Here is a 66,309-nt window from a genome sequence, read left to right as displayed (position 1 = left end):
CAAGGCCACCATGTTTCAATTTCTCTTTAATCAAATGTTCCATCAGGTAGGTAACCATCATATTAAAGACTCTTGAGGGTGCTCACATAGCCCTGTCTCTCTGTGATTTTCCTGGAAAAGGCTTCTTTGTGGGCTCTTCCTGATCAGTGAGAGCTGTGGCCACCTCTTGCTCCCAAGGTGCCCGAGTTGCAGTCACCTCTTGTTCTGGGTCCAGGCCCAGCCTAGCCCCACGGCATGTGGCACGTGTGTGGCTGGGCCCCTGCCCTCTACCTGGGGATGATGCCTGCCCTGTGGCCTGTAACCCAGTACCCAAGGGGGTCTCTCACAGAAGGGGGGACGTGTGCCTTGTCCAAAGAGAGCACACACCCTAAGGCCTTGTTAAACCACATTTAGCCGAGAGGCTGGGCACCTTTGGATGCCAGTAGTTGGCTCAAGTACAAGAAGTATATGGCCTTTTGGAAAGCAGGGTTTCCTTCCAGCCATGTCTGCTGACCAGTAAACAGCGTGACCCACCTCACGGGGATCACTTCAGAATCAGAACACCCTGCAAATGTAGGTTTACTTCAGAAGGCATCTGTTCAGTCCGTCAGCCCAGGTGCATGTCTCCAGGGCTGCCCCAGAGATTCAGAGCCCCAAATTAGGTGAGCCTTGAGCTCTGAACTGGAGATGTGTGCCGAAAGTAGTACCTTTTTGACTTAGAACCTTATTAGTTTTTTAATCAGCCAGGGTAATTCTTTTTTTTCCACACTAAATATATAAGAAACAGCCCACTACCTTGGCTTTGGGCCTGGGCTCCCCAGGGGTCTGGGAAGACTCTGCTTCAGAAAGCGACTCAAATCTTCCAGAGGCATGGGCTTCCCTCCTGGGCAGGCTTCCTCTTAGGACTGTCCATTATTGCTACTTGCTCTGCTCTGTGTGTCACTTAAGAAAATGTGTGGATGTTAAAGTAGCTCACTGGGGAAGAGAACAAATTATATGCTAAAGGAATTGACAGTTTGATTAAAAATGTACTTATCCTGGAAAGGGAGTTGTCCCTGTCACCTCTGCCCGGTGTTGCTGCCCGGGGACACAGCTAATGAAGAGAAGGACATGTGGATGGACTGCCCTTCGACGACTTTGTCACCCAGATAAGACCCCTTCTGTGCTCACGGTCAGGAACCTGAGGAGAGAGGGCCAGCTGCTCCCTCCTGAGCCTGAGCATCTTGCCTGTGCTGACTCCCTTCTCCAGCTGTTTACACACAAGGCGGGCCGGGACCGGCGGCCACTGCTCTTGTTAAGTTTGCTCAGAGGAATATGAACATTTTATTTTTGAAAAGGGATGGTGTTTTTGTGCCAGGTGTTTATAATTTAATCCTTTAATAATAATATGTTCATTAACCTCTTAAAATAAGTGAATCCTGATTGTTTTCACACCGAACCCGAGACACCACCGAGCTCGCCCTCAGCCTCCACCCTCTGGGACCGGAGGCCTGTGTCCCTGTGGCTGCAGCCAGTGGCCCCGAGCTGGGCGTGTGCTCTCACGGAGTGGAAGGACAGTCCTCTGAGACAGGGTCGTGGTCTCTGCGGAAGGAACAGTGGCCTTGCTTCTTGACGGTCTTCACTGTGTGTTTTAAAATGACAACAACACAACACAAAACTCTTTTGACCTGTAACTTAAAGATCATAAACTTCAGGCAATAATATTTTATGTGTAAGCTTTTAAAATTATTTTTGGGGATCATAGCTTGTTTTATTTTGTGCTATAAAATTAACAGTATTAAATGACTTATATTCTTAGAATACATGGAGTGTCTTTTCTTAACAGATCAGTGCCTTTTTATTTTTGTATTCCATTTTACGTTACTGGTCCCGGCATCAGACCCTTGTTTCCATAGCCTGTTTGTACATTGTCTCAATAAAACTTGCATCAGCCGGCGGTGGCAGCGGCTTTCGTGTTTTGGTGTCTCCTCAGTGCTGCCTTGGAGGCCCTCGCCCCCCCTCAGCCCCCCCAGCCCCCCCAGCAGTTAAGCACCTGCCGGGACACCTGTGAAGCAGTGGCCACCTGGTGCTTCTGCGAGTTGCCCTGCCCAGCCCTGCTGCTGTGGACTGAGTGGAGGGGTGGGGCTTGGCACCAGCACCACTCACACCCTGGCCTCCTGGGGGCGGGGTGGCAGTTCCAGGCCCAGCATCCTCCAGGGAACTTGGGTGTCCTCCCTCTAATGGGCACCTTGTCTGAAGCATAAGTTTCGGAGCAGCCTTGTCCCTGGTCAGGGCATGAGACTCACCTGCCTTTCTTAAATCCTCTGCTCCTGTCTGTGGCCCTCCTGACAGGCTCCGGGACCTTCAACTGGAGGTGTTGGGGGGCCCGCTGATTTCCCTGCCGCCCCCCAGCCAGTGCTGTCCCGCACCTATTTGTGTGCCAAGAGAGGCCCAAGTGTCGTCGTGGTAGAACCTCCAGGAAGGTGCAACCTGGATCATCTCGAGCTGTGTTGCTGGAAAGCTTGGGAGATTCCAAACGGTCCACTCGTCCTGGAAGAAGGAAGGCCTCAGAGACGCCTTTGAAGAGTACTTTCTGCTTGGAAAGTTAAATTTTGCTCAGCAACGCTGGGCTGGATTCCTCCGTGATGGGAACCCCTGGGAAGTGAAGCTGCCTCCCCTCTGGGTGAGTGTCAGGGCCCAGGTCTTGACACCCCACAGCGTCTTTGTATCCTGGCCTGGAGTGACCCACCCTTCAAGCCTGGCCCTGCTCATGGCTCCCTGGCAGGAGGTTGAGGCCTGTGTCCAACGGGGGGCTGCAGAGATTGGGGGGCATCCCCTGCCCACGCCTTTTGCCCTGGGGACACCATCGCACTCTCCCCAGGCTCCCAGGCTTGTAGCCCAAGATAGCCTGTGCCTTGCAGGCTGGCACTGAAACGGGGGCAGGGGGAGGGGACTCAGCTACACCCTCCAGGCCCACGTGCCAGAGACAGCCCCAGGGCTCCCACTGTTCAAACTCAGAGGTCTGAGGGAGGGGTCGGGAAGGGGAGCCCTTGGGGTGGGCTCCCAGAGCTGCCCAGTGGCCAAAGCTGGCCAGTGGATCGGGTGGTCCGCCCAGTAGCTGTGTGGAGGGCAGGGCCAGGAGCAGGGGGACCAAGCCCCTGCCGGCCCTCCGAGGAGTTGGGAGAGTTCGGCTTTGGCATTGAGGTTAGAGGGAAAACACCCATAGGGCACAGCATTCAGAAGCCCTGTGTCTGGAGAAAGGCCACCCACCCTGTCGACTCCACATCCCAGTCTCCCTGTTGCCTGTTTATTATTGTATTTTCCAGAGTTACTCTACAACATACAAGTAAATATATCTGTAAGTACTCTTTTTTAATGTTCTCTCTACAGAAAGGCAGCATAGATCACTTATGTTCTGCGCCCTGCTTTATTCTCCCAGTCTGTTTAGAGCTGAGCCTCTGTTCTCTTCCATCACTGTGTCGTGTTCCTTGGGGTGGATGTGCTGTCACTCGGGTAACCACCTCGGGTATTGATGGGCATGTAGGTCCTTTCCAATCTCAGGTGGGCAGATGCATTAAAGTGAGTTCCTCTGACTGGGATTGCTGGGTCAAAGGCTCTGGGCACTGGCAGTTTTCAGAGCTGTCGCTAAATTGCCCTCTTATAGGGATTGCCTCAATTTACACTTTCGCCAGTGATGTATAATATATGAAAATATAACATTTTTACAAACACTCTGTAGATACCTTGTTTATGGCTAAACAGTATTCTACTATGTGGCTGAGGCACCTTATACTAGCCCATCTGTCTGTCCTGGCGTGTGGAAGTTTTTGCCAGTGGGGTTTTTTTGTTGTGTTTGGCTGTACCAAGTGGCTTGCGGGATCTTAGTTCCCTGACCAGGGATTGAACCGGGTCCTGGCAGTGAAAGTGCCAAGTCCTACTAATCACTAGACTGCCAGGGAGTTCCCCCAATGTTTTGATGATAGGAAATCCTCAGGTCTAAGTAAGGGCTGCAGGGGTAGGGCCCACCTTCCAGCTCCTGGGCTGACTCTGGTCCAGTCCTTGCCCCAGGTGCCTCCCGGCCCCCCTGCCCCCTGTCCAGTGCCAGTCCTAGTTGCTGGTATTTTTCCCCCAAAGACACATGTGATGAAAACCCCTAGCCCGCTCCTCCCTGGACTATGAGATGCCTCCATGCCAGGCTGCTGCCCAGAGCCCAGCACTTGAGCCAGACTGGACTGACACATTCTGAGTCCCCAGAACTGGCCATCGTACCTCCTTGTCTTTGCCACACACTTCTCCTGCCTGGACGCCCTTCTCTCTGCTGAACTCCAAAGGGATCATCTGTCCTCGGCTCCTGCCACCTCCTAGGAAAGCCCTCTGACCTTCCCTCCCTCCATGGGGACTGGAACTAGAACTGGTCAACCCTGAGCCCGGAGACAAGACAGGACTCACGACAAACCAGCAACTTGGGGAGGGTCGAGGCTGGGCTGAAACAGGCTGGTGGGAGCCGGCTTCACGGGGTCCGAGAGCCCCTGAGGACCCTGGGGGTGCTGAGACATGGCAGTCAGGCTGTGTAGACCCACCTGGGATGTGGGCAGGGAGGCTGGGCTGTAGCAACCAGAGCAAGCCAGGGAGTCAGGGGTGAGGCCGGGAGTGGAGCAGTGGGGATGGGCTTAGCCAAGGCTCCCCAGCCTGGGGATCCCCCAGCGTCTGCCTCCATAAGAATAAGTCTCGGGGTAGCTGAGGGCACCATTCCTGCCTATCTTGCCCCTCAACACAGCCAGCCTCAGCTAGGATGCTGGCTGTGCTATATCAGACCCCCCAGCATTTCCTGGGGACCAGTTAATCAAATCGAGGTCTCCCCATCTGGAAATCCACCTAAGTCCCCAGGGAAGAGTCCACTCTCTGCCCTCTGAACCCCAAGGCTCAGGTGGGCCCTGTGGACTCTCAGATAGGCCTCCAGGGGGCGCCAGAGTCAATCCCAATGTTAGACGTTGCCGGTCTCTCACTTTGTGGCCTAAAAAAGGACAGCCCTGCACGTCAGAGCTTGGAGACCCTAGGCTGAGAGGAGTGGGGAACAGGGGTGGGTGTGAGGAAGACAGGGACAGGCTTGCATGCTGGGGGGCCCAGGGATCACCCCTGCACCTGCTTCTCACACCTTGGCCTTTGGGGTGCCTGCTGGGTCTGTGTATTGTCAAGGCCACTGGGATGAACGCTACCATGTTGCCAGAATCATCCTCGGGGCAAGATCAGGACCTCAGGCTGCCCAAGACTTGGAGGCATCCTAAGTCTCCCCGGGTCCCGGTGTCCACATGCACCACCTTCGAGCCTGGAGCTTTGGTGAGGCCACCCACCCACCTACCTTCTGTTTCAGCTTTTGCTCCATGAGGATCTGGTCATTTCTGCCCCACCATGGGGCAGCCAGAGCCTCGAGTCCATCCGCAGGGTGGAGGCGGCCACAATGGTCTCGCCCCATGCAGGGCATCTACCCAGGTCGTTGGCCTCCTCACAGCCCCCCCACACTGACCTGTCCCCTCAATGTCATCTCTGGCATCCCATGCTCAGCAGCCCCCACCCCACATCCTGCGTGCCTGCTGTGTCCTGTGCTGCCTCTGAACCTGTCCTGGTGTCCTGGAGGATCTCCAGCTGGAGGCACTGCAGTTACCCCCAGATTCTTGGGGAATCCGGGGCAGAAGGGGCTCACTGACTCAAAAAGGTCACAGATCAGGACTCGAAATCTGCACTGGAGACGTGGCAGCCTTGGCCGAGCCTGACAGGCCTCCCCGCTCTCTCTCCCAAGCTCCGCTTTGTAAGCCCAGCACAGCCAGCCAGCCAGGACCCACGTCTCTGCCACTCACCAGCAGCGTGGCCTTGGGGAGTCCCTAACCTCTCTGAACCTCAGCTTCCACATCTGTAAAATGGAGATGACACAGAGGACCTTCCACCTCAGGCTGTTGTAAAGAGCAAAGGAATAAATGCACATAAAGCCACAGCCACGTTTCTTTACAGGGCACAGTGTTTTCCTGGCTGGGGGCTGTGGGGTGAGGGGCAGGGCTGCAAGGTCAGCAGAGTGTGGAGTAGGGGCAGGCTGACTGGAGGCCAAGGGCACAAGGCCAAGCAACACCTTCTACCCAGTGACGGGGCCTCTCCTGTGGCAGTTGGCCACCCCGAGGGGTGGACTGAGGGGTGGATGAGTGTGACCCATTCAGGCCCTGCTCCTGCCCCTGGGCGCCATGCAGCCTCCCCGAGCTTCCCCATCTGTAAAATGAGGGGAGATGTGCTTGCCCCCCTGGGCAGCCTGGGGCATAAAGAGGGACTGCCTCAGAGGCCGGTCAGCCTGGCATCCTAACCAGAAGGGAGCGAGGCCCAGAAAGGGGGGAGATGGCAAAAAAGAGGGCACGACACCAGCCACTGAAGGAGACAACAGTTAGTGGCTGATGTCGGGCCCAATGGCCCCATGTGCTTAGTGACAGATGAGACACCACTTCCCTGGAACGTGCCCTTCATTCATTTCCCACACAGTCATGAGTCACAGTCTGCTGGAGGGACAAGCCCTGCCTGACCACAAGGCAGAGTCTGGAGAGTCAACACGGTAAAATCCTGGGAGGGGCCGGGAGCTGGAACAGCAGGGCCAGATCCAGTCTGGGGAGGCGGCTCAGGGAGGGCTTCGTGGAGGAGGGGACACAACACCCACCAGGGTGGGCCATGATTTATGGGGACCCAGGAAGTTCTCCCGGTATACTGACATGTGGGAAAGAGAAAATGTCATAAAATATAAAGTAGAACGTTTTGATGTGGGGAGAGTGGACGGAAGGACGGAGCTGAACCCTCAAAGCAATCAAGGCGTCAGGCAGTCAGGCGCGGTTTGGGAGGTTTCTGCGGGTGATTCACCTGCCCCCACGCTCGCTGCCCGCCTGCCCCTGGTTCCAAGACTTAGGAAAGAAAGAAGAAGAAAAACACCGAGACCCGGCGCGCGGCCCAGACTGGCGCCCCGCGGGGGTCGCGAGGATGCTGGGGACCCAGATTCCGCCCGGCGTCCAGGGCCAGAGGGCCCCGCTGCCTCCCCCAGCCTCGCATCCCGACCCGGGCCGCTCCTACCTGCGCGGCCGCCGGGCGGTGCTGGGGCTTCGGACTCCGGCCGCATTGTCGCCGCAGCGCCAGCCCCGCCCCTCCTGCCCCGCCCGCCCCGCCGCAGCCCCGGCGGCTCCAGAGCGGAGGTCCGCGCCGAGCGCAGGTGAGCCCGCGGGTCCGGGCCGACTCGTCGGGGATTGGGGGCCTCACCGGGGAGGGGGCAGGCCAGGCAGAGCGCCCTCGCTCTCCTGACGTGCCGCCCGCTCGCCGCCTCGGGGCCCCGCTGTGTGCGGATCCCCTTCCTGGGCTGCCGGTCCGGTGGGGGGACCCGGCCCGAGGGAGCGGGAAGGCAGCTGGAAGGACTTCCCAGGGAGACGGGCTGCACATGCAAAGCAGGAGGTTTGCCTCTAGCCCCGTTGGGGAGGAGGTGCGGGCCACAGCCCCCCACCCCCACCCCGAACTTGAGGGCCGGCTGTGGAGCTCAGATGCTGTCCCAGGAAACTGGAAGCCACTGGGGGCCGAGCTGAGCAGGAGTCCCTCGGGTGGGTGTGGGAAGGGCCCACGGGATCCCTGGCGGAGCGTGGGACCCGGAGGAGTGGGGAGCCTGCACCAGAAGGGGCCCTAGGGCTGGTCCCGGGGGACAGGACGCAGGCTCCTGTAGGTGGTCAGCACTCGGGGACTGTTACAACTTTTTGCATTGGGCAGTTTGTGGACAAGGGACAGCACTCTGCCAAAACTTGGGGTGCCCTCTCGCCATGCCCCTGGCGAGGACCTTTGCCTTGGGTGGGGGCGTCTGGGCCTGCAGGAGGTAGGAGGGCTACACGCCAGCCTGGCACACAGTAGACCTGGAGAAGGTTCCGTGCCCAGCAAATCTCTTTCCACGCCCAAGGCCCTGGAAGGTCTGAACACCTGGGCACCTGGGAAGGGAGGGAACAGCCTCGACAGGCACCTGGTGGCAAGTTGAGGTCCCACCTTTTCTGGGATCTGTGGCCCAGTAGGTGAGGCCTGAGGCCAGGCAGGAAGGAGGTGGGCAGGGCTGAGCCAGAGGGAAAGCCAGGATCTGTGGAGGGGTCTTGTGCCCAGGTAGGGGGCAGGTGGGCAGGTGGTGGCCCAGTTTTACGGACCTGCCTTGGCAATGAGTGGGGGAAAGAGCATGGGTATACCCAAGTGGCCTTCAGGTGCCACTGCCTCCTCACCTGTGACAGCCCTCTAGGGCAGGCGAGACCAGGTGCTGGGCAGTAGACAGTCCCTCCCCAACCTTTTCATCTGGTTCTCAGCCCCCTTGCTCTTAAGCACCCACCCAGGGCCCTTGCTGGGATCTGGGCAAAACCGAGCGGGCCTCATCCACTTAAACTCCAGGAAAAACTTCTGGAGGAAGCCGCAGGGATAACAGTGGGGTGGACTGTGGGGAGGTCAGTGTAAACAAGGCAGCTACACCTTTGTCCTGGGCCTTCCAAAGTCCAGTCTGTAAGCTGCATGTTAAGGAAGGCTCACGCTGTGGCCTTGAGGGCTCCTTGGCTGCAGGGACCTCTTTGTTGATGGGGTGACCCCTCCCCCAGCCCCATGGCTTGCAGGGTGATACAGGGGCTTCTGGGTCCCTGTCCGTCTTGGAAGTAACTAAGGTGGGAGGGAGGTGGGACACCACCTGGTTGCCCCTACCTGCTGCTTGATCTTGGCAATCCCTTGGCCCCTCAGTTTCTCCATCTACTGTTGGGCATGACCTCAACATCAGGGGCTTTGGGGAAGAGCAGGGGAGGGGAGGGAGCCGGAGCTGTGTGCCTGGCCTCCCTTTCCTCCAACCCCACCAGGCCCAGGCTGGCCGCCCACTTCTGTTCACATGGAGCTGGGTTTCCCTGGGGACCAATGGACTGGCCCAGCCCCGCCCCCATCCCCTCCTGGCCACAGCTCACACTGGGGGGAGGGGTGGAGGCTGGGCCGCCTCCTGGACCCCTGCCCCCTTGCCCTGCCTTCCAGGGCTGGGCAGCCTCGGTCCACTGTTGGGCTGGGAGCAAGAAGCAGTGGCTGCCCTTGGAGAGGTGGGTATCCAGGGCTGCCCACCAGGGTGGGAGGAGGGGGGAGAACTAAATGTTGCCCCATTGAGGAGGGAGAAACCCCCGAGTACCAGGAAGGCTCTGGTCTGCCAAGGTGACCTGGGTCTGACCCCAGGCATGGTGGCCTCCCTGGAGAATGGAGGGTCCCAGGGCTCCAGGCTGCAGGATTTTGAGGGGGCAGCAGAAATCGGGGAGGATTTCCTGGGCCTAAAATGTGGCTGAGGTTGGGGCAGAGGGGCCCAGGCAAAGGGGGAGGAGAGTGAGGGTGCTGAGCCTGGGGGCCTGGAAGGGAGGTGCCATCCATGGTGCCAGGTGCCATTCCTCTGGGCTCCCCTACGCATGAGGGTTCCCAGCTCCAACGCAGCCTCTTTGAGAAGCGCCCCCACTCGTGTCTCTCTGTGTCTCTACCCACAGCCCTCATCAAAGCCCTGGTCCCCATAGATGCTCCTGTCTCCCTGCAGGCAGCTCCAGCTGGGATGGCAGCTCCAGCATCTCTAAGGGCCTCGGGGGGTCCAGCCCCCCAGGGGGCACCCTAGGCCTTCCACAGCCAGCCGCCTGTGTGCCTGCCCCCCACCCATCTGCGGGCCACTCACCATGGGTGGCTGCTTCTCCAAGCCCAAGCCAGGTACCTCTTTTCTTCTCACCCTCTCCCTTCCCCCTCCCTCTGTCGCTCGCTCCCTCCCTCCCTCTTCCTGCCACCTTCCTCCTGCCCCTCCCCCTGCCTCCAAAGTAGGTCAGGCTGGGCTGCAGCCGAATGTTAACGCTGTGGGCAGGAGTGGGGGGGCTGGAGCCCTCTTTATTTGGGGCTTAGGGTGCTGGTGGTGGGAATAACAGCGGAATCTTTCTCGGAAAGGGGAAGGGAGGATTCCTCCTGTTGCTGGGTCGGAAAGAGGAGCATCTCCCTCAGCGCTGGGGAAGGGGGCTCCGGGGACATCCTCAGCCACTGCATGACCAAGGGCATGCAAGATACCCCTCTGAGCCTCACCTTCTACCCCTAAAAAATAAGCCTGACCTCTCAAAATTGCTATGAGGTGGAGTGGACATGTCCTAGCCCTTTTCACCTCTTCTGACCCCATGTGACCTTGGGCCGCCTCCTGGGCCTCTCTGGACACACTTCCCCATTTGTAGAGGAAATCCCCACCCTGGCTGGCCCAAGCAGTCCCAGCCCAGGGCTGGGGGGCGGGCAGGGTGCTGGGGGATGCCTAGGTCTGCTCTCCACGAAGACCCTTGTGTGCTGGCTCTCCCTCCAGCCCCCACTTTCCCTCTTCCCTCCTCACGACACCCGGAAGGCAGGGGTGTGCAGGCCTGACCCAGATGAAGAAACCAAGGCTGAGAGAGGCCTCTGTAGTGCACCCAGGGATCGCTGGCCAGCTCGCCCCAGCTCCCCTTACCTGATACCCATCAGCTCCATTACCTTGGAGCCCATGAGCCTTTTCTCCTTTTCCTGGGTCTGAGGGAGAACTTGCGGGCAAGAGGAGACCTGCGATGCCCTGCCAGGCAGAGGGACCCACCTGCGCCTGCCCCATGACTCCCATGCTGCGGACACCCAGCCCTCGGGCAAATGATGTCCCTTGTCTTGACCCCAACTCTCTCCCGTCAGAAGCAGACAGGAGGATGCTGGCTGCCCCATATCAGGCTCCTGTAGGACTGCAGAGCTGACAGGAGGCCCTGGCAGAAGATGCCACCTGTAGGTTCCTTTAAAGGACCCCAAAGGGCTGGTCTGCCTCAGACCCCAAGCCCCAGGACCCCCGGCCCCAGGACCCCTGGTATAGGGCTGGTCACTCCTACCACACCAGGGACAGTGCTAAGAATTTGGGCTCTTGAGCCCAAATCCAGCCCTGCCTGTTCCTGGCTATTTGGCCTTGGGCAGGTGACTTCACCTCTCTGAGCCTCTGTGTACTCATATGTGAAATGGGACTAATAGTTGTGCCCCTGTGCAGGCTAATGTGCTTGGCATGGGCCTGGCACGTAGGAGGCACTTACAGGGTGTTAGCCCCTCTCTGGGGGGCTGGGCTTCCTGTGGGCTGTGGCAGGAGGGCAGGAGCTTGGGCCCCCGGTGCCCATGGTGGCAGGTCTGGGGTGAGGCTTGGGGAATATCAGGGTGTGGGAGTGAGAGCGTTCTGGCCATGACAGTTCAGTGAGGGTCAGGAGGGATCACAGGGAGACCAGAACGAGCAGAAGAGCCTTCTGCAAATTCCTCACTTTCCACCTCACTGGCTCCTGTGGCTTAGAGCATGTTAGAACAGTCTTCCTGAGCCCCCTCTGTGTGCCCTGTGCTCCAGGGGCCCCATGTTCCTCAGGAAGTGTTCCAGGCCAGTCCTTTGTAAGCTCAGAACTAGGAGGTAGTGCAGGTCTCTTGGCATCTGGTCACCTGCCTTTTATTAGGCCACTGGTGCTACCTAAAGGCTTTCCCTCTTTGTCATGGCAGCCAGGAGGCTCGGAGCTAACCAATAAAACACAGCTACCCAACTTCACCTATTGAGCATCTACTCTGAGTTACATTTATTATTTCCTTCAGTATCCACTGTCCCAGAAGAGGTAGGCACTGTTCTCTCCATTTTATAATGAAGGCGTCTGCCGAAAGGGTCTAAAGGATCCACCACAGCTCCTGAGGCTCCTGACCTGACGTCTTCCCCCGTTAGACTACACCAGCGAGCACCTCAGGGCCTTCTGGAAGGAGGTAGAGGATGAAAACAGCCTGGCTTGGCTGTCCTCTGGGCCCCTGCCAGACTGCTCCTGTGAGCTGTCTCTCTAATTCTTCTGAAAACATTCTAACACCATTACATAAAGTGTGGAAAATGAAGGAAAAAACCCACCCCACCCATAACACCCCACCTGACACAACAGCCTCAGCGTGATGTGTTCCTGGGCCCTTCCTGCCCAGCTGGAATCAGGGAGCCACCTTCAGCTCTGTCTCTTGCGTGCCTGAGCCTTAGGGGAGGTGGCGGTGGGGGAAGGGGGGCTAGGACAGGAAGGATGAGGGGCCAGACCAGGCTGGGGGAGAGGATGGGCAGGCGTGAGCCCAGCCCCAGCCGGGAAGGGCAGGACAGCAGCCCAGGCCAAAGGAACTGCAGGGGCTAAGGCCAGGAGCTGTGAGCCGGGTTCTTTGTTTCTGGAGGGTCAGGTCTGTGGGGGAGGGTCCTGGAGGCTCAGGGGCCTCGGGAGTTGGGAGGGGGCCTCCTGCCCAGGCCTCGGCCCTGGCCCACGCTGTGCCCCCGGCTCAGCTTCCACGCTCCTTGCAGCAGCAGCCCAGGAGGCCAGATTATCACTGCTAAAAATTCTGTTTATTGTTCCCTTATAATTAGAAAAATACCCCAGGCACATGGTAGGGAATTTGGAAAATGCGGAGAAGTATAAAGAAGAAAATGATAATCTCACTAACTCCCCCCAGAGGAGGCCCCACTGGTGAGGGTGGCGCTGTGCCCTCTGCATGCACCACCCAGTTGGGGTTCACCCCCAAGGCCCCTGCACCCAGCGCCTGGCAAGTAATGAAGGATTCTTAAACTGGCGAGAGCAGCTATCTAAAGTTGCAATTATGGTGCATACACTTTTTTTTTTTTAATTTTGAAAACATTTCAAATCTCTGGAACCCTCGATTCCCCCGTTACCCAGATTCACAGGCCATGCACTGGGCTGCGTCCAGCTTTGGACACACTGTTTCTCAGGCCCCAAACGTGCCCCTAAGTCCTCAGGGATGACGCAGTCCTCTATGGGGGCCACTCCCTCAAGGTCAGCAAGGCTCCAGCACTGAGTTCTCACCTCCACATGGATTCCTGGAGAAAGGGTCGCTTCAGGGTTGAATAAGCTTTGTTGTGCCCCCTCACTAATTCTGGTAGGGGAAAAGAGAACACGCAGAATCAATTTAAGCTCGCCCAGGGCCCCCCTCAGCCCCCACCCCCCCGCACCCTGGCTCTGCCTTTTGCTGGTGGTGCAGATGGCTTTCTGGAGGCCCGGGGAGAACCCGCACTCAGAGCTCATGGGGTGGGCCGGGCTGGGGGCTCACTGCCATCCCCCCTGCCCACCCACAGTGGAGCTCAAGATCGAGGTGGTGCTGCCCGAGAAGGATCGGGGCAAGGAGGAGCTGTCCGCCGGCGGGAAGGGCAGCCCCCGGGCCTACCAGGGCAACGGCACAGCCCGCCATTTCCATGCAGAGGAACGCCTGCCCGCCCCCCACCCCTACCCTGGTGCCCAGGACTGCCTGGAGGCTGCTGTCTGCCACATCAAAGACCTGGAGAACGGCCAGTGGGTGCTGGGCCTGGGAGGGGGTGGGAGGCTGAGGTGGGAAGACAGCTGGGAGGCCTGGAAGGGACCCATGACTGGCTCCATCAGGGCCACCACCTCTGTGGCTCCTGCTGGTCTGGGGCTGCTCTCCGACCTCTGACCTCTGAGGGCAGGCCCTCCCCTCCCAGGATGCGGGAAGTGGAGCTGGGCTGGGGGAAGGTGTTGCTGGTGAAAGACAACGGGGAGTTCCATGCCCTGGGCCACAAGTGTCCGCACTATGGTGCGCCCCTGGTGAAAGGTGAGCTGTCGGTGCCCACGGCGGCAGGGTGGGACCTCCCCGACAGGGGCTTGGCGGCTCCCCCATCACCAGGGAGGCTCAGCCCCCGCTCCACTGGGCCCCAGGCCCCCGTCTATTAGTGGGGTGTCCTGGGCCGTGGGGAAGGGCCAGTGGTGCTGGATACAGGGGTCCTTGGAGAGGAGCTCTTGCTGGTGGCCCAGCCCAGCACTGCCCCCTCCCAGGAGTGCTGTCCCGTGGACGGGTGCGCTGCCCCTGGCATGGCGCCTGCTTCAACATCAGCACCGGAGACCTGGAGGACTTCCCTGGCCTGGACAGTCTGCACAAGTTCCAGGTGGGGCCAGGCATGCAATGGGGTGGGAGCCTGGGGGTACAGGGGCTGGAGCACCCCAAAGCCCAGCCCTGAGCAACACAGCCCTTGCAGGTGAAGATTGAGAAGGAGAAGGTGTACGTCCGGGCCAGCAAGCAGGTGAGGGGGGGCTTGGGGCTCAGGCAAAAGAGAGAGGTGAGAAGGGTCTCTGGGCCCAGAAAACAGCATGTGCATGGGCCCTGTGGTGGGAGGGAGCCTAGCGGGTGTGGCTGGGGAGCAGAGTGAAGGGCTGTGTGGTGGGGATGAGGTGGCACTGGAGCAGCAGGACCTGGCCTGCTGGGATGGGCACAGGGAGCCTGGCAATGACCCAAGCTTCCAGCTGCCCCCAACTCGCTGGCCACCCCCAGGCCCTGCAGCTACAGCGAAGGACCAAGGTGATGGCCACGTGCATCTCTCCAAGCGCTGGCCACAGCAGCAGCACCAATGTGCTCATCGTGGGCGCAGGTTGGTGGTGGGTTGTGAGGTGCAGGGTGGGGTGGGGGAGAGGGGGCTCCTGACCCACTGTCCCCTCCGCTCAGGCGCAGCTGGCCTGGTGTGTGCAGAGACGCTGCGGCAGGAGGGCTTCTCAGACAGGATCGTCCTGTGCACTCTGGACCGGCACCTTCCCTACGACCGGCCCAAGCTTAGCAAGGTGGGTGAGCGTGAGCGGGGCCAGGCAGGGCCAGAGCCATGTCCCACTGGGCACAGTTAGGTCCACTGGGACCCTTGCTTGCCGCCCTTTGGGGGTCTGGCCAGCTGCCCTCTCTGTTCATGCCAGGCCCATCTTCAGTGCCCCTGAAAGATCTGGTTTGTCGAGCTCTGTCCTGTAGCTCCTGTGTGACTGAGGCTGCCAGCCCCCAAGACCCCGAGGCCCTGGTCCTCAGTTATAATGGGTCAGTGGCCACCTGGTCACTGGCCAGGTGGGGCCGGGCCTGCAGAGGGGTGGGAGCCGCCTGGGGGTGCAGGGTCCTGTCTCAAGCCGGCGTCTCCTGCAGTCTCTGGATGCACAGCTGGAGCAGCTGGCCCTGAGGCCCAAGGAGTTCTTCCGAGCCCATGGCATCGAGGTGCTCACTGAGGCCCAGGTATGGACAATGCTGGGGAACAGGCCTGGGGAAGGCTTCATGGGCACCGTGAAGGGCGTGAGGCCCCTGGAAGTATGGGTGTGCTCTGCCCTCCTGGCCCTGCTGCCCAGGCACCAGGGGTGTTCCAGGCCTAGGGGGTCATGGGCCCCAGTGTGTGGGGCCACGGACCGTCTGCTCAGGGCTGGGACTTGGGAGCATTAGGAGGGCTTTGTGGGGGAGGTGGTGCCTGAAACTTAAAGGGTCAGGAGAGGTTGCCAGGAAAGGGAGGAAGGTTCATCCAGGTGGCAGAGCCTCGCAGAGGGCCTCGTGGGCGCTGGGCGTGGGGCAGGACCCGGAGGCCTCGCTCTGCCCGGCGGGGTCACAGGTGGTCACGGTGGACGTGAGGAACAAGAAGGCCGTGTTCAAGGATGGCTTCAAGCTGGAGTACAGCAAGCTGCTGCTGGCACCCGGGAGCAGGTGGGAGGGGTCCCCACGCCCCTGCCGGTATGCGGAGGGCTCGGGGTGCCGGGAGCCCCGCCCCGACTCTTGCCGTGTCTCAGCCCTAAGACCCTGAGCTGCAAAGGCAAAGACGTGGAGAATGTGTTCACCATCCGGACGCCCGAGGACGCCAACCGCGTGGTGAGGTTGGCCCGGGGCCGCAACGCTGTGGTCGTGGGAGCCGGCTTCCTGGGTGAGCAGCTGGGGGTGCGGGCTGGGCCTGGGGCAGCAATGGCCCTGGGAAGTGCAGGGTGCCAGCCCTCCCCGCCTGGCCCCAGGGATGGAGGTGGCCGCCTACCTGACTGAGAAGGCCCACTCAGTGTCCGTGGTGGAGCTGGAGGAGACGCCCTTCAGGAGGTTTCTGGGGGAGCGCGTTGGTCGTGCCCTCATGAAGGTGAGACCCCACTCAGAACCCACCGCCCCGGGCACCCGCCCTGTCCCCGCCTGGCTCTCACCCCTGCCTACCCACCCATCCACCTGGCAGATGTTTGAGAGCAACCGGGTCAAGTTCTACATGCAGACGGAGGTGTCGGAGCTGCGGGCCCAGGATGGAAAGGTGGGCCCTTCTCCACCCCCCGCCGCTTTCTGTCCCTTTCCCTGTGCCCGGGAGCTGCTCACTCCTGCTCTCTGCAGCTGAAGGAGGTCGTGCTGAAGAGCAGCAAGGTCTTGCGGGCTGACGTCTGCGTGGTGGGCATCGGTGAGTGGGGGGCAGGTGGTGGCAGTGAGCATAGTCACCCGCACACCCTCGACAGTGAACTTGGGCCAGTCCCTTCTCCTCCCCCAGCCTGTTTGCACTTCTGTAAAATGGGGACCACAACCGTACCCCCTTGGCAGGGTTGTTGGGGGGTGATGGTACCAGCTTAGCCTGGCCTGGCATGGAGGACACTCCCAATGACCCCTGTCCAGTAACCCTGCGCAGCCGCAGGACACAGAAAAGCCTCTAATTAGTCCCTGCTCCAGCTGAGGTGCCAGTCCGGGGAGGGACAAAGCTGGGAGGTGGCAGCATGGGCTGGGGAGGCTCGGCATGCCAACCCCCACCAGGGGCTTCATGGAGAGCTTCTCGGAGGAGGCTATACCTGAGGCCTGATGAGAAGCCCCGAGGTCTGTGGGGCTCCAGGCAGCGAAGACAGGACATGAAGGCACAGGGTGTGCCACCTGCTGGGTGATTGGTCTGGGCTGGACTGTGGGAGTGAAGAGCGTGGTGGTGCAGAGCAGTGAGGCAGGAGGAGGGAGAGGCCAGGGAGTGGACACGGTGGCCCCTGTCCTGCCAGGTGCAGTGCCCGCCACGGGCTTCCTGAGGCAGAGCGGCATAGGTCTGGATTCCCGAGGCTTCATCCCTGTCAACAAGGTGGGGCTGGGTGGGGAGGGCGGGCAGTGTGCTGGGGCCGGAGGTGGTGGGAGGTCCCGCTCAGGGCGCCAGTCCTACCTACGAGTCCCGGTCCCCTCCCCACAGATGATGCAGACCAATGTCCCGGGCGTGTTTGCAGCTGGCGACGCTGTGACCTTCCCCCTGGCCTGGAGGAACAATCGGAAAGTGAACATCCCACACTGGCAGATGGCTCATGCCCAGGGTACCACCAGCCCTGCAGCAGCTTGGGGTGGGAGGCTGTCCCAGAGTCTCAGCCTTCCCCAGGCCCACCCCCTCAGTTGCTGGCCTTGGGTCCTGCTTACTGGGTCAGCCATTCAAGGCTCTGTGGCAGCCTGTCCAGCCAGCCCCATGCAGGTGGTCAAGGCGGCTCACAGAGACCTCCCATCTCAGACCTCCGTCCAATGCCCTCTCAACATCCCATTTCACCAGCCACAGCGCCCCACCTCGCTGGTCCCTCCACCAGCCAGCCTCTCCTTTCCTTTTGTCCTCAGAGACACATGTTCTGCAGAATTCCTCACCAACCTGTGCAGTCACCCAGGGAGGGAGAGAGGGGTTTAGTAGAACCCGGGCCAGCTCCCCACTCTCCACTTTGGGCCACTTGACTGGCTCTGTGAACCCAGCTGCCTCGTGCAGGCCCCTGGGATGTGGCCGTCTGGGCCTGGAAACCTGGGCTCAGTGGGGGCCTGCTGTGGTCTCTGAGGAACAACCTTCCCCCTCCCCTTGGGCGGTCCCTGTGCACACCTGGTCTGGGCCCCTCAGCCGCAGGTACAGCCAGTTAGCTGCCTCGGAGAGAGGACGGCCAGACCCCCTGCACCCTCCTCCCTTCTCTCGGCCTTCACGTTATCTGAGCATCTGTGCCTGAAACCCCACTCCTGGTACCAGTTTTTGCTCGGGTCCAAGGTCTAAAGTTGGTGCTAGGTTTGAAGGAACCAAAAGCTACTCATCAGCTGAGCGGGAGGGTCCAAGGACTGTCACGGACCTCCAAATACAGGGCTCCAGTGGGGCCTTGTCCAGACTGGGGAGCCACCCACCCTATTCTGTCGTGGGCTCTGAGTGAGGCTGTCATCCCTGCTTCCCTGAACACTGGTGCCCCATTCGCCCGCCTCCCTCCTCAGACCTGACCTGTCCGGTTAGTTGCCTGTGTCACATCTGAAATGGTCCCGGGAAGCCAAGCCCTTCCAGACCCAGTCCAGGCACTTCATCTTAGTGGCCAGCTTTGGGCCTGGTGTCCCTCTCTGCACCCATTATCTGCGAGCAGCGGTGGACAGTGGGTTGGGCAGTGATTTACCTCTGGGGTGGGGGCGAATAGCCCCACCTGTCAGGCATCCCCAGAGAGCCGGGGCAGGCAGTGGAGGGATGGTGAGGGCTCGGGGCGGGGCTCTCACGACCCCGGGACCCTCAGGGCGCGTGGCGGCCCAGAACATGCTGGCGCAGGAGGCGGAGATCAGCACGGTACCCTACCTATGGACCGCCATGTTCAGCAAGAGCCTGCGCTACGCAGGTAACAAGGGGCCCCGGACGCGGGCAGGGCCCAGGTGTGGCAGAGTGAGGAGGCGGGGCTTGGACGTCAGGGCGGGGCTAGAAGCATCCAGGGGGTGGGGCCATGACGGCCGCAGGTGGAAGCAGGGAACTCCCTGCGGGCGGGGCCAGGACCCCCTAAAAGGACCGCGGGGGCGGGGCCTGGGGTCCAGGGCAGAGTTGGAAGGGCACTGGGCGCGGACCCCGTGAAGCCCAGTCCCTTCCTCCCGGCCCGCAGGGTACGGAGAAGGCTTCGACGACGTCATTATCCAGGGGGATCTGGACGAGCTGAAGTTCGTGGCTTTTTACACCAAGTGAGAGCAACGGGGTGGGGCGGGGGCGGGAAGCAGCGGGTACTCAGTCGGGAAGGGGGCTCGTCCCGGAGAAGCTCTGCTCCGGAGGAGGGGGCTTCTCTGGATGGTGGGCCGAGTGGCACGGGAGGCAGCTAGGCAGGAGCCGGCCAGGAAAGGGGAGGAGGTGGGGACAGCTCTTGGAGGGGGGTGTTGACACCCTACTTTTACACCGAGAAAAGTGACACAGGTAGAGAGTGGGGATCTCAGAACAGGTTCCAGCCCTGAACCCCACTGGGCAGGAAGGCTGGAGCCTCTATGGGGTCCTGCAGGAGCAGAAGCCATGCTGGGCGCTCAGGACATTCCTGAGCGAGAGCCTCCCTGGGCCCCAGCTGGACTCGGGTCTCCAAGGACAGGGGCTGCTGCTGGGCAGTCCTCAGGCTTGGCCACCTCTCCCTGCAGAGGCGACGAGGTGATCTCCGTGGCCAGCATGAACTACGATCCCATCGTGTCTAAGGTGGCGGAGGTGCTGGCCTCCGGCCGCACCATCCGGAAGCGGGAGGTGGAGTGAGTGTGGGCACTGGGTGCCTTGGGGAGGGGGGAGAAATCCCCCGAGGTGCTGGTTCTAGCTGCGCCCACAGTTCTCCAGTGTTCTCCCCGGCCCCGCCCCCCATCAATCAGCCTGAGGCTCCCAGGGCTATGGTGTGGTGTGGGGCAAGGGTTGTGGTTTGGGAGAGGGCTGGTTATTTGTGCTCTTGGTGGGTAGAAGGGAAAGAGGCCGTGTCCAGGGCAGGACCAGTGCTGCGGGGAAGGGTTAAGACCCACTGCTTGGGCAGTCACTGAGCCCGGGACACCCCACTGCACATGGTTGAACACAACCATGGGGAAATGCAGCTAGTGTTGCCCCTGGGGACATCCTGACAGAGTTGTGGGGTGTTGTTCAGGGTCTGAAGAACATCGGACACCAGCCATTACCCTCATCCTGGCATGGTGCCACTGGGAGTCACCCTGTGGACTCAGTGGCCTACAGAACCCCCCACCACCACCACCAAGGGCTGAGGAAAGCCTGGAGGCCACAGGATGGGGGCGGGGGGGGCTCAGACTGGAAACGGAGAACCAAGGGGGGACAGGAATGACACACTCTCTCCCCGGCCTTCTCTGTCTCTTCCTCTTGCCTTCGCAAAGGCTGTCTGTGCTGCACAGCAAGTACGTGTGTTCTCTCCTTCTTCCAAGCCTTTCCCACCTCAGCCCAGAGCCTACGCCTGGTGGTCTCCCCCCTCTGCCCAAGTGCACATCCCTGCTGGGCACCAGGGCCTCGCACAGCTCCCTGCTGTCTTCAAGGGCTAGCTGCTCTTGGTGTCCAGAGGGGAACCTGCTCCCTTCTACCCTCACTCCTCCTCCCTCATTCCTGCAGGACTGGCGACATGTCCTGGCTCACAGGGAAAGGATCCTGAGCTTGCATGCAGCGGACTCGGGCAAGCATGTTGGGGCATCAGGGACAGAGGCCAAGCCTGGGGGGCAGGTGCCAACCTCCAGTTCCCCAGGAGCCCCCAGGGCAGAACCTGAGCCCTCTCAGTGCTTGCCTTCGGCTGCCTGGCTCACCTCCCGAGAGGCCTCACCGGCCTCCAGGAGATGCTCAGCCCCCAAGACGTCCAGTGCCACTGATGGCTTGCAGTGGAGGCGGGACAGACCCTGCCTCTTCTTCCTCTATTGGGACTGGTCCCCTGTAGGACCCTGCAACATATTAGACATTATCTTAAAATTAAAACTCACACATTTGCAGATCTGTGTGACTTCCACTGTAATTGGGCAAACTCTCATGAGGGAGAAAGATGATGAGACAGGCACGACCACAGACCACAGAACGCTCAGTGTCACACCAAGGAAGTTCGGTCTGTGAGCGCCCAGAGGAGGGAGCAACCCCTTTGCTGTCCCCGGGGTTAGGGAAGGCTCCTCAGACCAATGTCTTGGATCTGGATTTTGAAGGAAGGGCACTCCAGTTAGAGGGGACAGCACATGCAAAGGTTTTGAGGTAGGAAGTGCTTCTTCAGAGGTCAGAGGCAGCTCGGGTTTGGCAGTTTGGCGGCGTTGGCCCAATCAGTACTGAGGAGCAGGTCCCAAGACAGACCCACGCTTCTCATGGCAGCCTGAGCTTCCTGAATGCCCATTTCGCAGGTGAAGTAGCTGAGGCTCTGCTAGAGTAGGACTGAGAATCCAGAGCCTCTGCGCCACGCTGCCTCACAGCCAAAAGGAACGCCGAGGGGAGACGCGGGGACCGGGTCGGGGACACAGCAGGAAGGGGATGGTGGGGCGGCCCGCGGAGGCCAATGCGAGGCCGGAACCCTCCGTCCGGGATCCCTGGCGCGGCGGACGATCGAGGCCGAGCCACGCGCACAGGGCATGCCGGGAGCCGCGCCGGGGAAGTGCGGGCCGGGAGGGGCTGCGGCCGGGGACCCGCGCGCGCTGGAGCGGGGTACAGCGCGCCCGCACTTCGCGGGGAATGCTTCTCGAAAGACTAGGAGCTCGCTGCACAGTCGGGCCCTCAGAGTCACTAGGACTCCAAAGCTCGCCCAGAAGCGAGGGCGCCCCGGAGTGCGCCACCGTCCGGAAGTGCGGCGCCGTCGGTGTAGGGCTCGCCGGGAAATGTAGTCCCTCGGGGGCGGCCCGGGGCGGTGGCCGCACGTCCCGCGGACCCGGTGGCCCATCGGGCGTGGACCCGGCATGGCGGGGCCGGGTGGCTCGGGCGGCCCGATCGGGACCGGGGCCCTGGCCGGTGGCGCGCGGTCCAAGGTGGCCCCGAGCGTGGACTTTGACCACAGCTGCTCGGACAGTGTCGAGTACCTGACGCTCAACTTCGGGCCCTTTGAGACAGTGCATCGTTGGCGGCGCCTCCCGCCTTGCGACGAGTTCGTGGGGGCCCGGTACGGCGGGGCGTGGGGGTCCTGGGGAGGGGGTGCCTGAGGAGGTCCCAGGCGGGGTGCTGGGGCGAGGCCGGGCCGCCGTGTCCCGGAGCGGGACCCGGTAATGGCGGGGGGGCGGGTTTGTCCACGGCAGGGGAGGGGCTTCCGAGGGAGTCCCGGAGCGGGGTGGCCCCGGGCAGGGTACTAGAGTTAAGTTGTGTTTGTGGGTCTCGAGCTGGGGCCCCAGGTGCTCGGTAGTGGGGTGCGAGTGTCAGGGGTCTCCACATGCAGAGTCCTTTGGGGGTACTGGTGGAATTCAGGAGTCTCGATCGATCTTGGCAGTTGAGAGGTGTTATCCGACTTCTGTGGCAGCCTCAGTGCCAAGTCTCATTCCTTGGGTGCCCCCAGGAGGGTCCTGGCCCGACCGCCACCCACCCCTCTCTTTCCAGGCGCAGCAAGCACACAGTGGTGGCCTATAAAGATGCCATCTATGTATTTGGTGGAGACAACGGGTGAGTCTGGATTGAGGAGGGAGAAGCACAGTGGTGGGGACTGGGTCTCTGCAGCTCCACTGCCATCTCTCCAGATATTAGCTAAGCACTCGGCCTCAGCTTCCAAATCAGTGAGGCTCCCTCAGCACTGCAGCACACTCAGGACACGGAAATGTCCCTTTTGTTCTGAGTGAGTGGACACAGCCTTGAAAGAAACACATTTGCCATGGCTGCCACCCCTGCCAGGCACTTCTTCCCTGCACCTCCCTCTGGGCCTCATCCACATGCTCACATGGCAGTTGAGAAGGTTTGGAGGATACAGATTTATTTCCTTCCCCCATTTTTCACTTTTGTAAGGGTTTTCCCACATTTTGCTGTACATTCCCAGCAAACAGCTTTTCCTGACAGCACATCTCCATCCCATGAACAGTTCCCAGTGGCTGGTTTCCTTTGGTGAAATAATGGCCGAGGTGAACCCTTGGTTTGTGCAGCCGCATCCTTCTCCTGGAGTGTTTTTCCCAGGAGCTGGACCACCCCAGAGGGAAAGAGCTGTCTTAGCGAGGGCGGGACCACATCAAGTGCAGGGTGCGGGCACAGCAGGCAGGCTTGTTCTGCACCAGGAGGCAGGGTCTGGTCTGGTCCGGTCTGGTCAGGGAAGCCTTCCTGGGGGGCTGATGACCTGAAAGATGAGTAGGAGTGAGCCAGGCAAAAGAGGAAGAGTGTCCCGAGCAGAGGGTTCAGTGTGGGCAACCACCCAGCAGTAGGAGAGTGTAGAACTGTGCTGCCCGGCATCCACTGGGCTTCCGTCCCTCGTCCACCCCTTCATGTACTCAGGAGAGGCTAGGGATGCCCACCAGGGCTCTGGAAGGTTGGGAGCCTGCTTGATGTGGGGCTGAAGTTGGGCTCCTGGACAGACAGGGCTCAGTTCAGGTTACAGCTTTGTGGTTTGGGGCAGGTGGCTTAAAGCCACCAACTGCACCCTGGTCTCCTCTGTAGAAGGGGGTGGGCCTCTGCCCTGCTTTTGCAGGGTGCTCCTAAGGGTCAGTGAGCATAGGGCTGTGAGAGGCTGAGGACAGAGGTGTCCCTGTGCTGAGGCACACAACTCATCCTGCCCTGGAGTCCTGTCCCTGCCTCTCAACCATAGGCTCTGGCTTGTAGCCCAGGCAGGGCTGGCCTCTGATTGGTGCTGCAGCCATGGTCCTGCAGGATTCCCTGGAGGAGCTGACCTGGGGCTGACAGAGTGGGCAAGCCCCCACGGGGACCTTCAGACTGGGTAGAAGGGTCTCTTGGGCGTGGCCCCTGGCTTCCAGCCTGTCTTCCTCAGTCTCTCTCCCCATGTGCGGCCAGCTAGAGTGTGTTCCTTCTTGAGTCATAACCCTGGGATGGTTCCCTCTGAGTAAAAATGCAAGCCCTCCTGGCAGTTTGTGAGGCCCTGCCCGCGTCTGCACCCACGGCTCCCCTGCCTCTGTCTGTGCTGCACTGGGTGACACCTCTGCCTTGCGGTGTTCTGATTGCACCAAGCATCCTCCTGGTTAGCCCCTTTCGCTGGCTGTTCCCTGCTTCCCACCCTTCTTGCCCCTCCTCTAAATCTCCTGTGAGTGAGGCATTCCCCCACCCTTTGGACTAACCGGACCAGCCAGCAGCGCCCCCTCCCCTTCTGCACCTCTTACTGGCTCCATTGGCCCCCAGGCACACAGATGTTTCATGTCTGTCTCCTCGGCCAGGGCTGGACCTGTATTCCAGCACCCAGACAATTCAATAAATGTTTGTCACTTGAAGGAATAAAATGAGGAAGAGGCTTCCGCCCACAGATGTTTACTGCAGCCTTAATGAGAATCCCCTGAACCAGAAAAGGCCTGGTGTCCAGCGCAGGGCAGCGGGTGGGGACATCCCCCGGAGTGTTCTGTAGCAGGTGGAGTTTGAGTGACAACTGTGTAGCGAGAAGCAGAAACATTTTCTGTACGATGTGACACTAAGAAACAGGATAGGAATTTGTCTCATTCTAGTTGCAACTTTGTACAGACTGGCTACAAAGGTGCTCATGTAGCTGGGGTGGGGGGTACAAATGCGAAAGGGGAGGGACTACAGTCATGCCTCTGCTTCCCAGCCCCAGCCCCCTGGCTCCGTGGCCTCAGGCAGGCCCTTTGGTCTCCCAGGCTGTTTCCTGGAGGCGGAGGCTAAATGAGGAGGCTGGGGTGCTGGGCTCCTGTTGGGTGGACGCCCTTCTCCCTCTTACTGATAAGGGCTGGGTGGTAACGTGCGGGTCTTTTTTTTTTTAATTAATTTATTTTTGGATGCGTTGGGTCTTCGTTGCTGTGTGTGGATTTTCTCTAATTGTGGCTAGCGGGGGCTACTCTTCGTTGTGGTGCACGGGCTTCTCATTGCGGTGGCTTCTCTTGTTGTGGAGCACGGACTCTAGGCACACAGGCTCAGTAGTTGTGGTGCACGGGCTTAGTTGCTCCGCGGCATGTGGGATCTTCCTGGCCCAGGGCTCGAACCCGTGCCCCCTGCATTGGCAGGCGGATTCTTAACCACTGCACCACCAGGGACACCCCAACGTGCGGGTCTTGTTAGGTGGTGGGATGGCCAGTGGATTTGCTTTCTGCTTTATTGTATCTTTTTTTTTTTAATTTATTTTTATTTTTGGCTGCGTTGGGTCTTGGTTGCTGTGCACAGGCTTCTCTCTAGTTGCAGCGAGTGGAGGCTACTCTTTGGTGCAGTGCACGGGCTTCTTGTTGGGTGGCTTCTCTTGTTGCAGAGCACGGGCTTTAGGTGCACGGGCTTCAGTAGTTGTGGCAGTTGGGCTCAGTAGTTGTGGCTCGTAGGCTCTAGAGCGCAGGCTCAGTAGTTGTGGCACACGGGCTTAGTTGCTTCGCGGCATGTGGGATCTTCCCAGACCAGGGCTTGAACCCGTGTCCCCTGCATTGGCAGGCGGATTCTTACCCACTGTGCCACCAGGGAAGCCCTGCTTTATTGTATCTTTAATGTAGTTATTACATTAGCTTTGCAATAAAGAGGTGGCAGGAAGAGAGAAAAGGCAAGGGACCTCCTCTGACATGTGAGCCAGCGTCTGTGTCGTATGGCGCAGCCTCGGAGAAGGGGTGCTGCAGCCCACAAGTGGGCGTGTGGGTGGGGATTCTGGAATGGGGTGAGGCGTGAGGAGCCTGGGATCATGCTTGAGTCCTGACCCCAGGCAGGCTGGTTCTGCACCAGCTGGGGAGCTTCCTTTGGGGTCACCTCTCTGGTCCCTCTGGCATCAGCTGGTTGCCTGGCCCTGGCTGAGTCCCCCAAACAGCTGCCCCCACCCCCGGGCACAGTGTCCATCTCCTGGGTCCCTGGCTGTCTTTCAGGAAGACGATGCTCAACGACCTCCTTCGTTTCGACGTGAAGGACTGCTCCTGGTGCAGGTGGGTGTCCCCAGTTCCAGCCCTGTTTTTCTCTAGACACGGAGCACCACTGGGGCCTGACTGCCAGCCAGGTCCTGCTCATGGAGAGCTAGAGAAGCTTCGAGGAGGAGATGACAGCGCCCAGGACTGCTCTTAGTGATCCCCTCTATTTCCTGGCTTTCTTTTCTGGTCTGTAGCTGAGATTGGTTTTTCTGGATCCTGTTATTTAAGGGGATCTATTTGATCCAGCTGTGGGTCCTTCGATTCTGCCTCAGGAGAGCTCTTCAGTCACCAGGCCTGTCTCCTGGAGCCGACAGGGGGACCATGGGCTGATGGGGCATTCCAGAATGGTCTCTGCTGCTGCAGGGTGCCGCCCAGGGGCTGGCAGCAGCGGCTCCCCTGCCCTCCCTGCCCTGTGGGGCCCATCCTCTGGCAGGAGACCCCACACAGGCAGTGGGCAGCCTGTAGGTCCTGGCTTCCCTTCCCAGCTGTATGGCCTTGGGCATGACACCTGTCATCTCTGAGCACTGCACATTTGTGCCCATCTGCTCCAGTCCAGCCCCCACTGGGAGCAGCTCACAGCTGAGGAGAGAAAAAGATCCCAGGATTAGGAGGTGCTGGGCTTCCTCCTGAGCTGTGCCAGCTCCTTGTGCAGGAGCCCCTTGGCACCAGGCTCTGCGGCAGCTCTGGGCGCTGCTCTCTGGGTTGGGGTCTCACTGCCCCGCTTCGACAGAGGAGGATGTCCACGCCCAGTACTCACAGTTGCTGAATGTGGCCCAACAGGTGGCATCACCCCTTGCCCAGACACCCGGGTGGTGCTGGATTGCTTTGGAAGTTTGTGTGTTGTTTCTCTCACACTTGATTGTAAAATGTGTCCAAGAGTTACAGATTAATTTAAAAATCACTCTCAAGACTTTATAATTCTTTGTTAAAAATTGCTTAAGTATAACACTCTGAAAAGGAGCAGCCCCAGGAAAGCAGTATAAACCGGTTTTTAATTCAATAAATAAGATGTGTGGACCACCCATGCTGCCGGATATGGTGCAGTTGTGGGGATGCAGGTGTGGATGGTTCCAGAGTAGCAAGGACATCTACCACATGATCCATTTAAAACAATTACTCAGACGCATAAATATGCCTGGGAAAGGTGGTGGGGAGGCACACTCAAGGTGTGGATGGTGGTTTCTGGCAAAGGAATTATACATATGTTTCAGTGCTGTTTTTTGGGGTTTTCTTTATTGGCAATATTTTAAGGTTTCTATAATGAGACAGGTATTACCCTCAAAATACAAAAGCAAAAATAAGTTTGGGGGTGAGGGGGGCTGCCCCCTGCCGACACCCACTGCCCCTTCTTTCCCACCAGGGCCTTCACCACTGGGACCCCTCCTGCTCCCCGCTACCACCACTCGGCCGTCGTCTATGGCAGCAGCATGTTCGTCTTTGGTGAGCGGCCCTCCTCCCATCAAGCCTCGACCATGTGCTGTGCTTGGCCAGCCTCTCTGTGTACTGTCCTCTGAGTTCCTGGGCTGGGTTGAGGCCCTCTCATGGGCCCCTTTCCCTGACCGTCCTGATCTCCTGGGGGTGGAACTGTCTGCCTCTGTGGCCAGGCTGGTGTCCCCCAACCAGGGGCAGGACACGGGGTTCTGCTCCTCTGTCACCAGAGCCTCGAACAGGGGCAGGCAGGCAGGAGGTGCCCCCGAGGGTCAGAGGGGTCCCAGAGTACATTTTAACTGAGGCTAGATCCTGCCCCAACCCCCTGGGTTTGATGACTGAGTTGCTGCCTTTGGATGTGATGGCTTCTCACTTCCTTTACAGGGGGCTACACTGGGGACATTTATTCCAATTCCAACTTGAAGAATAAAAATGACCTCTTTGAGTACAAGTTTGCAACCGGCCAGTGGACGGAGTGGAAAATTGAAGGACGGTGAGAGACTTTGCTGAGACCTTTGGGGTTGTGCAGGCTGCCGTGCTGGGTCTCGGGGGGCAGCGGGCCTGGATCAGCTCTGTAGAATTACAGATGATGGGCATTAACTGCCAGTCGCTCCTGTCTGCGCCTCCCCCGGCTCTTAGATACCCTCCTTCCAGAGGGTAGAAGGGATAAGTGTACTGTGGATGGCACTTCTCTGGCCCTGTTTTGCACGCACCCCCTTGATATTGGGTGGGAGCTGGGAAGGGGCTCTGTGCCCTTGAACATGTGAATCCTTGTCCAGCTGCCCCAGCCTCATGAGTTCAGCCTCTGCCACTGTCCCTTATTCCCAGTGGCCCAGCTGGAGTCCCCAGAGCTCCGGTCACCAGGTGTGGGCACGGCAGCCCCAGGGCCCAGCAGCGGCGGCACTCGTAGGCTGTGGCCCTGGCCTCATGGGGCCATGAGGCTCAGATCTGCACGGGGCAGCTTCCCTGCTCACCCCCTCCTCCTGCCCCAGGTTGCCAGTCGCTAGGTCAGCCCATGGCGCCACAGTGTACAGTGACAAGCTGTGGATCTTTGCCGGCTATGACGGCAACGCCAGGTAGGTGGCAGCCCAGAAGTGCACCAAGGCACAGAGCAGCCTTCCTGCGCTGGGGAGGGGGGATTCGAGCTGGGGGTTTCTCAGGAGGGTGGGTGTGTAGACAGGGCTGGGAGAATAGGAAGATGGGCAGGACGAGGGCCACTGAGTGGAGCCCCTGCCCAACCCTCACAGGGGACAGAAGTTCTGGCACCCCTGAAGCCCCCGGGGCGACTAAGGGGGTGGCGAGCCCACCCATGTCTGTGCAGCTGGCCGAGGATGTGCTGGCTCCACAGCCCCGAGGCCATAGCTGGGTATCATCAGAGCCAGGGGTCGGGTGGTGGCCCCTCGAATGGCTGGGGTGAGGATACTCGGTCCCACGGTGAGCAGTGACCTGAGTGAGCAGGAGGGTGGCAGCGGCAGGGCTCAGACCCTGCCCGCCTCCCCATGGAGGGCAACAGAGGTGCCTGCCTGTGTCATGGGCCCTTTCCTCCTTGTTGTAGAACATTGGCTTTGCTGTATTTTTCTGATTACAAAAACAGCACACGATCATTCCCCAGGAATTCAGCGTTACCGAAGCCCCAAGTGCTGCAGGGTTAGTGGTGGCTTCTGTGAAGGCCTCTCCTGGCTCCAGGGGGCCCGGCCCAGCAGGGATTCAGTGCAGCCGAAGCCCCCACCCCGAGGCCGCTCCATAGTCCCCTGGTCAGAAGCCCCCTTGGTGCCTTGTCCTCCTGGAGCCTTCCCTCCTGGCTGGGCCCAGGCCCACCCTGACTGCCAGCCCAGCTGTGGGGTCCCGACCCCTCTGTCCTAATGCAGGTTGAACGACATGTGGACCATCGGCCTCCAGGACCGGGATCTAACGTGCTGGGAGGAGGTGAGGGGCTGGGGCCAGGGAGGCCGCTTTGTTCCTGGCCTCGCCAGGCCCTCCTGACATCCGGCCCAGCCCTCTCACAGTCCCCGCGGTGGTTACCCAATGACTACGGGCTCCGAGCCTGTGACTGGTGCAGTTTGGGGCTGATCCACCCTTCTCTGAACACAGTGGGGGCGGCTACTGTCGGGGTCCTGGGCAGTGTGTCTAACCACTGCCCTGTCTCACCTGTAGTGAAGACTTCAGCCCCAACTGTTCAAGACTGGGCCCATTCATATGGGGGCTTTAAGCTGTTCCACAAAAATGGACCCATGACCCCTCACTCACGGAAGGTTCAGGAGTGAATATAGCCCTAGCTCAGCGGGTCGGCCCCGGACCAGGAGAAGGGCTCATGGCTTCCCCAACCACGCAGGTGGCCCAGAGCGGCGAGATCCCGCCCTCCTGCTGCAACTTCCCAGCGGCCGTCTGCAGGGACAGGATGTTTGTCTTCTCAGGCCAGAGCGGGGCCAAGATAACCAACAATCTCTTCCAGTTCGAGTTCAAGAACAAGACGTGAGTGCCCTGCTGGTGGGGCCCCCGTTAGCACACCACACCAGTGCCCGGGGCTGCCTGTGTGGGCTCCACACACAGCCAGCACCTTGGGAGCGGGGCCGTGAGGGCCCTTACGCAGCCTGGACCTGAGACCCCGCAGGCCCCTCGGGGGGTGGCTGCAGCCCAGCATCCTGGGACCTAGGCGGCCTCCCTCCTTGTCCCAGTGTGAAGACAGCCAGCCACCCCTTCCAGCAGCTGCCTCGCCGGGCAGGTGCCACCCTCCTGCCCTGCCCCTGCTGCCTGCTCTATGTTGGGGGACGAGGGTGAGATAGGACCCCATGATGGGCTGCGAGGAGCCAGGCAGGGCTGGTGCCAGGATGAAATGGGGTGGGGGGTTCAGAGCCCAGGTGGAGGCTGCAGGGGAGCACGAACCCCCACCCCATCGCTGGTTCACATGCAGCGTGAACACACATCACAGGTGGACACGCATCCCGACCGAGCACCTGCTCCGGGGCTCTCCGCCGCCCCCGCAGCGGCGCTACGGGCACACCATGGTGGCCTTTGACCGCCACCTTTACGTGTTTGGGGGTGCAGCTGACAACACACTCCCCAACGAGCTGCACTGCTACGACGTGGACTTCCAGACCTGGGAGGTCATTCAGCCCAGCTCGGACAGTGAGGTGAGTGCTGCTGGTCCACAGGTGGGCGGGCCCAGGGCCAGGGGCTCCAGACAGCCAGCAGGAGCAAGGCTGGGACACCTGGGGCCCTCAGTCCTGGACATTGCCCTGGCCCGACCCCGGCCTGGGCCCCTCTGGCCTGTTCTCCATCTTACCACCTATGGGCTAACACTTCATGGCCCAGCATTGGCACTGTGCTGGGGATGTTCTCCCGGGATGCATGCCTTGACCGCAGCCAGGCTCCCATCTCGGCCGTGCTGGGAGCACCCTCATCCTGTCACTTTCCCCCCACACTGTCCCCACAGCACCCATCCCCACCCCAGGCGGGGACAGCAGCGGTCTCTGGCCACCTGTCCGGCCCTTGCTGAGGGGCCGTGCACCTGCCTGTCTCCCCCAGGTCAGCGGAGCCGAAATGCCCGAGCGAGCATCTGCTTCCGAGGAGGCACCTGCCCTGGGCTCCGAGGAGCGGGGCGGCTGCAAGAAGTCCCGGGATGTGTTCGGCCTGGACTTTGGCAGCACCACCACCAGGCAGCCCACCCTGCCAGCCTCAGAGGTGAGGGCCGGCACCCTCATGCCCACCTCTCACGCCCTGAAGCTGGTCCTGTGCTGAAGAGGCCAAGGCTCAGGACTTACACAGCACGTGAGACGAGGCCGGGAGCCCATGCCCTGCTGGACGGGCCACATGGGTGCAGCACATGACACCCAGCACCCTCTGCCACCTGGTGGGGCCACAGGGCCTGTCCTGTCTGTGGGCCCACACAGGCCCCGCCTCCCCCCGCCCCCCCGCATGGTTGTGTGTGGGGGGTTGGGGGTCCTGCCCTGTGGCCCCTCCTTCCAGGCCACCGGCGCCCTCCTTGCTTAGAGCCTGGCCGCGGCCAGGCCTCAGCCAGCCCTGCTGCTGGAGACCCCGCCCTGTCCCTTCCCCTCCAGCTGCCCAGCGGAAGGCTCTTCCACGCGGCTGCCGTGATCTCCGACGCCATGTACATCTTCGGGGGCACCGTGGACAACAATATCCGCAGTGGGGAGATGTACAGGTTCCAGGTGGGGCAGCCCGCGCTGCCGGCCTGAGGCGGAAACTGGAAACCGAGCCCCTGGGGGGCGGGGCTTTGCGGGGGCGGGGCTTGTCTGGCGCCAGAGCCGAGGCTGCACCTGGTGGGCCGGCAACCCCTCTGAGGGGTCGGGCGGTTGGGCCCGGGTACTCTGGAACCTGAGTGCGGGAGGGGCCGGGTGGCCCCCCGCAGAGCCTGTGGGGGGCTGGCTGGGCGGACCTGTCCAGCAGCGTGGTCTCTACCTGCAGTTCTCCTGTTACCCCAAGTGCACGCTGCACGAGGACTATGGGCGGCTGTGGGAGAGCCGCCAGTTCTGCGACGTGGAGTTCGTGCTGGGTGAGGTGGGTTGCCCTTCTGTGCCCGCTGGCGGCCCCCGCCCCCAGGGTGAGGGTCCCCCGCCCTCCACCAAGGTGTCCCTCTTCCGGCAGAAGGAAGAATGCGTGCAGGGCCACGTGGCCATCGTCACGGCACGCAGCCGCTGGCTCCGCAGGAAGATCGTGCAGGCGCGGGAGCGGCTGACCCAGGTGAGGGCCGCCCGCCGCCTGGGCAGAGGCTTCCGTGGGGTGTTCTTGAGCGCCCCTTCCTCTGCCCACAGAAGCTGGAGGAGGAGGCGGCCCCGGCACTCAGGGAGGGCCCCGCTGGGGCCGCGGGTGGGGCCCGGCCACCCCTGCTGCGTGTGGCTATCCGCGAGGCCGAGGCACGGCCCTTCGAGGTGCTCATGCAGTTCCTCTACACAGACAAGATCAAGTACCCGCGGAAAGGTCGGCCTGCGCCGCGGGCGGGAGGGAACGGGATGGGGTGTGGCCACCCTGGCAGGGGGTGGCCGGGGTCTCCGAGGCTTCACCCCACCTGTGGCTGAGCCACCTCGTTGCGGAGGGAGCCCGGGCACTGCGCCACCCCCAACGCCCCGCCAGAGGCTCAGGGGTTCTTGGGCACAGGCCACGTGGAGGACGTGCTGCTCATCATGGACGTGTACAAGTTGGCACTGGGCTTCCAGCTGTGCCGCCTAGAGCAGTTGTGTCGTCAGTACATCGAGGCCTCCGTGGACCTGCAGAACGTGCTGGTCGTGTGTGAGAGCGCTGCCCGGCTGCAACTGGGCCAGCTCAAGGTGCGGGGTGGGGCCCGTGGCAGCCTGTGCCCCCGCCCCACCTGCTGTGGTAGGCCCGGTGAGGCCTGACCCAGTGGTCTGCGGCCTGTCTGTCCAGGAGCACTGCCTGAACTTCGTGGTGAAGGAGTCCCACTTCAACCAGGTGATCATGATGAAGGAGTTCGAGCGCCTCTCATCTCCTCTGATCGTGGAGATTGTGCGGCGGAAGCAGCAGCCGCCTCCCCGCGCCCCCTCGGACCAGCCCGTGGACATCGGTAGGGACCCACCTGGTCCCCGAGAGTGGTGGACAGGGCGCAGCCACCTTGGGCACAGGGTCCTACCGCAGGTGGCTCAGGCTCGGGCAAGGCAGAGACCTGCTCAGCGGGCTGGGTGCCAGGGTGGCATCTCCCAGGACCATTCCTGGGGGAACATGGGCCCTGTCCAGCGAGTGCTGCCCTGACTGGGACGCCAGGCATGAGGGTCTGCAGCGAGCAACGAGCTGAGGGTCCCACGATTAGTTGCCCAGCTTCTCTTCTAGGTGGGCCCACATCTGGGCCTGGTGAGGGGTGGGCACAGCCCTCAGACGCTTGGTGCCTCCCTGTCCCATCCCCACCCAGCCAGGAAGGGACCTCACAGACTCTTTCACCCTGTGGCCCTGGGGCCTGTGCTGCCTCGGCCACGGGCTCCAGGTGACACAGCTGAGGGGGCGCCAGCACTGGGGCAGGAGAGAGCTCAGGGGGCCGAGTCCGGAAGAAGGTCAGACTCTGGGGGGACAGAGCCTCAAGGGCCAGAGTAAGGCCTCTGATCTGGGAGTTTCGTTCAGGGGGGCAACACGGGCAGATGCACAGGAGGCGGTGCCCTGGGGTCCTGCATCCTGAGTCAGAAGCTGCCCTCTGGCTCAGGCCCCCTCTACACCCCCAGGCACGTCTCTGATCCAGGACATGAAGGCATACCTGGAGGGGGCGGGCGCGGAGTTCTGTGACATCACGCTGCTGCTGGATGGGCACCCGCGGCCAGCCCACAAGGCCATTCTGGCAGCCCGCTCCAGGTGGGTGGGGTGTGTCTCGCGGGCGGATGGATGGGTGGGCAGCTGGGCACTGGCTGACTTGCTAAGGGTCGGCCCACCGTCTGCAGCTACTTTGAGGCCATGTTCCGGTCCTTCATGCCCGAGGACGGCCAGGTGAACATCTCCATTGGGGAGATGGTGCCCAGCAGGCAGGCCTTCGAGTCCATGCTGCGCTACATCTACTATGGCGAGGTCAACATGCCGCCCGAGGACTCACTGCATCCTCACCTCTGGGGCTCCCGGGTCATTCCCAGGACAGCTTTGGGCCCTGCTGGCTTGGCCTGGCCAAGCGATTTCCTGAGGACTTCTTAGTGTCCAGTCTCTTCCGGGTTCTCTGGAACAGTCGGTTGGCTGGCTCAGAGAGGTTTGCAGTCAGGAGAGACGGGTGGGTTCAGAGGAAGGGGTCATGGCTCCGTGTGGGGTGATTCCTGGCCAGGTCATGTCTGTGGGGGTCTGAACATGGGAGGCCAGGATGCCCTTCAGGGCTCTGTGAGGCCGTGGATGTTTCAGCAGATGGGCATGTGGATACTTTCCTGGGGAGAGGAACCTGTGGTTTTCTTTGGATCCTGAATGGAGCTTTGGACACCTGAGTGGTTCAAAGCCCATGTAGAGGCTCTGCCTGGATGGGAGCCCAGCTGTTGTGGTGGGTGGGCCCCCCTTGACCTGAGCAAGAGGCAGCAGCCCTGGTTCAGGGCTTCTCCGTCCCTGGTGGCTCCCCAGGGGGAAGAGGGCAGCTGGGTGGGAGGAAGGCTTTCTTGGCCCACAGCTCCTTAACCAGCCCTCAGCTACCTGTTCGCGGCGCCCTACTACTACGGCTTTTACAACAACCGGCTGCAGGCGTACTGCAAGCAGAACCTGGAGATGAACGTGACGGTGCAGAACGTGCTGCAGGTAGCTGCCCTGGCCCTGGGCCTCTGCCTGCGCGGTGTACGGGGCAGGGGCAGTGCCTCAGGGAACCTGCCGTTCCAGATTCTGGAGGCAGCAGACAAGACGCAGGCGCTGGACATGAAGCGGCACTGCCTCCACATCATCGTGCACCAGTTCACCAAGGTCAGGGCCCTCCCACCCAGTGCGCTGCCTGCCCCGTCTGCAGGACATACTCCCCTTGGCGGTGGCCTGGGCCAGGTGGGAGGGGCCCTGGCCGCCTTGTGCAGCAGTGGGTTCTGGGGATTACCGGGCAGAGCTGTCCACCCACTGGCTGATCCTCACCCCGTACTCGTTGGTCAAGTCCCCAGAAGACTCCTTGGCCACCTGGCCCTGGCAAGAACACGGCTCCATCCTTCTGGCCTTTGGTTGCCTCCGCAGGTCTCCAAGCTGCCCACGCTGCGCTCGCTGAGCCAGCAGCTACTGCTGGACATCATCGACTCCCTGGCCTCCCACATCTCAGACAAGCAGTGCGCAGAGCTGGGTGCCGACATATGAGGGCCCACGTGGTGCTGCCCGCCCTGCCTCGCCCACTGCAAAGACTGTGCTGGCCACGTTCGGGCCTGCGGCCGAGGGGTCGTGTGCCCAGGGCCTCCGAAGGGAGCTGAGTGGGGGACTCCAAATGCCCCATCTCACTGCTGAGGACACAGGTCCCACAGGAAGCAGATGGTGAAGCAGGATCCTGGCTGGCACCCTCTCCCAGGGTGGAGGTGTGGGTGGGAAGCCAGGGCTTAGTGGTGAGGACACTGCAGGAGGAGGCAGGGGCCTGGCCAGGGCCCAGTGAGGGAGATGAGCCCACCAGGGAGCTGGCTTTGGGCCCCCTACACAGCAGGGACCCAGCATGGCTTGTGCATCCAGCCACTGGGTCATGTTGCCAAGACCCCTCAATGTGGGGGCCGCACAGCACCCCCAGACCCTCATCAAGGTTGGTGTAAGGGTTTCCTCCTGCCACCCTGAACTTGGGTAGATGGAGTCCAACTCCAGGTGAATTTTGAGGTGTGACGGGCCCTAAGGTCAGCTCCCAGCCTGCAGGGTCAGCCACTGCAGACTGGGCCAGACATCCAGAGGGGCTGTGGGATCCCACCCACCTGTGTGTGCGTGGGGGCCCTGGGCTGCTCCAGAGAGAAGTCAGAGATGCCCCAGGCCCGCATCTGTCCCTAAGTATTTATTGTCATAGGCTTGCCTCCATTAAAGCCACAGCAGTCCTACCTGCACCCAAACTTCACTGTGCAGTCCCCACTGGTGGCTCCAGCCCTCCGTCCTCCTGGAGCTGAAGCTGGGCCATGTGGCCCGATGGCTCAGGATAAGCCAGTCTTGCCTGGTTCTGTTCATGCCAGCAGCTCTCCACCCCCACCCAGGGTGCCCCAGTCACGTAGTGGGAGGGCTGGTGGGAGGAATTCAGGCCAGCCTCTGGCCTCTCCCCACCTGAGGGGAGCCCTGGGGGCCCGGAGCTGGCTCTCCTGGCTCCTGGGCTGCCCCGTAGGCTCCGAGAAACTGAGGACAGGCCACTGAGTCCTTCCCTGTCCCGACAGAAGGTGCCAAGTCCACCCCAGTGGGGAAGGCACCATTCTGCCCCTCTTCTGGGAACAAGAACCCTTCTGCCCTGGTTGCCAGGAAGCCACTTTGGGGGAAACACAGTCTCTGTCTTCTGAGCCTTAGAGCTCGTTTCCTGCCTCTAGTTGTGCCCCATGTAAACGCAGCATCTGCCACTCCTCAGGCCTTGCTGAGAAGCCCCAGGTGGACATTCTTAGGCAAGGGGTGCTCACCTGTAGGCCCAGCAAGCTAGGAAATGGCCTGTGCAAGGTGCACCTCGGCCGGCCCGCAGGCTTGGGAACCACCTGTGACCCTGCTCTCTGTGTCTGCCTCCTGTAATGGCCATTTGACTGTGCGTAACGTGAATAAACGAAGTTTCACTCCAAGGGCCCCACAAAGCAAACCACACAACACAGTGTGGCCTTTTCCAGGACTAGAAAGGATTCAGCGGTGCTCTTGGGGCTGCTGTGGCTGAGGCCCAGCAGGGAGGTCAAGTGTGTGGTTAAGTGCCTCACACACGGAGCTGCTGATCACAGATGCAGGGAGGCCTGCCACGTTCCAGGTGAACTGAAGGAAAATGAGGACAGAGGCGACACCAGGACTGCTGCCCAAGTGCCTGGCCCTCTGCTCCCCACACGCCTCATCCCAGACCTCTGGGGATCAGAATGGTCACTGTGGGGCCCTCACTACTTGCCAAGCATAGCAACCCCAGGTCAGTAATCGCCTCTCTTGTCCGTTTTTCAGATGGGACAGGCCTGGTGGTGAGTGGGGGGCTGACCAGCAGCTGGAGCTCATGCCAGGTCTGACTGCTGGGCAGATTGGATCTGGGGACGGAAGCCTGTTGTTTCCCTGAAAAAGAACTGAGCCTGGCCTGGGTTTCATGGGTGTCTTCAGAGACCAGCTGGCTAAGTCAAGGCTGTTTCAGGTACTAAGGAAAGGGTGCCCAGTATTGCCCCCGAACCTCTACTCACACGACCCCTCAGAGAGCCCTGTACAGTACACGGACACAGAGCTGTACAGTGAGGGCTTTCTGCTCTCCACAGCCAAGGGCTTGGACTACAAGGCCTGAGCCCTCCGGGCCCTACAGCCAATCTGGGGAAACGGGCCTGGTACCCAGAGGAAGGGCCCCAGCCCCCAGCTGAGCCAGAGAGCAGCGCTTCTTTCTAGAATCCACTTTATTATGGCATCTGGCAGGGCTGGTGGACGCAGCTAAGATCAGATCCTCTCAAGGTGGATACTGAGGGAGAAAGAGGCTGAAGCCCTGCCGGGTGGCCCTCACTCAGGCCATGCTGCTGCTCAGCTGCATGGCAAAGTCCTGCACGTGCTCCTTCAGAGTCTGGCGGGCATCGGCCTGTGCCCGCTTTTCCCGTGCCCGCTCCTGCTGCAGCTTGGTCAGCCGCAGCCGCAGCCGCTGCTCCCGCCGCTTGCAGGCCTGCAGCTGGCGCTGGGCCTTGTCCAGGGCATCGAGTGCAGCCTCAGCCCGCCGCTTCCAGAGCAGGGCGCTGCCCACCTGGTAGCTGTGCTCATTCTGGATGTAGGCTCCGGCGGGCGGCGGGAGGCGCAGCATGTAGGCTGAGGGTGAGATGGGCCTCGGCTCCAGTGGAGACGGCTGTCGCTCTGGCTCCCGCTCAGGTGAAGGCTGGGTGCTGCAGCCTGCTTCATCTGCCTGGGCACCCAGGGGCCCCAGGAGGTCTGAGAAGGGGCTGCTGAGGCCAGGCTCCAGCCTCCCGGTGGGGGAGGCAGGCAAGGCAGCAGGTGCTGAGGCCTCTTCCACAGGAAAGCAGGTGATGTCAGCAGGTGGAGGTGGGCAAAATGGAGTTGTGGGCCCTCGGCCCTCAGAGCAGCTGGGGGGAAGAGAGAGAGACTGACAGGCCAGGCTCAGGGCTCGCCGACCCCATTTCACCAGGTCATCTAACCCCCATCCCTGAACCCACTCCACGGGCTCAGAACCCTGTCCAGCAAGGCTGCTGTCAGGCACCCTAAAGCCCAGTCCCTCAGACCTGGGGTGCAGTGGGGCACCTCCCCCTCCGTTGCAGCACGTACCGCTTCCTGCATCGCCGGAGCCGGCTGACATCAGGGGGGCTAGGGGGGTAACTGTGCCCCTTGGTCTTGGTTGTTCGACGCAACTTGGAAAAAGACTCAAATATCGTCGGAACTGCTCCCTCCTTCAGCCTGTGATACCCACTGCGAGGGAGAGCGGTCTGGATGAGGTGGAACAAATCCCTGCCGCCCCAGCCGACCCGCAGGGCATGGAGCCAGCAGGCCCTCCAGCACTCCAGCAAGCTGCTGGGTTAGCTCTGTGGGAGGTGGGAGGCACCCTGCCAACAATGAGTCTGGGGAATGCCAAGTTAAGGCCCCCACCAATCTCTTCCGTGCAAAACTCCTCAGAGTTAAAGAGCGTGGAAAGGCTCCACCAGAACAGGGTAGCCCAGCCAAAAGAACTGATTCCGTTTGTGCACTTGTAGGGAGGGCTGGGGTTGCAGGGAGTGCGCTCTGGCACAGTGATCCCTAGGGGGTGGGTCTCACTGCCCTGGTCTGTCGGGAGAGGAAGCTGAGGTTCCCAGCTGGAGAAACCAGGGCTGCTGCTCCGGGGACCTCCCCACCGGCCGGCTGCCACCCCACTGCCCAGGCCCTGTCCACTGCCAGCTGCCAGGAGGCTCACCTGATTCCCACCAGTTCAAAGCAGTTCTCCTCGAAGTGCTTGGAGCAGAAGTAGATGTACTCGGACGCCGGGTCCCACAGGCCCTGGCCGCTGGGGTCCAGCCGCTGGCAGTTGGCCAGCCACAAGCCCCGCCTTGGATTGTCCTTCTTGGGGAGCCTGCGGGGCCACAAGCCCGTGAGCCCGACGGGAAAGGCCGGCCCCGCTCATGCCGCCCCCAGACCTCGCGCTGACACTGCCTGCGCACAGACAAGGAAGCTGAGGCCTCCAGAAGAAAAGAGACTGGCTGAACATCATCACGTAGGTGAGACTCGAAGCAGCTGGCCCGGGCAGGCGGACCGCCCCTCCTCCCCCACCCAGCCTCCCACTCAAGCCCCGCCCCGACCACAGAAGCGCGTGCGCAGTGGCTCCGCGAGGCGGCAGGACGGGCGCATGCGTAGGGGACCCTCCGCGCGCTGACCTGTGGAAAGAGATGCCGCGGTTGCGCGTCTCGCGCGTGTCCCGTGTGCAGCAGCCGGCGGCGGAGCAGTGACGCGGCATCTGGGGAAGAGGCGAGAGCTCGGTCGCGGGCGGCTGTCGGGGCCCGGAGGGGCTTCGCGCCCCAGGCTGCCACCCCGCTGCAAGCGGCCCCCGAGTGGCGGGTCTTCCCCGGCTCGATCTCGCCCGAACCCCGTCCCAGCCTGTTCTCCAGACTCCCGCTTGCGGCACTCACGGTATCGCCATTGCTGCGCCGCCGAAGTATCGCGATGTTTGGCTCGCGGCGGAAGTCAGTACCATAGAAACGCGGAAGTGCGCGGCGTTCGCCGAGGGGCGGGTCCCGGAAACTGCAGAGAGAGCCCGGGGAGTGGTCGCGGGGATCTCCCACGCCGCCCGGGTCGGGAAACGCCTACGACGGGAACGAGCCCGGCGGAGCTGGCGCGCACGCTTCCTGCGGGAGAGGTTCCTCTTCTGGGCCGGGCGGGAGGTTCCGGGACAGCTCCTCCGGGGGTGGGGCGCGGGAGTGTGTTCGTGCGGGGCGGGGCAAACGCGGCTGGCCCGCGACTCCGACGACCAGAACCGGCCCACTTCCGGCCCCCGAGGAGCGCCTTGGCCGGCGCGAAGGACTCCAGTTGTTTAGGCGGAGAGCGCTTCCCGGTTCTCCGCCCCTCACTCTGAAGCCTTTTTCGGGGGGGGTAACGCGGCAGTTGACTGCTCTGTGTAGCGAGACAGACGTACGGACCTGCAGCATCTTTTCTGTTCGGGAGGAACATAGTTTCCCTAGAAATTCACTTGGAAAAGGAAAGTATCTGGCGTGGGAATTTGGTCGAAGTGCAGCACAGGGCAGACTATGCTCAATACAGAAACTTTAATAGGTAAACACATCTGTAACGTGACAGTCGGGCGACAGGGGGCTTATAGCCGCGCCCTCGCATTCAGTACTCTTCCCCTTCCTCGGCCTCTGCTTCCACCGAGTCCACGCCCACCTCTTCGTAATCTTTCTCCAGCGCTGCCAGGTCCTCCCGGGCCTCCGAGAACTCGCCCTCCTCCATGCCCTCCCCCACGTACCAGTGCACAAAGGCGCGCTTGGCGTACATGAGGTCGAACTTGTGGTCCAGGCGGGCCCAGGCCTCGGCGATGGCCGTGGTGTTGCTCAGCATGCACACGGCCCGCTGCACCTTGGCCAGGTCTCCCCCTGGGACCACCGTGGGGGGCTGGTAGTTGATGCCCACCTGCCAGAGAAGGGGAACATGGTGAAGTTTATTTATTTTATTTATTTATTTTTCATGGTGAAGTTTATACTGTGGCCTCAGAAATTGTAGGTAGGTTGTTTTTTGTGGGGTTTTTTTGCAGTACGCAGGCCTCTCACTGCTGTGGCCTCTCCCGTTGCGGAGCACAGGCTCCGGACGCGCAGGCTCAGCGGCCATGGCTCACGGGCCCAGCCGCTCCGCGGCATGTGGGATCTTCCCGGACCGGGGCACGAACCCGTGTCCCCTGCATCGGCAGGTGGACTCTCAACCACTGCGCCACCAGGGAAGCCTGTAGGTTATTTTTAAAAACGGGGGCCGTGGACCCAGTTTAAATTATGCGCTGTAGGAATTGGTACTTTGTTTTGTACCAATATATGCCAACATCTAATATCCGTTGACTTCATATTTTCACTTTGTGAAGCGCCATCTGAAATGGCAAAACTGGAAACAAATGTCCTTTGTGGAAACTAGTTAAATTATCATACACTTCCTACAGTAGAACACTGTATGATCATAGAAAAGAATGAGAAATCTGTCCCGGCATATAAATATGTCCAAGGTATAATGTATACTTGGTAAAAAGAAAAGCAACTTTAATTCGATTTATGCTTAAAAATACCTGTAGAGTATTAAACACCAGCTAGAGTCTTTGACAGCTCAGGGAATATCATGCTGGAGGAGGACAAACAACGGGGAGAGGGCTGACGCTGTGACCCCTCCCTGCCCTAGTGAGCAGCTAGCAGTCAGCAGCAGCTGGACACAGCCAGTCTCCAGAAGAGCTGGGATGAGCAGGGGGAAGGGCACAGGGGGTTCTGACTTGATAGAGGGGTGCTCTCACACAGCACTAAGGTCAGGCCAGCCAGCCCCTCCAAGTGGGAGTGCTGCCAGCTTCCGTTTCTCTTCGGCATGAGTGGAGTCTGTCACCTACCTTTAAAGAATGTTCTTTGCCCATGTCGCTGGCCCCTTTCTGTCAACGTCACCCGTATAACAAGAGGTGTAATGTGAATATGCACAGACTATCTCTTGAGGGACAAAGCTCTGGAAGGGGAAGAGGACTTCAGCTTTTCAGCCTTCTGCGTCATTTTAATATTTTGCCACATACACACATTTATAATGAAAAAACTAAACATAAACATGGGAAAGACTCCTTGACAATAGTGCACCCCTGAGCAAATGGTTATTAAAGAACATATGGTGAAATCACACTCAGACTGACAAAAAGGAACTTAGAGCAATGAGAATTCAACGTGCTCCATCTGAGGGAGAACTATCCTCTGTGGGGACAGAAGCTGTGACTTCCTGTACCTCCCCACAAGACCGGCCTCCCCACTGGCTCACAGAGACTCAGCCAGGAGGGAAAGCCTGGGCAGAGGGCACAGCACCCCCCAAAGTGCCACCCAGCTGCAGCTGCCTTGGATGTCCTTGCCTTCCGAAGGTCATGGTGAGGTGACTGAAAGGAGAAGTCAAGAATGGAAGGTTTCAACCCCCACCTATAACCTCTGAGGTCTGCAAACCTCTTACGGAAGGTGTAATGAATATTTCCAGATCGGTGAAACCTGTTATAGACTTTACTCTTTTCTGTGAGTCACTTTGCATCTGTCGGTCTTACACCCTCGGAGATGGTCTGTGCCAGGGTGTCTTGAAGTGGGGCTGACAGAGGCCAGGTGGGTGCAACAACTTGTCTGTAGTCAGAGGCAAGCTCTGGCCTTTCCAAATGGCAATAGGATGACACACATATTGCTTCTACTTCTCTTCATTTTCAATCTGCAATGACCCTGGAACGTGCAACTCCCCAAACACCTCAGGAACTCATCAGGGCTCACGAGTGCAGGATCTAGCACTTTTTCTAATGTGGAAGATCAATTGTGAACAAGGACTTTTAATGAAGAAGAGGGGGCAGAGTTAAGGATCCCAGGCGTGGCGAGGCACTTAGCCTGGTGATCACAATAGGTCTAACATGTTACTTGGCTTCCAGATACATGTTACTTTTCTCTGGGTAGACGTTTCATCGTGACACTAAACACGGTTGAAGGAGCCACCTAATTATCAGTGTGATTTTGTGTGCGAGGCAGTGTTCCGAGTCTGGTTTGGAGTAACAGCAGTGAACCACCCTTGGCCCCACAGAAAACACTGCATAATGAATTTAAAATTCTGTCTACAAAAACATAAATGTTACCTAAAATGCAGTGACAACTGGTGACTGAAGTAATGTGAAATCTAAAAACCATGATTTCTAACACAAAATGATACCATAGACCCTGACAGGCTTCTTGAGCAAGCGTGGGAAAATGTGGAGGACAGACATGCTGCAGTCAGACGTCCCTGAAAGCTCCCTCCATTGCTCGCTGCCCCTGAGGCTGTTAGATACTAAAAGCTATCTCAGCCTCAGTCTCTAAACTGTAAGATAGTAGTAGTAGTAGCCCATGAGTGTTACAGGTTGGTTGTAAGAAATAAGGGTACATAAAGTCCTTGCTAAAGATCAAGGCACCTAGCAAATTAATTACTAAACTTGTTCTCCCTGCAGTGCAGCTGCCCTGGAACAGGGTACCCTTCACAAAGGGGCAGCACCCGTCCCAGGATCTGCAGTGGGCGGGAAGGTGAACACGCGTTACTGCCCAGCCTACCTTGAACCCAGTCGGGCACCAATCCACAAACTGGATGGTGCGCTTGGTCTTAATGGTGGCGATGGCCGCATTGACGTCTTTGGGGACCACGTCCCCCCTGTACAGCATGCAGCAGGCCATGTACTTGCCGTGGCGAGGGTCACACTTGACCATCTGGTTGGCCGGCTCGAAGCAGGCGTTGGTGATCTCGGCCACGGACAGCTGCTCATGGTAGGCCTTCTCGGCCGAGATGACTGGGGCGTACGTGGCCAGGGGGAAGTGGATGCGGGGGTAGGGCACCAGGTTGGTCTGGAACTCCGTCAGGTCCACGTTGAGGGCGCCGTCAAAGCGCAGGGAGGCCGTGATGGAGGACACGATCTGCCCGATCAGACGGTTAAGGTTGGTGTACGTGGGCCGCTCGATGTCCAGGTTGCGCCGGCAGATGTCATAGATGGCCTCGTTGTCCACCATGAAGGCACAGTCTGAGTGCTCCAGGGTCGTGTGCGTGGTCAGGATGGAGTTGTAGGGCTCCACCACAGCTGTAGACACCTGGGGGGCCGGGTAGATGGCGAACTCCAGCTTGGACTTCTTGCCGTAGTCCACCGAGAGCCGCTCCATGAGCAGAGACGCAAAGCCCGAGCCGGTGCCGCCCCCGAAGCTGTGGAAGATGAGGAAGCCCTGCAGGCCCGTGCACAGGTCCGCCTGTGGGACAGCAGAGGCCGTGAGGCCACGTCCGCATGAGCCGTGCCACCACCCGCACGGGCCCCCACAGGCCCCGGTCACGGCACACTCTTCCTCTGCAGGTTCACTATACGGGTTCAACCCATCCACAGGGAACATGCATCACACTTAGCAGTTACAGACGTGGACGCACTGCGGCCACACCGGAAAGGAAGACCCTGCACTCATGGTTCTGCTGGGTTTTGCCAAAGTGATGTCCCGGGGAGATCCCGGGCCTCCCCTCCTGTCCAGGAGGCCTTCCCAGGGCCCTTCTCACCAGTTTGCGGATCCGGTCCAGGACCAGATCGACGATCTCCTTGCCGATGGTGTAATGGCCTCTGGCGTAGTTATTGGCCGCGTCCTCCTTCCCGGTGATCAGCTGCTCCGGGTGGAAGAGCTGCCTGTAGGTCCCCGTGCGCACTTCATCTGCAGAGAGGACAGCGTGCCCGAGACTCTAAGGACGGTCGCTGACTCACCGGGATGGCCAGGTCCGAGGAAACCTTCAATTCTACAGGCACGTGCTGCGCCTCGCAGGCCAGCAGTGTCAGCGTCTCACAGAAAAGGTCTCCGTGTGATACACATGCCTCATCTGCTGTTTATGGCTCCGGGAAGGTCCAGTCAACCCAAGGAACAAATGCCAGTGTGGCCAGTTCCCAAAGGCGAGGGAATGCTCACACCGCACAGGCGGTTCTGCGTGTGCGTGTTTTGTTCACACCCACAGCTACACCCGGGGTGTTGCTGAAATGGCCCTGACATACTAGACATCAGCGTGACTTTTGCCGGGCGCCCTCTGTGGCCTGGGTCTCACGGGCTCTAAGGTGACATTCTGTTCTCTCCTGGGTGGCCACCACTGAAAGGTGCTCTCTCCTGGCAGCTCCCCTTGGAAACTACCTCGGGCTTCTGATCTGGAGGAACGCAGCAAAGGTTCTGTGCTTCCCCTTCTAAGTCTAAGGGTACCTACCGACCACGGTGGGCTCCAGGTCCACGAACACGGCTCTGGGCACATGCTTGCCAGCCCCGGTCTCACTGAAGAACGTGTTGAACGAGTCATCCCCACCGCCGATGGTTTTGTCGCTTGGCATCTGGCCATCGGGCTGAATTCCATGTTCAAGGCAGTAGAGCTCCCAGCAGGCATTGCCGATCTGGACCCCCGCCTGTCCCACGTGGATAGAGATGCACTCACGCTGGGAACCAGAATATACGTGTGAGGCCCCTTGTCTTGAAGGCAGCCATTACTGTGTGGCAGGCAAAATATAATAAAATGTTTGTATGTGCTTCAGAGTGTCTGGGGCTTTCTCATACCTTATTTTCTTTTCCAGAGGCTTATGTGACCCTTTTATCCCTGTGAAAACTGGCTTGCCCTGAACCACTCTAGCTGATAGTGAATGCCAGAATTAGCCCCAGAACCTAAGTGTTTGCTACTATACAAAAATTCGGTTATTTAAAATTTTGCAAGCCGTATAATGTCAATAATAAACTCCATGTTATGGCTAGTCACAGTAATTCTCTGAAGAATATAGCAGTTTTTATTGTGTTCTGACCAAATGATAAGGTTAAGTGGTAATTGAGTTGGGAAAGGAAAAGTGGACTGGGACAGAGGCCACCATGGCCCAAGCATGGGTGGTCACTGTGTGTGTTTCATCTGCCCCTCTAGGTCTAGCCTCTGTTCTCTGTCCAGCTCTGTGCTCAAGGAGGCTGACCCATGTGGACTGTGCCCCCTGGCTTTTGGTTGCTTTAGCCAATGTCAGGCACCAGCAAGAGCTGGAGGTTAGAGGAAGGTGTGGTCGGGGTGCTTGACCCTGGCTCCCTCCCTGCCGGGCTGCCTTGGGTCGCTTGAGTTACTTTACAAGGGCACAGAGTGTCAGCAGTCAGCGCTTGTCATAAACCTACCCTCTGAGCTTCTCATAAGCACTCCATCCCCTCACCTCTTCCAGCCTAGGTGTTAATGGCTCCCAGATGGCACAAGTGCTGGGATACTGCACTATCCTTTGGTGGTTTCCTTAAACCCTGCCCGTATCTTTATAAATAGTATCTTCTTAAAGATTGTCCTGTGAGTATCTATGTTGAATGTACCGTTTCTTTCCTGCCGGGAATTTAACTCTAGTCCCTAATCACATGTCTGATTTTAGACACATCATCCTTACAAATACAGAGGTGATCACATGAAATTTGAGGTGTGCCACCCACACTAAATTCTGACTCACATACAGTCCTCAGAACTTGAAGTCCTGTTTTCTATTATACAAGCACCAAATCTCAGAGCAGGAGAGACCAGCTTGATGCAGCAATCCCCGAACATCATCCCAGAGGGAAGCATTCGGTTTGGGAAAGATCTCCAATGACAACGAAATCACTCCCCCAGAGGAGGACTCCATCGGCACCCCGGAAGTCCTTTGAAATCCACCCAACCGCATCATTTTCTGGGTTTTTTTTTTTTTTCTCCGTACGCGGGCCTCTCATCGCCGTGGCCTCTCCCGTTGCGGAGCACAGGCTCCGGACGCGCAGCAGGCGCAGCGGCCACGGCCCACGGGCCCAGCCGCCCCGCTGCATGCGGGATCCTCCCGGACCGGGGCACGAACCTGCGTCCTCTGTATCGGCAGGCGGACTCTCAACCACTGCGCCAACAGGGAAGCCCAACCGCACCATTTTCAAATGCAAACTATTCGCTTTGAATCCAGATCCACTGTATTTCACAGGATGCCTGTTGTGTCCTACTCTCTCAGCCCCAGTGTGATCAGAGCCAGCTCTGTGATCCGAAGAAATACCCCAATGTCTTCATTTACAAAATGCGGCTGGGGAGCTCCGTGGTTTGTAAGGCCACGTCCATCTGACTAACAGTGAAAGGAATTGCAGTGCTCGGGGATGTCATTCCTCGTTGTCAACAGAAAGCGAGCGCACTGCCGACCTTGCCTGGATTGCTGAAGTTTGTTTACATTTCTGTACTCGGCTCTATTTCCTCTCTGAAAGTTCCTCCAGACCAAGTCCTGTGTCCCCTTCTCAGCAGATGACCTCCTTCCCCAGCACGGCCCCCCGCCACCCCCGGAGGCCGGCCCTGCCCGCTGTGCCCACTGTCCATGCACCGGGCAGCCCGACCACTGCAGCCTGGACTGCCCGCCTCCCCTAAGCCCAGAGACAACGTGCCGAGGCGAGCTGACTGCCGCGGCTCTCGGACTCGGACGTTGTTACTCGTGGGAACTGTGGCTCCACGGCCGAGAACGCCGCCTTCGCAGTTTCTCCTTTTCAGCCTCTGCTCTGGCCGCGCGATCGGGGAGCGGACGCCCACACGAGGCTCTTCTGGCATCCTTTCAGACCCGGCCCCCACCCATCTGCCCGGGACACGGCCTCCAGGCCTCCCGCCCGCCCGGCTGTACCATGGTGAGCGCCACCACCGCACTCCGACCTCAACAGCTGCAGCCGCCCAACTGCTGCTGCCGCGCCGCGCGCTCCTAGGACGCGCCGCCGCCAACGCCCATTGGTCTGGAGCACCATGGGGCGGGCCAAGGTCTGGAATCCCGCTCCCTATTGGTCAGCACGCGACTCCCAGAGTGTGGCGCGTTCTGATTGGACGTGGATTTGGCGGGAAGGCTGCGAGGACGCCGAAGGATGAGCGCAGGTGGGTGTTCCCGCGAGATCTTGGCCTTCAGGTGGGAGTGGTGTTCGGTTTCCTGTTCTGTCTACGCCGGCTAGGCGGCTTCGAGGAGGCCTGACCTTGTCTACTTAGCCGAACCTGGCTGTTGTCCGCTGGCGGGGGGCGGGGGGGCGCCGCTGGGGGAGCCGCCGCAGGGAGCCCGCAGGGCGGAGCGGGGAGGGGAGGGAGGTACCGGGCTGGGCAGCGCTCGGTGTCCTATCTTGAGGGCGCGGGCAGTCCGACGGGCTGGAGTAAGGCAGAGTCTTCTGGGGAAGCAGGAGAGGGTCCCGCCGCCTCTGGTCCGGTCCCGCCGCCCCCGCGCTCAAACCGCGAGATTGTCTCACCGCTCTGGAGGCCTGAGGGTCGCTGTCCGGAGCGGCCCCGCGTGGGGCGGGGAGAGCAGGCTTCAGGGGCGCTTATCCCGCGGGATCGGGGGCCTTTACCTTCAGTCACCTCCCGGCTCCGAACACGGTCTCAGGGCGTTAGGGCCTCGTCCTGGGGACGGGGGTGCCCTCCTTCAGGCCGTAGCGCGCGCAGCTGACTTGTAGCTTGTGCCACCCGCCATTTCTTAAGTACAATTAATTTTTCTGATTTTAAAAGTAACACACATTTATAGAGTAGAAAGTGTGGAACATGCAGAAAAACAGAAAGGAAATAAAATCTATAAAGCCACAACCTAGAGACAAACATTGTTAATATACCAGGGTTGTTTTGTTTGTTTTTCCTGCTAGTATATACATGTATACATTTGTTATCCATACAATTTGGGCCAAACAACATGATTTTATGTATTTATTTATTTACTAATAGCTTTCCTGAGATATAATCCACATATCAGACATCACCCATTTAAAGTGGTACACAATTCAATGGTTTTTTTGTATATTCACAGAATTGTGCAACCACCACCACCATCAGTTTTAGAACATTTTTATACCCCAAAGAAACCCATACCCTTTAGCTGTCAATCCCCAATTCCTCCCCTCTCCCAGCCCTAGGCAACCTATCATTTTCTTTCTGTCTCTGTATATTTGTCTATTCTGGACGTTTCATATGAATGAAGTACAGTATGTGGTCTTTTATGATTAACTTCTTTCACTTAGCGTAATGTTTCCAAGGTTCATCCATGTTGTCACATGTGTCAGGACTTCATTACTTTTTCTCTCTTTTTTTTTTTCAGGTGGCACCATGCGGCATGTAGGATCTTAGTTCCCCAACCAGGGATCGAACCTGGGCCCCCTACATTGGGAGCTTGGAGTCTTAACTACTGGACTGCCAGGGAAGTCCCTCATTCCTTTTTCTCTTAAACAACTTTATTATGAGCCACAGTTCATATACCATACCATTCACGTGTTTAAAGTATACAATTCAAATACTTTTAGTATGTCAATGGAGTTGTGCAACCATTACCTTAATCAATTTTAGAACATTTCCATCACCCCAGATTTCATCCCTTTTTATTGCCAAATAATACTTCATTGTATAGGTATACCACATTTTGTTTATCCACTCATCAGTTGGTGGGTATTTGCATTTTGTGAATATTATGAACAATGCTGCCATGAACATCTGTGTTCAGATGGTTCAGATGCTTTGTGTGTTTTCATTTCTCTAGAAGTGGAATTGCTGGGTCATATGGTCAACTCTATGTTTAACCTTTTGAGGAGCTGCCAGACAAACCATGTGATTTTTTTATCCTGATTTTCTCACTTAACATCAATCATGTGCATTTTCACAAACTGTTAAATGTTCTTCGAACACTTGACTTTTAATGTTTACAGAATTCCAAATTGTAGTAAACCAATCCCCTGTTATTGGGCATTTAGATTATTTTCAATTTTCATATCATAAACAGCATTTGCATGTGCATCTTTGGGCATCCGGTTTTCCATGCATCTCTGGTGATTTCTGTGGAGCAGATTAGTCAGAACTTTGGATCGCAGGACAGGCAGTTTTAAGGCTCTTGGTGCATGATGATGAATTGCCTTCCAAAAAAGCTGTGTCCATTTGCCTTCTCCCAAGTTGACTTTGAGAATGCCAGTTGCAGACCACCTTATATTTTAATTGTGTCCAAAGGTCTCCAGGGCAGGGTCTTGTTTGGGCATCTTTGACCCCATGCCCAGCTCAGTGTGCAACATATAATACAAGTTTGTGTTACACGAATGAGTGAGAACAAAGGAAGGCCCCGATTAGTACCAGTGTCTGAGTCACTATGAAGGCCGGCTCCGTAGGACTTGCCACCCAGTTGACATGGGGACTCGGTGCAGACTCATGTGTTGAAAGGCATCTCAAAGTTGAAGTGGCCAATGGGAGAGATGAGGAAACCATACAACATAGTCATTGAGACGGTCTGAAGACGGGCAGGAATTCTTTTTTGTACTCCACTCTGTGGGCAGCTTTATGTAAAGCCCTGGAAGAATGACCTTCACTGAGCTGGTGAGGTCATCAAACTCTCTGTTCACATGGATATCCTGAGGAGAAACCCATTACAAGGCTGTGCGTTATCACTTTCTGAGAACTTGACTGTTTTACTTATGTACCCAAGGTATCAAAGAAGCTTATTAGGGCATTAGTTGTCCCAAGCCTGAAGGATTGAAGCTGTAAACACATCTCTGGAAAGGCTTTGACTCAGGCCTGGGTTGAAAAAAATCAGAGGTAGAATAAGCAGTGATTTGTGACTAGACTCTTTTCATAATTTGTATTTGGGGATTCTCTCCTTAATGTTTAACCACCTTAGAAAAGAGTGACATTTTTTCTATATTAAAAAGGCAAAATTGAGTGAAAAGGGGTTCTCATCTCCTGTGCAGTTCCCCAAGTGAATCTTCCAGCACCTGCAGCCAGTACTGGACAGGGAGAGGGGCCACCTTGCAAGAGCTGAACCTGCAAATCCAAACATTGGTGAGCAGTGAGCATTGTGCCCCCTAAGCCACCTATTCTCTCTCGGCCAATGAAGAACCCAGGCAGGGGTCTGAGGTGAGACCATCGTGATACCCCACACGGGAGTGGGAGGCGAGTCCGAGTGGCATCATGACCCAGGTTGAACTTGGATGTGGCCACACCATGTATCTGCGCTGGGCACTCTTTCTCTAATCCCCACTTTTTTCCCTCTAAAATGGGGGAAATTATACCTCCTAGGGCTGTTGGGAGGATCAGAGATGAGTTTCATGAGAAGTTCTTACAGAAAAATCCAGCAGCTCTAGGGCAGACAGTGGATTAGCCTGGACAGACCTGAGAACACCAAAGCAGCCTTCACTTCGCATGGGATTCCTGGACACCTGAGAAACACACACACAGGTGAGAGACGATGAGCCCAGGGAGGCGGGAGGGGTCCCTCATCTTTGTTGATGTGGCTCTGGGCGGCTCCACTCCCTCAGCTCAGAAGGCACCTCCCTCAGACATGATGCCCTTGGTGAAACTGGAGTCGGGGAAGAAAGGAAGGGAGTGGACACTGACTGAGCCCCCACCCTTCACCCACTCTGTGCTGGGAGCCAAAGACATAGACACACAAGACACACCCCGCCCTTAAAGAGCTCACCGGTACAGGGAGGAGAGGAAAGGAAACATAAAAGTATAATGTGAAGAGTGCCATGAGACCAGGTGCACCAACCCTCCCTGGGAGGTAAAGGGTGGGCGGGGATAAAACCCCTGAGCTGAGCTTTACAGGTGTGGTGGGTGGAGCTGGGCATTTCAGTAAGAAGAGCCTCAGGATCAAAGCAGGGCTGAGAAATTGCACTGTGTGGTAGGAGAATTGCAAGCAGCTTGGGCTGAGAATGATGTGCCTCAAGGCGGGGGGGGGGGGGGTCTGCTGGCAGAGCCCAGAGCCCACATGCTGTGAATGACACGCTAAGCTTGGATTTGTCCAGAGGGGAGTGCCCAACAGATTTAAAGCAGGGGCATGTTTCTGGTGTAGAAAGATCACCTGGAAGCAGGTGGGAAGGAAGGGCCAAGAAAGTGAACAGGAAGAGGTGAGAAGGAGAAGCAGGCAGCCCCGTTCCCCCCTTCTCCCCACACTGTTCTTCAGGAGGTGAGATGGAGGGAAGATGTGGAAAGGGAGGGTTCAGCACTGGACCCCAGGCAGGTCTGTGCCGAGCCCCCAGCTTCTGACTCAGTGGGAAGGAACCCCCACCTAGAGGCAGCCCTTCAGGGGGACGACACGTTCAGGTTCGACTCCCAGAATCCAACGTGCCTATTCCCATCTGGAGGATGGTCCAGCAGGTGGCTGGAAATGGGGACCCAGAGCTTAGAGAGAGGTCTGGGTTTCAGCCGGAGCTAGGAGAGGAGTGAGCCTCAGGCTGGGGAAGGGTGTGCTGCTGGGGGCTCCTGTGCCAGCTGAGGGCCACGCAGGGCTGGATGCCCCCAGAGCTGCTGGTACAGTGGTCTTTGTGGGCCTACTCCTCCCTCCCTTCTCTGTTCTCTGCTCTCAGTGATCAGCCACACCCTCCCCACTGGAGACAGAATACCTGGATGGCCCCTGGGTTCCAGCAAAGCCAGGGGAAGAGCAGGGTAAGGTGAGGGGAAGCCAGGTGGCCCTGGCCATCTTCAGCAGAGCACAACTCCAGTGGGCTGAGGGGGAGGGGCAGCTAAGAGGGAAGGATGGAGGGGGAGGAGTCTGAAGGAGTTCTTGGGTCAAGCCAGAGATGGGTGAGTGAATGACAAGGGGAAGAAGTTGTCACATGAGGAAGCCAGGGGGCCCCCTACCCCACCTGGGCTCTGGGACCCATGTACCCACTGCCACTGGGGTGAGGAGATGTAGTGGGGGAAGGGTCTGTGTGGACAGGCACAGGCAGGTCTGTGCCAGGGCCTTCCCCATCAGGCTAGCACTCACAGCAGGAATCCTCAGTGTCTGGTTGACCTGCAGGCCCAGGTCAGGGCTCCCACTGCAGAGATGCGGTTGTTGCTGCAACAGAAAGGCGTGTGCATGGTACTGTCTTGCAAACAACTGTGCAGAGCCAGGTTGCCCCCAGGGTCTTGGCTGGAGCTGCTGGTGCAGCCCCCAGGTCCAGCTTCACGCACACGCCAGGGGCCCTGGGCAGGTCAGTGTGTAAAAGCTTCATCAGAGGCTTCGGTGTTCAAGATTGCCCAGCAAACACACCTAGAGTGTTATTCCCCCCACCTCCTGCACCAGCTGCTGCTCCCTGGCCCTCAGCACTCAGCAGGTGCTCCCACACATCCTGCCCCAGCTGGCACCCCGTTCCTATCCCCATGACAGCCACCCAGCTCCCTCCCCACCTCTTCCTACTCCTGATGGGCACAAACTCCAGGCCTCAGCACTGCTCTCGGCCACTCTGTTTCCACAGTCAGCCCCATGTCCCTCTAACTTAGACCCCAGCTTGACCTTGAATTTCAGCATCTCTCCTCTGGCCATGGCTCCTTCCATAAGGAGGAAAAGTGGGCAGGATGGAGCACATGTCCCTGCCAATGGCAGGCAGGCCCAGCTCATTCCGGCAGCCCTGGTGTGAGACTCAGCCGCAGTAGCCCATGACCTGTCTGGCCTCTTCCGTTCCCTCTGGGCTGTGGCTCCCGCTTTGGTTTTCCCAAGAGGCCTGGGACCCTGCCAGGGCCTGGAGGAGCAGCCCACCCATGGCAGGCCCCCTCAGCAGCCGTGTGCTGGGCAAAGAAGACCACTCCTCCTGAAACGGAGGAAAACTCGTGTGGAGCACACACCCCACCCACCCCTGCACCAGGCTCTGCTGAAGATGCCTTACGCGTTTGCACTTCCCAGCCCCTGGCCTCGCAGTACACGTTAAAAGTCCCAATTACAAAGGAGGAACTTGAGTGAGAAGGATGGAGCTGGGCTGTGGCTGCGGCCCCACCATGAGTGCGTGTGGCAGGTTTGGGCACGAAGTGGTAAACAGCAGCAAGATGAGCCCCAGTCCCTGGGTGGCTGTGGGCCTGGAGGCAGGGGCGGGGCACCCCGTGCTCTCACCTCATGTAGACCTCCTCCAACATGTTGTTGGTCTTGAGCCCTCCCCCAGCGCGGAGGCTCCCGGATCCCCACAGCCATTATACGAGATGTCCAAGACCTTCGGGAAGATGTTTGACGGACGCAAAGCAGAAACCCCATGGGACCACATGTGAAGGTGGAGGAAGCCAGTCCCCAGCCTCCGAGCCCAGGAGGCCCGAGGAGCAAAGAGCGTGGACAGAGAGCAGAAGACCACAGAGGTTCCAGAAGAGAGCCCTGGGGCTTGGACGTTGGTGACTGGCAGAGTGGAAAGACCAGAAGCAAGCACAGAGGGTGGGTGTGGATACGAACGAGCCTCAGGACTGGGCCATCTTCCTTGGGCAGCAGGCCCTAGAGACACAGTGATCAAGCTCCCCCCGCCCCGAGTGGGGACCTCTCAAGGGCAGGGCCCCCAAGGCACAGCGCAGCCCAGGGCCCAGAGGGCACCCCAGTGAAGGGCTATTGGATGAAACATACCCAGGAAAATGTGATGGGGAGGAGGGTGGGAGCTCGTGGGTGCCCTGGGGACACAAAGCCTGATCTGTCACCTTGTGGGGCAGGACCCCAGGTCAGCCCTGTCAGAGGGCAAGGCAGTGGCTGCTGTTCCCTGAGGAGGATCCCACAGAGGCAGCCGCCACCAGAAGCATCACAGGCGCCTGTGCTGCCCACTCCCAAGGCCTACGAACCACAAGACCCAAGGGAGCAGGCAGGGTGTTTGAGAGTGTGTGCTGGGATCCCAGGGCGCAAGGCTGTCATCTCAGGGAAGCATCTGCATCTGCCCAGCGGTGAGCATGTGTCACTGGACTGCATAGTGTCCCCACCGGCCGCCTGTATGTGATGTCTCAGAAGGTGTGCGACATTCAGCTGTGGACGCCTCACTTAGTGACATGAGAGTGGGCACAGGGAGACCACATGTTGTCGTCCTTAAGTAGAGCCAGGAAAATGAAAATCACCTGAAAAAACATTCTTTGAGGGCTTCCCTGGTGGCGCAGTGGTTGAGAGTCTGCCTGCCGATGCAGGGGACACGGGTTCGTGCCCCTGTCCGGGAGGATCCCACATGCCGCGGAGCGGCTGGGCCCGTGAGCCATGGCCGCTGGGCCTGCGTGTCCGGAGCCTGTGCTCCGCAACGGGAGAGGCCACAGCAGGGCCAGGCCTGCGTACCGCAAAAAAAAACAAAACAAAACACATTCTTTGAGCTCTGCTGAAAAGATCCAAGACTCATTTCTGAAGAGCTGCGAAAGATGGGGGGCTGGCGTCTGGGAGACCTGCCCCCAAAGGACAGGCCGGAGGGGCTTACTGGGCGAGGCCTCATACCCCTAGTCCCCTGGCGAAGGCTACAGTTCCTGGGCCTCGCAGGTGATTCCAGCTTATGTTAAGCTCAGTGAGTCCTGTTTTCTGCCAGGGCTGGTCCAAGCATCTCCCCTTCAGAAACACCAAGACAGACTTTTTATTCACTCTGTTCATTCCTTCAGAAAGTGATACCGATGCCCGCTGTGGGCTGGGGTCTCTGCTGCGCACCAGCGTCAGGGCGTTGAACCCCACGTGGGCCTGCTCTGCCCTCAAGGAATTCACATTTATTGGAGAAGCTATAAATATAAGTTAATGGGATGTTAGCTATTACAGACCACAACAGGGAGGTGTGGGGACAGAGTGGGGGCCAACCCTGCCTAGGGGGTCAAGAAAGCAGAGAGAACCTTGAAGATTGAGGGACACACTGTGCATGTGGGCAGGCACCGTGGAGAGTGGATCTGGGGAGGAGCGGATGTGCTTGTGGAAATGCACACAGGCCTGGCGCTGGGCTGGCCAGGTAAGCCAGTGGAGGAAGGTGGGAGTGACGGGCGCTCGAGAGATGCGTTAAGAAGTGAGAAGGTGGGTGGGAGGGGGCGGAGACAAGAGGCCAGGGGACCAGTTGGATGGCTTGTGCCACTGTCTACACAAGAGGTGACAGGGCCAGCACAGCTGTGGCAGTGAGGAGGCAGTGGTGTAGAAAAGGAAAGAGCAGGGCTGGGTGGGTAAGAAAGCTGAGAGATATTTTACACATAAAATGGGCAGAAGTCCTACCCACCCACCCCACTTTCCACTCTGTCAACACTTAGCTGGTCTGACCTGGTCCCAGTTCTCAGCCTCCAGCTGCCCCCCGTGTGGACCTGCTGATCCCTTTCTTCACCTGGATAAGAGCTCCTCATCCTCACCCAGGAAGCCTTGCCTGTTCCGCCAGGCTGGGCCGGGCCACTGTGGACCCCATGTCCACTGTGCTTCCATCCTTCCAGGCTCTGGCTGTTAGACCTCTCTGCCTGGCCTGTCTCTCCCACACACCTGGGAGCCCCTCGAGGGATCTGAATCTGACCCCTGTCCATGGTGCCGGCACCCAGCACAGGCTGGTTTGAAGAAATGCCCAGAGCAGAGGGCTCAGCCACCAGTTCCACAGAAGTGTTAGCACCTAGGAGAGCTCCCTGCAGGACAGTGAGGACTCCCTGGGCTGCCTCCCAGGGAACCTCCCAGAGAAGGGGGCTCACACCCTGCATCCAGCCCTGGATATGACACCCGCAGGTTCTCAGACATGTACATTGCTCTTCCTCAGACACTCCAGGGCTGGGAGAGGAGGGCGGTGGTCCGCCACTTTGCTGAACAGCTGGAGGGTGAGAAAGTTCTATATGCATGAATCGGCCTCCTGTAGTTCCAATGCTTGTTCTTCATGACCCCTGCAGCCAACCCATGAGGTAGGTGCCACCCTTGCCTTGGGTCAGGTGGGGAGACTGAGACCCCTAAGGGAGTCTGTCCCACCCACAGATCCCCATTTGGGGAAACAGCCCATCCCTGCCGTGCAGCCTTCGTGGGGCCTTGCCTTCCAGCCCCTCCATCCTCACTGCCTCTCCTGTGCTAACGCTCTGACCGTGCAGGCCCAGAGGGATGCCTACCCTTAGTTTGTTGAAAGTCTTAAATGAGCTTCTGTTTTTTTTTTTTTTTGAACTAATGTTTTTATAGTTACCTTTTTTTGTGTGTGTGTGTGGCTGTGTTGGGTCTTCGTTGCTGCATGCAGACTTTCCGTAGTTGTGGCGAGCGGGGGCTACTCTTCCTTGCAGTGCGCAGGCTTCTCATTGCGGTGGCTTCTCTTGTTGCAGAGCACGGGCTCTAGGCACGTGGGCTTCAGTAGTTGTGGCAAGTGGGCTCAGTAGTTGTGGCTCACAGGCTCTAGAGCACAGGCTCAGTAGTTGTGGCACACGGGCTTAGTTGCTCCGCGGCATGTGGGATCTTCCTGGACCAGGGCTCAAACCCGTGTCCCCTGCATTGGCATGCGGATTCTTAACCACTGAACCACCAAGGAGAGTTTCTCTTTTTTTTTTTTTTGCGGTACGCGGGCCTCTCACTGCTGTGGCCTCTCCCATTGCAGAGCACAGGCTCCGGACGTGCAGGCTCAGCGGCCATGGCTCACAGGCCCAGCCGCTCCGCGGCATGTGGGATCTTCCCGGACCGGGGCACAAACCCGTGTCTCCTGCATCGGCAGGCGGACTCTCAACCACTGCGCCACCAGGGAAGCCCGAGAGTTTCTCTTTTAATTTCACTGATTTCACAACAGTTTTCTTAGAAGGCAGACTGTCTCTCTGGCAGTTAAACTCTAGGGCTGATTCGCCCAAGCCAAGGCTGGCGCCACCCCCACTCACACTAAGCAGTCAGAACAGTGATCCCTGAACTTTCTGGATCAGACAAATCTCCTGGGGCTCCTGTTGAAATGCAGATGCACCCACATCTCCCCCAAGAGGATACAGAGGTTCAGGAGGCCCAGGGCCACGGAATCTGTATTCCTAACCCAGGGTCCCAGGTGATTCTTAAAATCAATTGGGGTTGTTGAGGACAGGCAGGTAGAACTGCATATTCCTGGCAAAGCAGCCAGCCCATGCAAAGGCCCTGGGGCATGAACAAAAGTGGTAAGATCAAGGAATTCCACTGATGTCTTCCACAGCACTCGGAATGAAATCCTCATGCCTTTTGCCATGATTTGTAGTTCTGCGGCCCTGCTGTCTCTCCATCCCACAGCTGGACCCTCTCTCCTGGCATAGTAGCCCAGTCACACTGGTGTCTGTGTGCCTGGGAAATAGTTCCTCATCTCGAAATGCTCTCCCTCTGGTCTTGCCATGTCTGATTCCTCCCCCATTGCACATTTCAGCTTAAACATCTCCTCCTTACAGAGTCCTCCGGAGTGGTCACCTCTCTAAAGCGGGGAGGGGCTCCACATTCATCTCTAGAATCAAGCCCTGTTTGTTTCTTTTGTAACACAATAATTATGGAGAGTTATCTTGTTAATGTGTGTTCCTTGAGGGCAGGGACTTAGTATACTTCATGGTTGGATCCCTAGTGGCTGTCAGCACCCAGCATATGCAGTGGTGGGCAGTAAGACATTCGGGGAATGGGCTGAGAGTTCTGTACGGGGATGGGGGGGGGAGCAGGATCCACAGCATGGATGCTCAGAGTGGTCCTGCCTACTCCACCCACCCTGCCTCAGGAAGATGGACATGAGTGCCACCATGGTCTCCCTGGCCAGTGGCCGGATGTTACCTGCTTGGTCATTCAGCTGGTTATAGCTCAGGTCCAGGGGTTTCAGGCCTGTGTGGGCCAACAGGAGTTCAGCAAGGTACTGGGCCACCTGCTCCTCCAGGCCATTCCCTGCCAGCTGTGCCTTCTGCACAGCCGGGTTCACCGCCAGGGCGGCACAGACAGCCCAGGCTCCCACCGCTCCCAGCTGGTTCTCCGACAGGTCCACATCTGGGGGCCAGCACCACTCCTTAGTGGTGGGATCCAAAGCCAGGCATCACCCTCCTCCCTCCCGCACACCTTCCAGGCCTGACACAGCAGGAGGGGCCTTGCAGTCAGACTGTCCAGGGGTGGATGGTGAGTCTGCCACCCATCAGCTGGGTCCCCTCCGGCCCCAGGCAGCTTCCCAGACCTCAACCCCCACTCCATGTCTCCACGAGTTTTGTCAAGAGGCTAAAACCACCTACTTTGTGGGGCTGTGGAGGACGTCTGCGATGTAGATGCAGCCACCCCGCTGATGATTTGTGCGTGGCATAACACAGCCCACCCACAGAAGCCCCCACTGCCACATTTCCGGGGACTGGCAGTGACAGCCCAGGTGGCTGTGTATGGAGCTCATATGTGAGCAGACACTCCGCTGAGCATATGTTTCCCACATACCCAAGGTCTAAGTGGCATTGTTGGGCCCACTTCACAGATTGGAAACTGAGGCTCAGCAAGGTTGGCTCCTTGCCCAGGGTCACCCTGCCACAGAGGCGGCATTTGAATCCAGCCCTGACAAACTCCAGCACCCTGCCTCCCGCACTGCCCGGCCCCTGACCCTCTGTGCCGCACTCTCCCACCTGCCTTCAGGCACTGGGAGGATGACGTATGCAGGGGTGCTGGCTAGCAGAAGAGGGTAGAGGAGGGGTCCAGCACTGGGTGCACCACAGAGGGTCTAACTCCACCCCACCCTCCCCACCCTGTGATGAGGCTCTGCCCCCAGCAACACCGGCAGGTCGGGGGGTGACAAGGCCCGGTGTGGGGGTAGCCTGCCCCCCTGTCCCAGGCACGGCACCTACCACAGATACTGCTTTTGCTCAGAGCACCTGCCAGGGCCTCCGTGCCGGCCCCACAGAGCCCACTGTCCCGAAGTTCCAGCCTCTTGATGTAGGGATTGGAGGTCAACACAGAAGCCAGAGCCTGGGCAGCCTGGGGCAGAGAGGGGCCTGAGACCTTCCCAGAGCTGAGGGCCCCAGATAGCTAGCCAGTACCCAGGCTCTGTTTGCAGGGCTTAGCCCACTCGGTGCCCTCCAGCTGGAAGGACCTCCCCTTCCCACAGGCCCAGGGACACCTGCTTCTCCTTATAGGCTCCACCCAGGAGCTTCGCTGACTCTCCAGCAAGTTATGGGCCGCTTGCAGGCTCCCCAGCCCTTGTACTGAACTTTGTCATAGCCCCGATCCCACCTGTCACCCATTGTGGGGGATGGGACATGCCTGGTACAGAGCAAGGCCGAGGAGTGTGTGGATGGGCTCAGGAAGGGACCACACCCATGGCTGCTGCTCCCAGGTCCTTGCCCTCCAAGCCTGGCCCCAGCATCCCTCCAGGGGTAGCTGGGGCCCCAGGCCACAGTGCTGCAGGTTGAGCTCTGGGGTGCTCCCTTGGTGCAGAAAGCAGGAAGCAGGCACGACGCTGTGGGCCCAGCAAGACCTCAGGTAGAGGGTATCCTTGCCCAGTTCTCCCAGCTTATGGGTGCCTGATAGGAGACAGGGATGGATGTGGACCCCTCCCCTGCCTCCATCACTATGCAGCCTTGTTTTCCTTCTAGAGGCATTTCCTCCTGCTAGTAGGGACTGTTGCCCCCACATACAGACAAGGACATTGAGGCTCAGAGAATGCAAATCCTTTCCCCAAAGTCATGCAGCTTATAGCAGCTGATCCTGGCCCTACCCTGCCTGTCTGACACCAAAGTGCATGCTGTGTCTTCCGCTGGATTGCAGACCACATACGCTTTATGAACATTTTATGGGGAAGGAAGCTGAAGCAATTCTAAGTTCTATACATCCATTACTTTAGTTTCTCCTGAGGGTTGGGAAAACCCAGCCCTGATCCCATGTCAGGGTGGGACAGCCCTTCTTAGACTGTTTGGCAGGATTTTTGCATCTTAACATCATTCTGGAAGCCTGTTCTAATCGTGGAACTCCTGATGCCTCCAGGAACATTACGGAGATGGCACAGGGCTGGAGCGGCCGCCGGCTGCCCCGAAGGTGTCCACGGAGGGATGCGCTCCTGCTGGACAGGGTCCCCTGCCTACTTGGCCCCAGCCTGCCCCCCGACCCGTAGGCACCTTCTTTCTCCTGGTCGGAGTTCGAATCCGCGTCCGAAGCCTTGTGGGCCTCCGGGACCCCTGCAGGACGCCCAGCGGCCGCCGCCGCCCCTTCCTCCAGCTCTTCCTTCTCTCCAGGCCCCTCGCAGGGACCCCTCATGGTTACTTCCACTCTGCACTCGCGGACACCGAGGCCGGGACTGCGAGGGCTGCATCGGGAGCGCAGCCAGGGGATGTGGGCAGACCCTCCGGTGCATCGACCTATCGGATGCGACGCATGGCGAACAGGCGCCCGCTACAGCCAATAGAGAGCCTCCCGGGCGGCAGTTGCCCAGGCGACCCCGAGTTGTTGGTTGCTGCGGACAACGCTGCAGCCCCGGGCTGACCTTGACCTGCTCGCAGCCAGGAGCGATTGGCGCGTGGCGGGCTTGTCTTCCCGTCGCCCTAGGCGGCTCCAGCATAGCCCCCTTTCCACTCCAGAGACTGGGGGTGGGGCAGCTCCTCGGGGGCGTCGCAGAGGAGGCTGGGGGACCTTGCAGGGCCTGGCCACCTCCTCTCTGGAGCCAGGGTCTCGCTCCCATTCTGTGAGTCCCAGCTCTCACACGCTTTAGCGTCGCATATGTTGCTCCCTCCACCGAGAACATTCCTCCCCAATGCTTCTTGTTGAACTTAAGATCTGCAAGTGTCAGTTCAGAGGTTGCTTCTTCCGCAAGCTTTCCTTGTCCTCCTCTGGGCTCCTGCTGGCCCATGCCGCCCTCTCACAATACCTATCCCACCTGTCATCACCCCAAAGAGGTGAGGCCAGAGGGCAGTGGACAGAGACTGCGCCTCTCTGTGTGTCTGGGGCCCAGCAGAGGGAGTCTGAAGCGGATGGGAGGCCCAGGGCAACGGGGGGTCGGGCCTGGGAGGTGGAGGCTGAATCCTGTCCTGAGTGTCCCTTTAATAGCTGCTGGCCTGGCCCGGCTTGGCGCCTGCTTCTTGCTTTACCTCCTGTTCAGCTGTGGCTGCAGCTGCTGTGCTGACTCACGCGCCCCAGCCGCCGGCAGGATCTGGGAGCATGGGCTCCCCAGGGGCCGTGGTGGGCTGGGGGCTTCTGGATTACAAAACGGAAAAGTATGTGAGGACCCGGAACTGGCGGGTGGGCGCCTTGCAGAGGTTGCTGCAGCTGGGGGTCATGGTCTACGTGGTGGGGTAAGAGAACGGCTCCTGGGCGTGCTAGCCGGAGGGATCACGACTGGTCCTGCTGGGCTGAGGGGTGAAGGTCTGACTCTTCAGGGGCTGGGCTGGTGGTTGTGGAGCAGGTCAGGAGGTGGGCAGAAGGAAGGCTCTCCGTCTGTCTAGAGGCCAGTGGGGTGTAAGAGCAGGTTGTGTGCTTGGGTGCCCACCTGCATTCTTTCCTGTGCCTTGTTCCCAGCCCCATATTGGGCTTGGGCACAGAGCAGGATGGGCCCCCATCCCTGCACAGGAGGCCCCCGGCCGGCAGGAGGTAGTCCCTGACACTTGTGAGAGCTGAAGCACTAAGGCCCCCAGTAGAGACCAGTTTAAGCTGGGTCAGGGTAGTCTTTAAAGAGGAAGCTGGATCTAGGCCGGGCAGGAGGAGGGGATTGGCTGGTGAAGGAGGTGGTGGTGGGCATCTCCAAGCCCATGGGTGCCTGGTGAGGGTACTGGCTCTCCTATGCATGGCCAGAGCCTCTGGCCTGTGCAGGGTGTTTGGTGTGGGAAATGAGGTGGGGAGGAGGTGGGGCCCCTGAATGCTGGCCTGGGAGCCTGGAGGGTATCGGGGGAGAGACTGAGCAGGTGGTCCCAGATCTGCCGTGTGCCAGGGACATACCATACCACCTGTTGCCTCCTCCTCAGGTGGGCCCTCCTCGCCAAAAAAGGCTACCAGGAGCAGGACCTGGACCCCCAGATTTCTGTCATCACCAAACTCAAAGGGGTTTCCGTAACCCAGATCAAGGAGCTGGGGAACCGGCTGTGGGATGTGGCTGACTTCGTGAAGCCACCACAGGTGGGTGACTTGGTGCTGCTGCCAGGTACTGGCACCTCTGATACCATCCCTGCACCGAGTGTGTGCGAGAGAGGGATGTGATGCCAGAGGGGGTGCTGGTGCTGTCACAGGGCCACGCTCGAGAAGGGCCTTACAGAGGAGTGGTGTCTGGACAGGGCTTTCAGGGATGTGTAAGAGGTTTCCATGCAGAGGAGGTGATGTGTTGGGAAGCCAGACCAGAGGGATGCATTTACAAAGTCTGCATCTGGAGTAGATAAAGAAGATGTGGTACATGTATACAGTGGGATATTTCTCAGCCATAAAAAAGAATGAAATAATGCCATTTGCAGGTACATGGATGGACCTAAAGAGGATCATACTAAGTGAAGTAAGTCAGGCAGAGACAGACAAATGCCATATGATACCACTTATATATGGAATCTAAAATATGACACAGATGAACTTATCTATGAAACAGAAACAGACTCACAGACATAGAGAACAGACTTGTGGTTGCCAAGGGGGAGGGTAGTGGGGGAGGGATGGATTGGGAGTTTGGAATTAGCAGATGCAAACCTTTATATACAGGATGGATAAACAACAAGGTCCTACTGTATAGCACAGGGAGCTATATTCAGTATCCTGTAGTAAACCATAATGGAAAAGAAAAAAATAAAAGTCTGCATCTGGAAAGGAGAGGAGTGTCTAGGAGCTCAAGGCTTGAGCTTGAGGGTGAGGTGAGAGGGGTGCAGGGTGCCGAGACCTGGAGCTTCCTGGACGCCTCTTCTCTGACCTGGAACACTGCTGTCGAGTGCTCCTCCTCTGCCCCTCCCATGCTGCATTTCCGGCAACTTCTCCTTCCACCCGATCGTCCACAACCTTAGTTTCCTCCTCTGTCCTGCCGGTGCCCAAATTCTAACCCCGGTGACCACCTGCCCTGAGCACAGCTGCCTCCTGGGTGCACACCCGCCACATCCAAAGAGAAATCATCTCCCTCTCCCAGTGTGGCCTTTTGTCATCCAATGACATCCACCAGTGCCGAGGCTGGACCTGCTGGATGCCTTACCGTCCCTCCCTCCTGTTCATACCATTTCCTAACAGCTTTCACAACTGCTCACACCATCCCTGAATGGCTGAGGTATCTGGTGGGTCCCCATGCGGCATCCAGGCTGAGCCTGCCAGCCCTTACCTTTGACCCTTAGGAGGCTTCCTTTCATGATGGTGGCCACGAAGCCCCTCTAGATCCTGACTACCACCATACCGCTGCCTCTGCCTCTGCCCAGCCCTCGCCTCCCCTTCCTGGGCGTGCATCCCCCACACCCGCTGAGCTCTCGTGTGCAGCACAGAGGCTCCAGTCATCTTTTGTCCAAACAGAGCTTACCTCCGGCTCCCCTGGCCCCTGGCCATGCCTGCAGTGAGGGGCACACCTCCCCACTAGCCTGGATCTTCAGTGCCTGGAAGCAGGAGGCTCTTGGAAAATTCTGGTTGAGCAACTAAATGAATGTGGGAGGCACACATGGGCTCAGAAATGGCCAGCAGCCCAGCCAACCTCCTGTCTCTGCCTCCCTTGCCTCACTGGAGAGCGTTTTCCTGGGGCTCAGGGCTGATGACCCTATGGGGCCAGGGCCCCTTCCCGCACAAGCCAAGCTGCTGGCTTCTGGCATCTCCCGATGGGAGCGGGGAGCAGAGACCAACCCTGACACTTGTCTTCTAGGGAGAGAACGTGTTCTTCTTGGTGACCAATTTCCTTGTGACGCCAGAACAAGTTCAGGGCAGATGCCCAGAGGTAAGGCTGCCTGAGGGCTTCCCAGCGGGTTCCTAGTTCCAGAATCTCCTGCTGCTGTCCCCCATGAGGTGTCCAGGCCCCTCCACATCCTGGTCCCACCTCTGGGCATTCTGAAGGTTGTCAGGGTAACACCCAGAATGGGGCACAGTGCTCAGGTGGGCTCTTATAATAGCAAGAGGCAAGCTGGGGGACTTCCCTGGTGGTGCAGTGGTTAAGTGTCCGCCTGCCAATGCAGGGGACACGGGTTCGATCCCTGGTCCCACACGCTGCAGAGCAACTAAGTCCCTGCGCCACAACTACTGAGCCCACGCACCACAACTGCTGGAGCCCATGTGCTTAGAACCCATGCTCTGCAACAAGAGAAGCCACCACAATGAGAAGCCCGCGCCCCACAATGAAGAGTAGCCCTCACGCGACACAACTAGAGAAAGCCCGCACACAGCAACGAAGACCCAGTGCAAACAAAAAGAAACAAAAAAAACCAGGCAAGCCCTTTTCTACGCACAGCCTCTATTAATGTGTGCTGGGGCAGCTTCCATTTTTGTGCGCAAACAGCACACTCCTGCTTATGCTGCACTCAGGGTCCCTTATGGTCTCTGGGTACTTTTCACTACAACTGTGGTCAAGCCCGTCTCCTGCCATCTTCAGATCCATTTCTTATCCAGAAATGCAGATCCTCCCCCTGAAATCTCACCTTTTCCCCTTGCCTAGGGATGTCCCAGGGATCCAGCCTCTGTCACAGAGCCCACTGACTCTTCTCTCCAGCTGTGGATTTTTTTCCAATTTTTAAAATTGTGATAACATACATGTAACATAAAATTTACAATCTTAACCATTTTTAAGTGTACAGTTTCCTAGCTGTGGATTTTGTTTGAACAGTCAGGAACCAGGACATAACCTTGGAAGCCTACCTCCATGGTGACATCTTTCTTTAATCGAGGCTAAAAGTTAATTGCTTGCTGGGCTGGAGAGTAACTGTGTGGTCCCTGCCCCTAAGTCCTGGTCGTTGGTCCCACCACAGTTGCTGGGGATGTCACATGTCCCTGGTCTGCCCCATCCTCAGAGGAGGTGATGTGTGTGCACTGGGCAAACGCATGATGTCCTTCCCTTTCCAAATGCTCAGACGACGCCTATTTATTGTTCAGTGTGTGGACTGTCCTGAAATTTTTCTGGGGCCATGGTTCTGCATTTTCTGGAATCCATGGGATTCCTCTTTGCCCTGTGTCCCAGCTTCTGGCTTGTCCCATGAAACTGACCACCAGATCTGACCACCCGGCTTCCTGAGAGCAGCTCCTCTGAGGGTCCTGGTCGTCTGGTCCCTCCCAGCACACCGTGCTCCCTGTAGTGTTACAGCTTCAGAAACCTGCTGAGCCTCCCCCGGGGCTGCAGAAGTCCAGCCCGCATACGCCAAGGAGCTTCTGCACAGACAGCCCAGCCACGATGCCAGGTCCTGCGACAGGGGCAGAGGCTGCAGCTGGGAGCCCCAGGGAGGCGCCTCCTCTGCCAGCTCAGGGCCTCAGGAAGGGTTTCCCACTGGACTCAGAGACTCAGTCAGGATCTTGAGGCTATCCAGGCAGAGGGGGCTGCGTGGGCAAAGGCCCCTGCTGTATGGGGTGAGGCATCTCTGGGGTCACCTGCTGCTCAGTGGGGTTGGAGCCTGTTTGGACTGGAGTGGGAAGGGTGGAGCCCAAGATATCAGGGCCCCAAGAGCCCTGCTGTGGAGCTGAGCTTGATCACAGGAGCATGGGGGGCGCAGAGGGGCTCAGGGGAGGGGCACTTCATCTTCTGTGCCTTGGGAGGGATGATTCAGGCTGCTGGATGGAGGAGAATGAGGCCGAGATGGGGACCCATGTTGGTCACCATGGGGTCTGGACAAAGGAGATGGTGGCCCAGCCAGGGTGGAGAAGAGGGGCAGATTCAGGACACAGGTAGGGACAGCAAGGCAGAGCAGGTGGCTCCACACTGTCCTCTGCCCTCTAATCACATTTGGCTCAGAGCCCCTGAGCCCTTCTTACCACCAGATGCTGTGTCCCCCCTGCTGCCCCTGAACTGGGTGCCCTGGGCAGCAGCGTCAAGCCTCAGCCGGGACAGAACTACAGAACTGCGTCTGTGGGCTGTGCCTTCCTTTCGGGGCCTGGGACCCCCGGAAAGCTCACCACCTTCCCCTCTTGGCTGATCCCCAGAACTCTGTCGCTGTGTGCAGGCACCTATGTCCCTGTTTTACAGAAGAACCAGCAGGGAAGGGAGGAGCCTGTGTACTTCCCAGGCCCCTCCCACCAGGGCCGCCCCCTTGGTCAGCCCCCAGCACCTCCGCCCTGGCATGAACTCACCTTCCCCACCGTCCTGCCATCTTCCCTGTTCTGTCCTCTGAATTGGACCAGAGGAGCTAGGCCTGGATGAACCACTTCTTTTTAAAAAAATATTTATTTGGTTGTGTGGGGTCTTAGTTGCTGCAGGCGGTCTCCTTAGTTGTGGCTTGCCAGCTCCTTAGTTGCGGCATTCCAACTCTTAGTTGCGGCATACGGGATCTAGTTCCCTGACCAGGGATCAAACCTGGGCCCCCTGCATTGGGAGCGCAGAGTCTTATCCACTGCACCACCAGGGCAGGGCAGTCCCCCTGGATGAACCACTTCTGCCCCGACAGAAGTAGCAGGGCAGGAGTCTTGCTCAGCCTTGGAATACAGCAATTGCACCCCTACCCAGCCAGGGCTGTTCGCGCCCCCCTTTCATTTGCACCCTCCATCTTTCT

At 58.9% G+C, this 66,309-nt stretch overlaps 7 protein-coding genes across 13 annotated transcripts in view; 4 read left to right on the top strand and 3 right to left on the bottom strand.

Moving 5' to 3' along the window:
• CRKL (CRK like proto-oncogene, adaptor protein) overlaps positions 1 to 1,927 on the top strand; it is a 31,688-nt gene extending 29,761 nt beyond the window's left edge. Inside the window, exon 3 of the mRNA XM_029231189.1 lies at positions 1 to 1,927. This exon is cut by the window's left edge and continues 1,551 nt beyond it. The gene's annotated coding sequence lies outside the window, so the exon portion shown is untranslated.
• A 7,613-nt stretch (positions 1,928 to 9,540) lies between these two features.
• Positions 9,541 to 20,464, top strand: AIFM3 (apoptosis inducing factor mitochondria associated 3). Of its 5 annotated transcripts, none has more exons than XM_029223989.1 (19): positions 9,541 to 9,702; positions 13,106 to 13,319; positions 13,487 to 13,596; positions 13,818 to 13,927; positions 14,018 to 14,062; positions 14,311 to 14,407; positions 14,482 to 14,594; positions 14,938 to 15,024; positions 15,389 to 15,480; positions 15,564 to 15,694; positions 15,780 to 15,895; positions 15,986 to 16,057; positions 16,135 to 16,198; positions 16,773 to 16,849; positions 16,955 to 17,072; positions 18,273 to 18,371; positions 18,627 to 18,702; positions 19,141 to 19,245; positions 20,093 to 20,464. In XM_029223989.1, exons 1-19 carry the CDS (start codon positions 9,672 to 9,674, stop codon positions 20,130 to 20,132), a joined length of 1,797 nt encoding a protein of 598 aa, XP_029079822.1. In that variant the 5' UTR covers positions 9,541 to 9,671; the 3' UTR covers positions 20,133 to 20,464. The 5 variants fall into 5 exon arrangements, 4 of the variants coding, with proteins under 4 accessions (XP_029079822.1, XP_029079815.1, XP_029079807.1 ...); XM_029223982.1 differs by having other exon boundaries at positions 14,009 to 14,062; positions 16,779 to 16,849; positions 20,093 to 20,324; XM_029223974.1 differs by having other exon boundaries at positions 14,009 to 14,062; positions 20,093 to 20,324.
• A 4-nt stretch (positions 20,465 to 20,468) lies between these two features.
• On the top strand, positions 20,469 to 36,830 carry LZTR1 (leucine zipper like transcription regulator 1). 2 transcript variants are annotated; one of them, XM_029223956.1, is made up of 21 exons: positions 20,469 to 20,710; positions 22,028 to 22,090; positions 25,420 to 25,476; positions 26,819 to 26,898; positions 27,271 to 27,379; positions 27,879 to 27,962; positions 28,755 to 28,812; positions 29,219 to 29,358; positions 29,816 to 30,017; positions 30,412 to 30,567; positions 30,945 to 31,055; positions 31,312 to 31,404; positions 31,492 to 31,587; positions 31,659 to 31,824; positions 32,002 to 32,171; positions 32,269 to 32,425; positions 33,072 to 33,198; positions 33,285 to 33,434; positions 34,002 to 34,107; positions 34,186 to 34,266; positions 34,522 to 36,830. In XM_029223956.1, exons 1-21 carry the CDS (start codon positions 20,511 to 20,513, stop codon positions 34,636 to 34,638), a joined length of 2,523 nt encoding a protein of 840 aa, XP_029079789.1. In that variant the 5' UTR covers positions 20,469 to 20,510; the 3' UTR covers positions 34,639 to 36,830. The 2 variants fall into 2 exon arrangements, with proteins under 2 accessions (XP_029079789.1, XP_029079780.1); XM_029223947.1 differs by lacking the exon at positions 20,469 to 20,710 and adding an exon at positions 21,247 to 21,599.
• A 6-nt stretch (positions 36,831 to 36,836) lies between these two features.
• THAP7 (THAP domain containing 7) lies at positions 36,837 to 39,122 on the bottom strand. The gene is made up of 5 exons (XM_029224003.1): positions 39,045 to 39,122; positions 38,793 to 38,872; positions 38,336 to 38,491; positions 37,717 to 37,857; positions 36,837 to 37,517 (listed from the first exon to the last, which is right to left on the bottom strand). The coding sequence occupies exons 2-5, from the start codon at positions 38,870 to 38,872 to the stop codon at positions 36,953 to 36,955; spliced, it is 942 nt and encodes a 313-aa protein (XP_029079836.1). The 5' UTR covers positions 39,045 to 39,122; the 3' UTR covers positions 36,837 to 36,952.
• A 544-nt stretch (positions 39,123 to 39,666) lies between these two features.
• On the bottom strand, positions 39,667 to 44,605 carry LOC114897631 (tubulin alpha-3 chain; the record flags this gene model as incomplete). The annotated part of the gene is made up of 4 exons (XM_029226632.1): positions 39,667 to 40,041; positions 42,684 to 43,364; positions 43,660 to 43,808; positions 44,344 to 44,605. Coding segments are annotated over 4 exons (1,389 nt in total), but the record flags the coding sequence as incomplete, so codon positions are not given.
• A 3,561-nt stretch (positions 44,606 to 48,166) lies between these two features.
• LRRC74B (leucine rich repeat containing 74B) lies at positions 48,167 to 59,947 on the bottom strand. Its single transcript, XM_029226622.1, is given in 13 exon segments — positions 48,167 to 49,406; positions 49,409 to 49,481; positions 50,190 to 50,285; positions 51,836 to 51,876; positions 51,879 to 51,907; positions 52,937 to 52,976; positions 52,979 to 53,050; positions 54,265 to 54,341; positions 54,343 to 54,373; positions 57,506 to 57,712; positions 58,543 to 58,679; positions 59,082 to 59,217; positions 59,809 to 59,947. Coding segments are annotated over 13 exon segments (1,137 nt in total). The 3' UTR covers positions 48,167 to 49,347.
• Positions 59,948 to 60,841: 894 nt separating this feature from the next.
• The window catches only part of P2RX6 (purinergic receptor P2X 6), an 8,646-nt gene continuing 3,178 nt past the window's right edge, over positions 60,842 to 66,309 (top strand). The window contains exons 1-3 of one of the 2 annotated variants that reach the window (XM_029231917.1): positions 60,842 to 60,900; positions 61,645 to 61,795; positions 63,489 to 63,560. In XM_029231917.1, coding sequence (XP_029087750.1) covers positions 60,845 to 60,900; positions 61,645 to 61,795; positions 63,489 to 63,560 — 279 coding nt within the window. In that variant the 5' untranslated portion in view covers positions 60,842 to 60,844. Of the gene's footprint in view, positions 60,979 to 61,644; positions 61,796 to 63,488; positions 63,561 to 66,309 lie in introns of both variants that reach the window. The other variant, XM_029231908.1, reaches the window with a different exon arrangement.

The sequence above is a fragment of the Monodon monoceros genome, unplaced genomic scaffold (genome assembly GCF_005190385.1).
Source record: "Monodon monoceros isolate NGI ecotype Baffin Bay Population unplaced genomic scaffold, NGI_Narwhal_1 Super_Scaffold_1, whole genome shotgun sequence".
Lineage (NCBI taxonomy): Eukaryota > Metazoa > Chordata > Mammalia > Artiodactyla > Monodontidae > Monodon > Monodon monoceros.
Note: the sequence above shows the minus strand (reverse complement) of the source record. Positions and strands in the feature narration are given on the sequence as shown.

Bases quoted from the DNA above. Each gene is read 5' to 3' on its own strand.
- AIFM3 (XM_029223968.1), top strand. From the start codon at position 9,672: ATGGGTGGCTGCTTCTCCAAGCCCAAGCCAG. The intron at 15,481-15,563 runs GTGGGAGGGGTC...GCCGTGTCTCAG, and splicing joins CTGCTGGCACCCGGGAGCAG to CCCTAAGACCCTGAGCTGCA. The intron at 15,896-15,985 runs GTGAGACCCCAC...TCCACCTGGCAG, and splicing joins TTGGTCGTGCCCTCATGAAG to ATGTTTGAGAGCAACCGGGT.
- THAP7 (XM_029224003.1), bottom strand. From the start codon at position 38,872: ATGCCGCGTCACTGCTCCGCCGCCGGCTGCTGCACACGGGACACGCGC. The intron at 38,492-38,792 runs GTCAGCGCGCGG...GTGGCCCCGCAG, and splicing joins CGCGGCATCTCTTTCCACAG to GCTCCCCAAGAAGGACAATC. The intron at 37,858-38,335 runs GTGAGCCTCCTG...TCTCCCTCGCAG, and splicing joins TTTGAACTGGTGGGAATCAG to TGGGTATCACAGGCTGAAGG.
- LZTR1 (XM_029223956.1), top strand. From the start codon at position 20,511: ATGATGAGACAGGCACGACCACAGACCACAGAACGCTCAGTGTCACAC. The intron at 31,405-31,491 runs GTGGGTTGCCCT...CTCTTCCGGCAG, and splicing joins TGGAGTTCGTGCTGGGTGAG to AAGGAAGAATGCGTGCAGGG. The intron at 33,199-33,284 runs GTGGGTGGGGTG...CACCGTCTGCAG, and splicing joins ATTCTGGCAGCCCGCTCCAG to CTACTTTGAGGCCATGTTCC.